This window comes from Grammomys surdaster, unplaced genomic scaffold, assembly GCF_004785775.1.
Source record: "Grammomys surdaster isolate TR1022 unplaced genomic scaffold, NIH_TR_1.0 61, whole genome shotgun sequence".
Lineage (NCBI taxonomy): Eukaryota > Metazoa > Chordata > Mammalia > Rodentia > Muridae > Grammomys > Grammomys surdaster.
This window is the reverse complement of record NW_021604563.1, coordinates 18309427-18381515: the sequence shown is the minus strand read 5'-3', so window position 1 is coordinate 18381515 and position 72089 is coordinate 18309427. Positions and strand designations below refer to the sequence as shown.

The window sequence follows — 72089 nt, the reverse complement described above, 5'->3', positions numbered from 1 at the left end:
CCTTTGACTGCTACAGACACGTAAACATCTGCCTATCTGCCTCCATCTCCTCTCTCTCTCTCTCTCTCTCTCTCTCTCTTTCCCTCTCCTCTCCTCTCCTCTCCTCTCCTCTCCTCTCCTCTCCTAGCTCCTCTTCCTTTTTCTCCTCTCCTCCTAAGTCTTCCTCTTCCTCTTCTAACTCCTTCCACTTTAGCTTCTCCTACAGTTGACTCTTTCTATTGTTCTCTTTGTTGCTATTTGGTTGATTTTGGCCCTGAGTTTACTATTTCCTGCCTTCTACTCCTCCTGAGTGAGTTTGCTTCTTTTTGAAGCAAAAAGAAGAGCTTTTTGAAGAGCTCTCAGGTGGGCTGTTAAGTTGTTAGTGTAAGATCTTTCCAGTGTCTTTGCCAGGGCACTTAGTGCTATGAATTTTCCTCTTAGTACTGCTTTCATTGTGTCTCATTAAGTTTGGGTATGATGTTTCAAGATTTTCATTAAATTCTAAAAATCTTTAATCTCTTTCTTCATTTCTTTCCTGATCAAGTTATCACTGAGTAGAGAGTTGTATGTGGGCTTTCTGTTGTTTTTGCTGCTATTGAAGACCAGCCTTAGTCTGTGATGATCTGATAGGATGCATGGGATTATTTCAATCTTCTTGTATCGACTGAGACTTGTTTTGTGACCAATTATATGGTCTGTTTTGGAGAAGGTACCATGAAGTGCTGAGAAGAAGGTGTATTCTTTTGTTTTAGGGTGAAATGTTCTGTAGATATCTGTTAAATCCATTTGGTTCATAACTTGGATAATAGGATGGCAACTCCAGCTTATTTCCTATTTACTTGGAAGACCTTTTTCCAACCTTCTACTCTGAAATAGTGTCTGTCTTTGTTATTGAAGTGTGTTTCTTGTATACAGCAAAATATTGGATTTTGTTTGCATATCCAATCTGTTAGCTTATGTCTTTTCATAGGTGAGCTGAGTCCATTAATATTAAGAGATATTAAAGAGAGATGACTGTTGGTTCCTGATATTTTTGTTTTTGTAGGTGGCTTTATGTGCTTGTGATTCTCTCCTTTTGGCTTTGTTGTGAGATCATTAATATCTTGTCCTTTCTTAGTTGCAGGTACCTTCCTTTTGTTGGAGTTTTCCTTCCAGGATCCTCTGTAGGGCTGGATTGGTAGATAGATACTGTTTGAATTTGTTTTATTCTTGGAATATTTTGTTTTCTCAATCTATATCAATTGAGAGTTTTGTTGGGTATAGTAGCCTAGGCTGGCATTTGTATTCTCTTAGAGTCTGCATGACCTCTGACCAGTCTCTTCTGGCTTTGATAGTCTCTGTTGAGAAGCCTGGTGTAATTCTGTTTGGTCTGCCTTTGTATGTTGCTTGGCCCTTTTCCCTTGCAGCTTTTAATATTCTTTCTTTGTTCTGTATGCTTTGTGTTTTGATAATTATTTGATGAGAGGATTTTCTTTTCTATCCTATTCATTTGGTGTTCTATAGGATTCTTGTACTTTTATGGCCATCTCTTTCTTTATGTTGGGGAAGTTTTTCTTCTATGATTTTCTTGAAGACATTTTCAGGTCCTTTGAGCTGGAACTCTTCACTCTTCTCTATTCCAATTATTCTTAGATTTTGTCTTCTCATTGGTCTTATATTTCCTGGATGCTTTGGGTTACAAGTTTTTTATGTTTTTAATTTTCTTTGACAGTTGTGTCAGTCTCTTCTACAGTATCTTCTACACCTGAGATTCTCTCTTATATTTCTTGTATTCTGTTGGTAATACTTACTACTGTAATTCCTGGTCTCTTTCCTAGGTTTTCCATTTCCAGATTTGCCTCCATTTGTTTTCTTTATTGTTTCTACTATCCCTTTTAGGTCTTAGATCGCTTTATTCAATTCCTTCACCTATTTACCTGTGTTTTCCTGTATTTCTTTCAGTGAGTTATTGATATTCTCCTTAAAGGATTCTTTTATATTCATGAGATAGGATTTTAGGGCAGATTCCTGATTTTCAGGAGTGTTGGTGTATTCAGGGCTTGCTGTGGTGGGAGAACTGGGTTCTGATAATGCCCAAATTTTATTGCTCATCATCTTGTGCTTGCCTCTCTTCATCGTCATCGGGATATCCCTAGTTTTTGTTAGTCTGGGTGACTTTGTCTGTTGTCTGGCTTTTTTGTTCCTGTGTTGCTCCAGTTTTCCCTGTAGGCCTGTGACCCTGGCTGTAGCAAACCACCTGTGGAGCCTTCCTACTGGGGTCTCCTCAGAGGGGTAGAGAAACTGCTGATCTGTTGCCCTGACTTCAGTACATCTCCTGGGAGGCCTTCAGACTGTTGGGTCTTCAATGGAACAGTCAAGCTGTTGTCCTATGTGGAAGTGTTCTCCAGGGGGACCTACAGACTATGGTTTCTGTTTCCCTATGTGAAGCAGAACTCCAGTGAGGATTTTGGCCTGTCAGATCACTTGCCCTGCGTGTCTTCAAGCTCTGCTGTCAACTTCTTTGAGTGCAACAGATCTTCTAAGATGGCTCAGGATATAATGTCTTAACGAGAGCCAACCATCTAAGAGTCTGCCCCAGCAAAAATGAGTTGGTAGAAGGGACAGAAGGGGAGTGGTATTCGGGAGAGCAGGGGTTTGGTGAATGATGGGTCCCGAGTCCACCAGGTTCCCAGGGGCAGCTCTGGGACTTCGGGTTTGGGGAAGGGGATGTTCTTACCAACTGACTGCTCTAAATGCAGCAGATTTTCTAGGATGGGTCAAGGTATGCTGTCTTTACAAGAGCAGACAAGCTAGGAGTCTGCCCCACAGAAAGGACCAGACAGAAGGGACAGTAAAGGTATTTGAAGCCAGGAACTATATATTAGAAGATTGTATTTCAAGAATGTACAATACAGCCGGGCGGTGGTGGCACATGCCTTTTATCCCAGCACTTGGGAGGCAGAGGCAGGCGGATTTCTGAGTTTGAGGCCAGCTTGGCCTACTGAGTGAGTTCCAGGACAGCCAGGACTATACAGAGAAACCCTGTCTCGAAAAAACAAAAAAAAAAAAAAAGAATGTACAATACAGCACTATATATACATATATATGTATACACACACACACACACATATATATATATACATATATACATATATATATATATACAGAGAGAGAGAGAGAGAGACATAGGGATAGAGATAGAGATAGAAAATAGACATAAAGATAGATATATCCACTAAATGGTCTGCAAATGTAATCATGATGCCTTTGGTTTTAGCAAGTACTCAAAAGTCTCACTGGTTTGGGGAACAAAAATTTCCAATCTTCTTATATTAAGATGACCTCAAAAATGAACTCTTGGCCATGCTTAATAAAGCATTTCTTTCCTACAAAGGAATTTGATAGGTCTTTCTTAGTGTCAAATTCAGAGAATTATGGAGCAAGGGAAATGGAAGTAAATGTAGGAAGTTAACTCAATAAAGCAACCAGTGAAACTTTTCATTGTCTCATAGTATGGTAATGTTTTTCAGTTTTAATAGTAGCATCTATTAAAATGGGTATCTTAAATCATTTCACACAAGAAAATTGTTCAAGAACTAAAAAACCATGGAATACCCTAAACTGTATATAAAATCTTAAAGAAAATATACTGGCAATTTCATTTGTTTGTATTTTTAACCTTTCCATCTAGAATATTAATACTTAAATAGTTAAAAGAAATTACTACTCTTTTCACAACGGAGTTCCATATGAAAATTAATTTTAACAAAGCTTACCATTCAAAAGATCTGATGCCTCTAGTTATATAAAAATTAAAGAATTTCTTCATGTTCTTTTTTTTGGATCAGAAGAATAATGTTTTGACAAAAATGACATATGTAAATACAAATTCTGCGGAGACAAATGAGAACACAAAAGAAAATGATGAGGCAGAATTTATTGATGTCTGGAAACACTAGAAGGGTCACCTACCAAAATCCCTGAAGAAAAGCCTGGTCCATTTTAATTTGGTGTTAAAAAACTTGTGTATCATTTCAATTCTTACTTTGTTCTAAGACAAACATAAACTAAAGACAATTTCATCATCATTTTCTCATGCCAAGTACTTGAGAAATTTTAGTGTAAAATCTCTTTAATGTTCTTAAGGACATTTACATTTATTTCTACCTTTAAAACTACTACTTAATTTTGCAATAACAAATGAATTTTAACTAACTGTGAAATCAGATGACAGTCAAACTATCTTAGCTCTTTTTTGAATCTGATAATAAATTTACAGTTAAATTCTAGAACTAGAACTTAGTTCATACATTGAATTTAATGACACTAGTATGTTGTTACCCACCGTTTTTTAACATCTGTAGTCCTGGGAAGTGTCAAAGACATAAAGTTTATAATTTTACCATCTTTTATTATTATGTTTTTGTGATAATCTAGAAAAGATTAAGTGATTCAAATATATAAAAATATTTTCCTTGATCCCTCATAGTTCTATGTATATATTTACAAAGGACACTATGAGATAACTTAATGTTAATTCTATAGGAAGATATTTTTAGTATTTTATACCTTAGTATAAGACAAGCTTTCTGTTTGAAATATTTATTCTTATATTTCTATATGTAGAGCTAATATTTAGTCCTACATTTTTATGTGTAGATCTAGTTCTTCTACTTAACATCTACCTACAATATTTAGATGGGGCTGAAGAGATTACTCAGCAGTTAAGAGTACTTATTGCTTTTGCAGAGGAGTAGAATTTTGTTCACAGAACCCACACTGAGCAGACAATCTTGTAACTCCATCTTCAACCTATCTGACACTTTCTAGACTGTGTGGAAACCTATATACATGCACATACAAAAAGTCACATCTATATATAAAATAAAGTAAATCTTTTCAGAATAAGTTGGAATATAAAAATATTTAAAGGTTAGTTATAATGTCCTTTGTATAAAATTTCAAAATAATATAGCATCAAAATGAATAAAACAGAAGCAAGCAAAACTTCATAATAAACATAAAAAGATTGCAGGAAATTCATTTAATTGCAAAAATCTATGACTGTAGATTTTTTAAACTATAAAAATGTTATTGATAAATATATGTGTATAAAGAATAGCTATGAAAACAAATCTCTTTAAAACTTTTAACTCAGGTGGGACTTAGTAAAATTAAGAGTTGATATAAGTAGAAAATATGAGACATGTGGTATTAAGAATAAAAAACTATGTGCTGTATATCAGGAAACCTACCCACAACATTTAATATTTTTGTTGCTTTGTTGTGGGCTACAGAGCAAACTATTTCTTGTTTCAAGAGCTTAAGATCTTTTCTGATCAATGAAAAAGCAATCCTGAAAACAATCTAAAGTCTTTTTCAATACTGAGATTCTACTAAATCAATATCAAGTATAAGAAGCTTAGATAAATTAATGGATTTATTTTCAATGTTTTCAATGGATTTCGTAAAGCTTTGTGGCTGTTTGGAAAATACCTTTAATTTTGGAAATACAACATCACAAAAGATATATGATTCTAATTGTCACATAGAAAATCTCTGGTGACAGAGACAAAATGATAGACATAAATGCTAATGTTGTAAGACACAATGAACAGGATTAGGTTCTCTCAATATTTACTTTTAAATATTAAGACCATTTAATTGAGGTGGATAAAACATTGTTTAATTATGTTTTTATTTGGGTAAAAGTAAATGCCAGTTGGTTGTTTGAGAAATTAAGTTATACTCTAAATCTTAAATTTTAGATATAAGCTACTTCTATATATTGAAATCCTTATACCAAAATTTAAAATAACCACATGGTTTAAATATACATGTCTAATCAGGACGGGTATGGCCCTCATGCCTCACTGGACAACGACAGGGGCACTAGAGCCACTACAAGGTCCCCTTCAAATACTGGAGGTCAGGCCTCTATCCCCACCTTCACAAGTTTAGAATTGCCACAGCCCTTCTATACTTAAAGAAGGAAGGAGATGTCAGGGGCAGCCCTGCTTATACACTGAAGGCCTAAAATCAGCCATAGGCCTAAAATCAGCAATAGTCCTGTCATACATGTATACTAATACCAAGTCTTGGGTCTCTGTGGAAAAACATTGAAACAGAGGGCTATAAGCTAATGGAAACAGGCAGCTTTCATGGAAATTTACCAGCCTGAATAGTCATAGACCTTATAAATAGGTAGCCTTGGCAGACAATACCAACTTAGATAAGGACAAATGAGTCATAGGCAGAGTCATAGTGACTTGTCCCCTGAACCTTCATCCAGCTGATACCCGGTTCTGATGATATCTGTATTCCCCCTGATCACCCACACTCCAGTGTCATTCCCTTCCCCACATCCTGCCTTTCTGTATTTATAACCCCTGTGTGAATGAATTACAATTTGAGAAAAAATAAATTTAAAAAAAAGGAAAAGAAAAAAAATCAAATTAAATTAGTATTCTCAAAGAGTATATTCTTCTCTGTTACTAGGAAGACATTTTGTTCTTCACCTGGCCTCTTAATAATATTAAATAAAATAATTCAGAAATAATTATGGCAGTTCATGCTAGTAAAAACCCATGCAATACCAGATGTTTGATGAGCAAATACATATTAAAAAAAGTGCTTTCCCATTTTGTTTTTAAATTAGGTGAATCTATCCTTATATAGCATTTTAATTACAAATAATAATTGTAAACTATTGATGTGGCTTTTGACAACATAAAAGTAGAAAACTTTGAATACATTTTTTAAAATAAGAAAATCTAGAGGGGTTAAAAATTGTCTTACATGTACTTCTGTGTTTGCATTATGGCTTAACAAAATAATAATGTGTATTTGTTTTTCTTTTAAAAGTATGTATTTATGACTCATGTTGGGAATTCTCAAAATGCAACCACTTTTAAACAGGCCACATCAAGTTCTTATTTGGATATATCTCTGCTAGACTAAGGTTATAATCTTTGCTATAAATCTAAAGTTAGTTGTAATTTTGATATGATATTTGACTCTTGAATAAACCTCATAAACAAACACAAAAAAATCCTTTGAAAAGTTTTATGAAGGGCTGGGGAGATGGCTCAGTGGTTAAGAGCACTGACTGCACTTCCAGAGGTCCTGAGTTCAAATCCCAGCAACCACATGGTGGCTCACAACCATCGGTAATGAGATCTGATGCCCTCTTCTGCTGTGTCTGAAGACAGCTACAGTGTATTCATATATAATAAATAAATAAATCTTTAAAAAAAAAAAAAGAAAAGTTTTATGAAGCTTGGTCAAAGTGAAAGGATATAAAAACAGTTAACAGTTCCTGGGATGGAGGTTCAGTAGATCCTATCTCCCTCCAAGGATATACATTGCTCATCTTGTTTTTTATAGATGTGGAGTTAATCATTCTTTCCCTGGGACTCATTCCATGTAATGAGTAGACTACTCCATGGGAAAGTAGACTGAATTCAACATCAGTCATTTAAAAACAAAAATGTAAGTAGACTAAACTGTCAGAGATAGATTCCAGGGCAACTATGGACATAGCAGACAAAACTATAACTTTCTACCTAGTACTGGGGCTAACATGCCCTTGTTAATCGTTTTTCTAGAATCATTCCATATGAAGCCAGAGTGTAGTCATGGATGAAAGCTACAATAAAAAAAACTGACCTACTTAAAGTTGCCTATAAGTGAGTTCCAGGACAGGTTGGGCTATACAGAGAAACCCTGTCTCGAAAAAAGAAAAGAAAAAGTTGTCTATAATAGGAAACCTAATTTTAATTTTCACGTCTGTTTTCAGTCATTCCTGGATATCCTAGCCCTGTTCTAAGGAAAGATATACTTCAAATTTGAAGGAGTCATTTTACATTTTCAGTTAAGTCCTTCCAAAAGAGAAGAGAAGACAGTTTCTGACATGAATAAAACCCATAGTCTAGGCAAATAGACTTTCAGGAATGGAGTCCACTGAAAACTACCTTGCCATAGAAGCTATTATCCAAATAAAAGACATTGTCTAATACAACCAGGGGCTAATCCTCCACTGTAGGCCATTATCAGCATATTCTGGAAGATAGTCCTTAAAGACCCAGAAACTTACTATTTAATATTCATTCTTCTGATAGTAAAGTCCAGTGGGAAATACACACAAGCACAATTTTAAGAAGCATAAATGAGGATGTCAATCCTATACAAATACTTACATGATTGCTGGGGTGGGGGGGAGATATCTTCAGATTGCAAGTAATTTTTGTCCTTAAATTTCAAAGATAACTTTCTCTGAAGACTGCTAGACTTATTATCACAGTATCTGTTTACCTTTGAATGGGCAAATATCTGTAGAAGACCAAAACTTGACTTTTATATTTTTTTGCAGGGATACAGAGAACATCATCATTTTTTAACAAGCTATCTGAGACGTCCTAATTCTAGAGGGAAGACAACTTTTACAGTAGGAAGATGATTTGTTTGGGGTTTTTTCTCCCTCTAGGAAACAATTCCAACAGCATATGACTTAAATTTTTAATTTTCTGGCAAAGGAAGATATAAAGACTCTAGAACTAAAACTAAATCCATAAAGAAAAATTTTTAAAAAGACAATAAATTTTTTTGAAAAATTCACAATACAGAACCTACGAACCTGTTCATTTCCTTTAGGATAAAACTGCTTCAATTCTTTTCCTTTGGACTGTGCTTTGTTTTACTTTGGATTTGCTTCATGAAATAACCTTCTGTCTCTGTTTTTTGACTCAATTATATTATTGAGGAGACAAGAACTGAGGAGAAACTAGCATTCAGTAAAAAACTATCTCCTCTGGTCTCAAGAGAAAGAAAGTAAAAACTAATAGTAAGAACAATAGAAATCATAAATAAAAGAAAATTAAGCAGCATTCTCATGAATGAGACAGAAAAAAGTAAAAATAATAAGATTTCTTAAAAACAATGAAAGTGACATAAAATATACCAAAACAACGGGATACAGCGAAAGTGGTATTGGTTGTGATGGCCATAACAACAAACCCTTACACCAAAGAAGTGAGGATTTTAAATAAACAACCTAATGGTTTGCTTCAAGTGCTTGGAATAGCTAAAAGAATCCCAATCAAAAATGAGCTGAAAGAATAAAGGTCAGGATACAAATCAAGACTTTAAGACTCAGAATAGTAATAAAACTCAATTGGACTTTTTCAAGATTCAAAAAAATTTTGTCTAGGAAAGCAAAGAAAAGTAGAGAAGACTCAAATGCCTCATATTAGAAATGGCAAATGAGAAGTTTCGGCTGATATTAAAAAAACACAACAGAATACAAGAAGCTATTATTAAGCTGTATGCTAAAAAATATTGTATATGCTAGAAGATATGGACAAAGTCCTAGCCACATGCAAAATAAATATGAAGTCTGAATAGACTTACAAGAATGAATAAAAACTCAGTGTTCCAACAAACAAAAGTCTAAGACACAATGGCTTCACTGATGGATTATAAAATGCATCTGAAGAATGAGGGTACACTCTTTCTCAGGTTTTCAAAAAATAAAATTAGGGAACTGTGCTAAATTTATTCTACATGGACAATATTATCTGATACCAAATGCAGAAAAATGCAAAAACTATAGAACATCATGCTTGGTAAGAAAAATATAAATATAAATTGTTGTCAAACAATAGCAAATCAAAATCAAAATCCATCAGAAAATTTAAAAATCTATCAGATAGAAAGGATGAAGCAATCACAGGAAGGATTTTTCTCAAAAGAAAATATATAATTAACTAAAAATTTTTAAAAATATCAGTCGTCACCAGGAAAGTGCATATCAAAACCAAAATAAGATATTCTTTGGTTTATTTTGTTTTGTTTTGTTTTGTTTTGAGACAAAGTCTCACTGTGTAGTCCTTGCTAGCTGATTCACAACTCACTTTGTAGACCAGGCTAGCCTTGAGCTCACAGTCTTTGCCTCTCAAATTCTGGGATTAAATGTGTGCACCAACAGGTTCAACAACAGTGAGATACTTTCTCAGCCCAGACAGGATTCCTATCCCCAGAAAGGTCCAAAATGACAAATGATGCTAAGTATAAGGAAAAAGAATTGCTGCATACTGATGGTGAAACTGTTAATACGAACAGATTCAATAATATAGAAATTCCTCAAAAAGCTGAAAGTTTGGGTTGACATTCCATTGATTGATTCTCTGCATTTTGCCTAATTGTGGATATCTGTATTAGGTCTCTATCTTTTGCACAAATAAGCTTCTCTGATGAGGAGGTATTGGAGGCAGAGAGGTCCTGTACTTATACAGAAGCAAAAAGAACCAGGAATGCTAATCACATGTCTTCTCAGTGGAGGAGATAGAAATCAAACTCCTGCATTCCATCCAGAAAGCTGGGAATGGATGTAGTGGGAGATATTTAAATCTCCAGCCCAAATATGGCTGATCAATGAAAACACAACTCAGTAATTATGAATATATTCTGTAAGCCTAGATTGGGCAGATACCCCTACACTGCTCTGTTCCCCAGGTATGGGACCCTTATAACTTGAGGGTTTTCCAGACCCTGCATCTGTTCTTCTACCTCCTGCTTCTCAGTCATCCTCTCCTTCGTTGTCTTCCTCCTCCATTGTCTTCCTCCAGTCCTCCCCCATGCTCTCTTCCACCAAATTTTATTTCTCCACCTCCCCTTCTTCTGCCCAGTCACTGGCTCCAGCCTTTATTTTACAAATTAAGATGGGCAGAAGGTTTACTAGAATTCACCTGTGTAATGACTCACACCTCCTCTGCAGCCCTTCACAGGAAAGGGGAATTAGTATCAAAATACAAGGCTGGAGCTATCCACAACAAATGGAGGCTATTAACAACCTGGTGACCTTTTTGCTATTGGTGGAGGCATACCTCACCCAAATTCCCAGAATGATTCTCCCAGACTCTTCCCTCCCTAGACCATTGACTATCTTTAGCGAAGATGTTGCAAGTACTTTATGTCCTACTAGATGCTATTAGTCAGAGATTGAACTAGATTCCACGCCTTTTGGCTACAGATCTCACCCTCTCCATCAAATGTACTTTGTAAAACCATTTCAATGTAGTCAGACCTTAAGCATCTCTGTGCACCTGGGTTTGAACTGATTACACTGATTATTGGCTAGAAATCTTTCCCCAAATTATTGTGTGCTTTAAATATGCTGACAATGATCTGCCTGGCATTAGACTCCCTGAAATCTGATCCATGTTGACAATGTCAGTTCCACATGGTTTTCATTCTTATCTCTTTGTGGGGTTCAATTCTGCCTGGACACCTACAATGATCTATTCTTATCTTTTGGTATAAGGATATCCATTTAGAACGCAGTTAAAAATTATATTTGTTTAGGAAAGTGGCAGTAGTTGCTTCTCCTTTTAGATCTATGGCCTCTCTATCCAAGAGTAGTTAGATAGGCTTACATTACCAGGCATGGAGTTCTTCCTATTGAGTGTGCCTTAATTCCAATTAGACAGCTGCTGGCTATGCCCCAAGGAAAAAATGCCAATCTTGAATCATTATGAGTATCTTGCCAGTCTAGTCATTGTGATAGTTTGTAGGCTTTACAGATGAGTAGATAGTTCATTGTTTTCCTCCGACTTTGGACACTAGGAGAGCCAGTACTCAGGGAGGAGACTTTTAGTCAGTTACAGCTCAAATCCTTCATGTCCTTTGTTCAAAGCGAATCCTCTGGGAAGAAGCTTCCCACTCTCTCCCTATTTTTGACTTTTTTACAATTTTGGATTTTTGACAACTTTATAAATGAGCACTGCATCTACATTACTCCTGCTCCCTCTTCAAACTCCTCCTATGATTCCCCCGTCCCACTCAAATTCACAATCTCTTTTATTAGTAGTATTAGTATTAATATTAGTATTACATGTATATACAAGCTACTACATCTAGTTTTGCTTGTATGTACATGTGTCCAGATTTTACAAGTTGGAATTAGACAATCTATTAAATACAAGCTCACCTTCGGAGGAGACTGATTATCTCTCTTTCAACAGCTGCTGATACCAGTAGGTCTTCACATAGGAAGAGGCTAGTGAAATTTCCCTTCTTTGTGATAGTATTTTAACTGTTGCCATTATGCTTTTTTTGTTTAGGCAACCGAATTATTGATATTTCATAGATTTATTTCCCTTCTCATGTCTAGTAGACACTATAAAGTAGCAGGCATCCTGGGTGTTTGGCTCTTAAAACCATTCTATCTCCCATTTCATCATTTTCTCTGAGTCTTACCTGTGTGTGTGTGTGTGTGTGTGTGTGTGTATGTGTGTGTCTGTGTCTGTGTCTGTGTGTGTTTATGTCATGCAGGGTGATGGATTCACCCCAAGAACCAGATTTAAGAAATGTCTGGGTCCCAGGCATGGGAAATCTCCCTCTGAGTTGTTCTTCAGAGGAACATTAAAAGGCTTCCCAAAACAATATTGGTTTAACAAGAAGGAAGCCCCACCCAAGTGAAGGTGCTCAAATCCCACTTAGAAGCAGGAGCAAAATAATCATGGAAGCAGAGGGAGGGAGAGACCTGAGTAGGATGGGGAGAGGAAAGTGGGGGAAACTTCAGGTATGAGGAAGACAGGGGAAAAGCCCAGAGGGAGAAGAGAATGAATGGAAATATGCAGCTGTGGAGGGGGGACAGGGCGGAGGAAACCTCTAGAAAGTCCCAGAGACCTGGGATATGAAAGGCTCCCAGGATTTAGTGGAGATGACCTTAGCTGAAATGCCTAACACTGGTAAGGTAGAACCTGAAAAGACCACCTCCAGTAGATAGACAGGGCCGCCAGTGAAGAGGTGGAGCAACCCACCAACCTTCAAAAATTTTGACCCAGAATTGTTCTTGTCTAAAGGAAATGCAGGGGCAAAAATGGAGCAGAGACTGAAGGAAAGGCCATTCAGGGACTGCCCAGCTTGGGATCCATCCAATGCACAAGCACCAAACCCTGACACTACTACTGATACCATGTGCTTGCAGACAGGAGCTTAGCATGGCTGTCCTCCAAGAGGCTCTACCAGCAGCTGACTGAGACAGATGCAGATACTTACAGCCAATCACTGGACTAAGGAAGGCAACTCCTATGGAAGAGTAAGGGTTGAAGGAGCTGAAGGGGATTGCAACCCCATAGGAACAACAACAGTATCAACTAACCTGGACCCATCAGAACTCCCAGAGGCTAAGCCACCAGCCAAAGAGCATACATGGGTTGGTTCATTGCCCCACCTCCCACTTATGTAGCAGAGGACTGCCTTGTCTGGCCTCAGTGGGAGAGGATGAGACTAATTCTGTATAGATTTGATACCCAGAGAAAGGTGATGATGGGGGGGGAGGTGTGTGTGTGTAGTGAGGTGTGGATGGGTGGATACCTGAGGGGTTGGATAGGGGAGCACTCTTTCAGAGGCAAAAGGGAGGAGAGAAGGGGAGAAGAACTCTAGGAGGGGTGACTGGGAAAAGAGGCAACATTTGAAATGTAAATAAAGTAATTTTATTTAGAGAAAGAAAAAAGAAACAAAAAGTCAGAAATAAATGTACAGCATGGTTCAACAATCATATTATTTCATCATGTCAAAAGAAATAAAATTACTACCAAAGAAATAATTTCACTCACATGCTTATTACAGTATCTAGGATGTAATATCACACAAAGCATTTGTTGTTAGATGAGTATTAGAATGTTTTCCTTACATAAAATGAAATCATGTCACTTGAAGAGTTATTACATTTAGAGTATGTTAAGTGCAATAATATGAGTACAGAAATATGAATGCTGTATGTACTAACTCATTAGTATAAGCAAAAATGATTACTTTCTAGAAGTAAGTGGTAAATCATGGCTGTTAGAGGCTCTTAGAAACAGAATAAGGTTGGAGAATAACTAAAAGATGCAACTAGATAGGAGAAATTAGTTCTGCTGCAATATTTTATGGTAGGAGAAGCATTCTATAAAACTTCCCTATGTATTCTAAAATTGCGAGAGGAGAGGAGCTTCTTTACTACTACCACATAAAAATAATAAATGTTTGAGAAATGGAAATGTGAATTACTCTGGTTTGACCACACAATATACAAAGATAAAAAGTTATCTTAATGTATCTCACAAATATGTTTGAATGGTAGGTCAACCAAATGCTTAAAATTATGCAAAAATGATGAAAATTCTCCATAGCAATAACAATTATATCATTTAAACACATAATTAGATATATCCAAGAAAAGATTTACTTCTGAATAAACAGGAGGCAACAGTCATTGGAACATATATGATATATATTAAAGATGGTTTGTATTACATCAATTATGTTAGAAACCAAGTCTACTTCTACTTAAAATTCTTCATTATAAATAATTTCAGGATTTTTCCAAAATAAAAGGGTTTTTTGAACCATTTCCTCTCTGAAGAAGAGATCAGATCCGAGCATGGTTTTAGGATGCTGACAAGGAAGCTTTTGGGAAACTAAGTGAAATAAATACATACATACATACATACATACATACATACATACGTACATACATGGATGGATGGATGAGGATTTATTGATTTCTAGAAATTGATTAGAAATCTATGAGTTAACTAAATGTGTGTGTTACTATGTTAATTTTTGTTAATACATATTTGAAGTTCATAAAATGTACTGAATTTCATAAGAAGTAAGATGATACTAGATAAAAAGACAGTTTTCCTGTGTATATCATTGAACTATCCTAAGAGTTTTTGTTTCTACAAGGCAAACTTCACATTTATAGCTGCTCTACTAATTAACAGCTGATAATTTTACACAATTTTCTGAAAAGCAACATTTGTTTTCAGAGTGTAGAGTTGTATTATTACTATCAATTTAATCGACATTTTACCTTTTGGAATTAAAAATGTGCAAGAATAAACAAAATTCCATCTTTTTGGAAAACTATTCCTATAAACATAGAAAATATTTTCAAAGACCAGAGACTGAATTTGAAATAAACACTGTTGATTATAGTTGATCTTTTTAAGAGAAATTTTATATTCTATTATTCTATTATATTCTTTGCATCTTATCTTTAAATGACACTCACATATATGGCCACACATGTCCACTAAAAATTAGTGTTGATTAACTTGTCATAAAATAATTAGTTATTTTTCCAACAACAAAGTAGAATCAACTAATGAATGGCTAAGTCTCTCACTTAATAGTTTTTGAAATATGTAAGCACATACATAGTTTTATAGTAAAATTTGGATGTATTAATATAGGGTAGAAAACATAGTGTGTGCTTTCCCTTTAAATTTTTGTAGCTGAGTCTCTTTATGATGTCATGACTCAACATTATCAGTTTGAGCATACAAATGCTGAAGTCCTGGCAGAAGATAGGCAAAGGAAATGTCTCTTTCAAAACTGTAAGCCCTCTTTATAATACTTCTTAGTATTCATAATGATTAACATGTCCTTACACAGTTGTGTGTAAAGTATCATTATTCCCTGGACATTTTTATAGGATAATGTTTGTATTTGTGCTTAAACAAAGAAAAAAATTTCCCATCTTGCCTTGAGTACTTTCCTTTTAATTATAGCCAATTCAGCTTCTTTTGAAAAATTTATAAATGACAATGTCTCTTTGAGTCTAGATTTCTTATAACTATCTCTTGTTTCTTTCAGAATGGAAAGAATGTCTGTGTGAGTTAAGATATAAGCCTAAATATAACATAATACTATTTTATTGTTAACAACCAATAAGCTAAATTGTATGAGTAGGAAAATTTCGTCAATACAAAATTTTTGTGTTTTGTTCCAATTGTCCCAATACAGAGACTTCATATTATGTTTGATAGAATTACTGTATAGTGGTTTTTCTTTTTGAAAGGTCTATTGTGTTAAAAATATGTAAGGTTGACAACAGAGCTTTCAGTCATTTTACTAGCTGTATCTTTCAGTGTTGGTTTAATAGTCAATTTTATCACAAAGACTATCACGAATATAATTTCAAAATTAAGATAATATGGACTGTATTGAACTGGAGCTGCCAACTATTATCTATTTATGTTCATTTGAATAAAGTTAAACCATTTTGATAAGGAAAATGGAAAATATATTATAATAGCCATTAGACTAACACAATTACCTGCCTACCAAACTTTGGAATTAAAGGCGTTTGCCAATACTGCCTGGCTGAAGTTACCTTGTGATGAGCATTTACACAGAACACAAGTATCTTACATCCTTTGCTCATTCAAAGAGATCTATCTACATACTTTTTCCCCAAATGTTTTTCTCACCAGTTTTCTAATTATGTTCTTTCAAATTCCCTGACCATTCAGCCAAACAATTGGCTGTAGCTCGAGTCAGTAAACACCTGGCCTTTTGTCCTTCTAAGTAAAATGGACAACCAAGTATATTGCCCACTGTGAAGAGTTTCCTTCACAGGCTTGTTTCAGGATTGTCCAAGAAAGGGGCTATAAAGCTGCAGCTCTACACTTGTGAGTGGTGCACACATTGCATGAAAAAGAAAAAACTCAGTCTCTAGTCTTCCTTCTTCAGTCAACAGATCATAGTACAAAGCTCAAGAGCCTATAAATAGGCGACTGGGAGCAAAAGGCATTGTAACAGGAGTGGAAACCATAGGCATTTGGGCATTTGGACCTGCTTGACCTGATCATATATATACCACTTCCATTTGATAATAATTGCCAATGTTTATGATCTACTTTATAGCTCGATTGGTCAAATAATACCAAACTCATGATAGGCAGTTCAACTTGCATGATAATTTGATGGCTTATTGTTTTTATTAAGGCCCACTAGCAGGCCAAGAGCCATCTCTCAATAGAGAAATAGGTGTCTGTAGATGATGGTGATGACTTGATCAAAAATCCCAACAATCTCCTCTGAGATTTACCTATAAGTGCCTGCCAATGGTTCTAAACAGCAACCCCTCTCTGCCACTGATACATCAAATACTTGCATCTTCAGGACCATATGGTCCAAATGGTAGAGCAGCTTACACAATAGCCTGAATCTGTTGACAAGCCTTCTCCTGTCCAGGCCACACTAAAAGCTAGCAACTTTGAGTCACTTGGTGTATGGGCCAAAGTAACACACTGAACTGAGGAATGTGCTATCTCAAGAATTCAAATAGGCTTTATAAGCCTTTTCCTTCTTCCTCGGTAGTGTGAGGGGCCAGGTTCAATAAGTAAACCTTAGAATGATTATCTCTGCATGCCCTATACCAATGGACTCTTAGAAATTTCACTGAGGTGAAATTTCACTAAAATTCCCTGGAATTTTAGTTTCATTTATTTCTCATCCTCTAATCTGTATATGTTTTATCAACAAATCCTCCTGCTCACGTGAACAGGTACCAAGAAAAGAGCATTTAGTAGATCAATAGTTGCATACCATGTACCAGAAAATATGTTCATTTGCTCTTAAGACACCACATCCAGTGCAGCAGCTGCTATTGGAGTCACTACTTGATTAAGTTTGCAATAATCAACTGTCATTCTCCATGATCCATCTGTTTTCTGCATGGAGCAGAGAGGAGAGTTAAAAGGAGATGTGGTGGAAACTACCACCTATGCATCTTTCAAGTCCTTGACTGTAGTGCTAATTTCTGCAGTTCCTTCATGGATGAGATACTGATTTTGGTTCACTATTTTCCCTAGCATAGGCAATTCTAATGACATTCTTTTAGCATTTTGAACTGTAATAGTCCTTAGTTCACAAGTTGGGAAATCAATGTGGAATTTCTGCCAACTTCTTAGCACATATATTCCAATTATACATTCTGAAACTGGGGAAATAACCACAGTATGAATTCTGGTATCCACTGGACACACTGTAAGTCAGACTTCAGCCAAAACTCACCTGACCTGCATAAACCCCTACTTTAACTGGAGGGCCATAATATTTCTTAGGGTCTTCCAGAATCTTTGTCAATTCAGAATCAATATCCAACAGACCTCAAAAGATTTCCTTTCCTTTGGTTCAGTTAACCTTGTAAAAGGCCTTAGGTCATGCTGAGGAAGGACTGGAAAAAGGCTAACAGTAACAATCTTAGGCATTTTATCAAGAGGTCCTTTCTCAGGGGAACCTGGCCATCACTTCATTCAAGGGGTTGTAGTTCTGCTAACTGGCTCAAGTCTGGAAATTGGTTTATGGGCCAAGAGCCCCTCTATCCATAATCCAATGTAACATTTCTTTCATTTTTTTGAAAAATTTTCTACTTATGCAGATCAAACAACAACTGCAGTAAGCTTATCTATTTCATGCCTAGAAATACCATGACTGATTGGCCAGAACAAAAGTCCACACAAGTCATGCTACCATAAAAATCATTTGGCTTGTGCTGCCCATTTAGTGTTTCTGGTTTTATACTGAGATCCTTGAGTCACCTGGATTTGAGTTTTGTGTAGGGTGATAAGTACACATCTATTTTCATTCTTCTACATGTAAACATCCAGGAAGTCCTGTGCCATTTCTTGAAGATGCTTTCATTTTGTCATTGTATGGCTTCGGTTTCTCTATCAAAAATCGTGTCTATAAATATATGGGATTATTTCTGCATCTTTGATTTGATTTCATTGACCAACCTGTCTGTTTCTGTACCAATTTTTTAAAATCACTACTGCTTTATAGTACAGTTGAAGCCTGAGATGGTGATTCCTCCTGAAGTTCTTTTATTGTTCAGGATTGTTTTTGCTATCCTGGGGACTTTTGTTTTCCATATGAAGTTGAGAATTACTCTTTCAAGGTCTATAAAAAGTTGTGTTAGAACTTTGATAGGGATTGCACTGAATCTGTATATTGCTTTTGGTAAGATGGCCATTTTCAGTATGTTAATCCTACCTATCCATGAGCAAGGGAGATCATGTCATATTCTGATATCTTCTTCAATTTCTTTCTTTAGGGACTTGAAGTTCTTGGCATACAGATCTTTCACTTGCTTAGTTAGAGTTACACCAAGATATTTCATATTATTTATGGCTATTTTAGAGGGTGTTGTTTCCTTAATTTCTTTCTCAACCCATTTATCATTTGTATAAAGGAGGGCTCATGATTTCTTTGAGTTAATTTTGTATCCAGTCATATTGCTGAAGGTATTTATCTACTGTAGGAATTCTCTGGTAGTATTTTTGAGTTCACTTATGTATACTATCATATCATCTGTAGATAGTGATACCTTGGTTTCTCCCTTTCTAATATGTATCACTTTGATCTTCTTTAGTTGTCTTATTGCTCTGGCTAGAATGTCAAGTACTATGTTTAATAGTTTGGAAGAAATTGAAAAACCTTGTCTTGTCCCTTATTTTAGTGGAATTGCTTTATGTTTCTCTCCATTTAGTTTGATGTATTGGCTTGCTATATATTGCTTTGATTATGTTTAGGTATGTTTCCTGTATCCCTGATTTCTCTAATATTTTTAACATGAAGGAGATTTGAATTTTATCAAAAGTTTTTTCAGTGTCTAATGCAATAATCATGTGACTTGAGTATTTTTCATCAATATTCATAAAAGAATTCTTTCCTTGTTGTGTCACTGTATAGTTTAGGTATCAGGGTGACTGTGGTCTCATAGAATGCATTTGGCAATGTTCCTTCTGTTTCTATTTTGTGGAATAGCTTGAAGAGTTAGCTCTTTTTTGATAATCTGATAGAATTCTGCAATAAACCATCTGGACCTGGCTTTTTTTTTTATTGGGAGACTTTTAATAATTGTTTCTATTTCTTTAGGAGATATGGGTCTGTTTAAATACTTTACCTGATCTGGACTTAACTTGGTAAGTGATATTCATCTAGAAAGTTATCCATTTCATTAAGATTTTCCAATTTTGTGGAGTACAAGTTTTTGAAGTGAAAACTAATGATTCTTTGAATTTCCTCAGAGCCAGTTGTTACATCTCCCTTTTGATTGCTGATTTTATGTATTTGGATACCGTCTGTCTGACTCTTGGTTAATTTGGATAAGGTTTTATTTATCTTCTTGATTTCCTCAAAGAACCAACTCTTGGTTTTGATGATTCTTTGTATTGTTTTCTTTGTTTCTAACTGATTGATTTCATCCCTCATTTTGATTATTTCTTGCCTTAAGCTCCTTTTTTGGTGTGCTTGCTTCTTCTTTTTCTAGAGCTTTCAGGTGTAGTTTTAAATTGGCAATATGAGAACTTTTTCATTTCTTTATGGGGTCACTTAGTTCTCTTAGCACTGCTTTCATTGTGTCCCATAGGTTTAGGTATGTTGCACCTTTATTTTCATTAAATTCTAGAAAGTCTTTAATTTCTTTTTTATTTCTTCCATGACCCAGAGATCATTGAATAGAAAGTAGGTCAATTTCCATGAGTGTGTAGGTATTCCAGTGTTTCTGTTGTTGTTGAAGTCCAGCTTTAATCAAGAGTAGTCTGATAAAATACAAGCTATTATTTCAATTTTCTGGTATCTGTTTTAGGCTTGCTTTGTGACTTACTCTAAAGTCCACTTTGGAGAGGAATCCTTGAGGCACATTTTTTCTTTTTATTTTTATTTTGTATATGAGTCAAATATTTTATAGATGTTCACTAGGTCCATTTGGTTCATAATGTCTATTTGTTTAATTATTTCTCTGTTTAGTTTTTGTCTGGATAAACTTTCAATTGGTGAGAGTGGGGTGATCAAGTCTCCCACTAATTTTTTAATGATTTTATTTGTTTACATTTCAAATTATATCTCACTTCCCAGTTACCCCTCCACAACTGCCCCCATCCCATCTGCCCTCTGCTCCTCCCCTTTGCCTCTATGAGAGTGTTCCTTCACCCACTCACCGACTCCCACCTCACCACTCTAACATCCCCCCTATGCTGGGGCATCAAACCCCCACAGGACTAAGGGCCTCCCCTCCCATTGATGTCAGATAAGGCCATCCTCTGCTATATATGTATCTGGAGCCAGGGATCCTTCCATGTACAGTCTTTGGTTGGTGGTTTAATTCCTCGAGCTCTGGGTGGTCTGATTAGTTGATATTGTTCTTCCTCTAGGGCTGCAATTCCCTTCAGTTCCTTAAGTCCTCCCCTTAGTTCCTCCATTGGGGTCCACAGGCTCAGTCCTGTGTCAGGCTGTCAGTATCTGCATCTGTATTGGTTAGGCTCTGGGAAATCCTCTTAGGAGACAGCTGTATCAGGCTCCTGTCAGCAAGCATTTCTTGGCATCAGCAATAGTGTCTGGGTTTGGTGGTTGTATCTGGGAAAGATCCCTAGGTGGGATAGTCTCGAGGTGGCCTTTCCTTCAGTCTCTGCTCCTCTCTCTGTCCTTGTATTTCCTTTAGACAGGAGCAATTCTGGGTTAAAATTTTTGAGATGGGTGAGTGGCCCCCTACCGGGGTGGTGCCCTTCCTCAACCAGGGACCTTGCCTAACCTCTGGATATGGCCTCTAAAGGTTGTATCTCCCCTTTGTTGCATATTTCGGCTAAAGTCATTCCCGTTAGATCCTCGGAGCCTCTTGATTCCCTAACATCTGGGACTTTCTAGTGGCTACCTCCAGTTTGTCTTCCCCCACTGATACATATTTTTATTCGATTTCCTGACCCTCTGTACTTCTCTCCTGTTTCTTCAGATACCTGCTTCTGCTCCTTTTATTTCCTCCCCCTCCTCTTTCCTTCTCAGGTCCCTCCCTCCCTCTACCTCCTATGATTATTTTGTTCCCCCTTTCAACGTAGGATGGAAGCATCTACATTTTGGTCTTCCTTCTTCTTAAGCTACATATGATTTGAGGACTGTATCATGGGTATTCTGAACTTTAGGGCTAATACCCACTTGTCAGTGAGTACATACCATGTGTGTTATTTTGTGTCTGGGTTACCTCACTCAGAATGACATTTTCTAGTTCCATTCATTTGCCTACAAAATTCATGAAGTCATTGTTTTTAATAGCTGAGTAGTATTCCATTGTGCAAATGTACTACATTTTCTGTATCCATTCTTCTGTTGAGGGACATCTGAGTTGTTTCCATCCCACTATTAATGTGTAGAGTTCATTGTGCAATTTAAGCTTTAGCAATGTTTCTTTTACAAGTGTGATGCCCCTTGTGTTTGGGGCATAGTTGTTCAGAATTGAGATATCATCTTGGTAGATTTTCTCTTTGAGGAGTATGAAGTGTCCTTCCCTGTCTTTTAAAATTAATTTTGGTTGAATGTCTATTTTATTAGATATTAGGATGGCTAGTCAAGCATTTTTCCTGGGTCTGCTCACTTGGAAAACATCTTTCCAGTCCTTTACTCAAAGGTAATGTTTATCTTTATTGCTAAAGTGTGTTTCTTGTATGCAGAGGAATGATGGATCCTGTTTTCACATCCATTCTCTTAGCCTGTGTCTTTTTGGGGTAATTGAGTCCATTGATGTTGAGAGATATTAATAACCATTGACTGTAATGCCTGCTATTTTTATATTGGTGGTGGTACTGGTGGTAGTGGTGGTGGTGGTGGTGTGTGTGTGTGTGTGTGTGTGTGTGTTCATGTGTCTTTCCCTTTTTTGCTGGTATGGAGTCACTCATTTCTTGTGTTTCTTGGATGTAATTGTCTTCCTTGGGTTGGCATTTTCCTTCTAGTATTTTCTGTAGGACTGGATTTGTGAATAGATATTGTTTGAATTTGAGTTTGTCTTAAAATATCTTGTTTTCTCCATCTATGTTAAGTAAAAGTTTTGGTAGGTAAAGTAATCTAGGTTGGCACCTGTTGATTTTTAAAGTTTACAAGATATCATCAGTCTAGGCCCTTCTAGCTTTTAGAGTCTTTATTTGGAAGTTGGGTGTAATTCTGATAGGCCTGCCTTTGTATGTTACTTGGCCTTTTCCTTTTGCCACCTTTAATATTCTTTGTTCTATAGATTTTGTGTTTTGATTCTTATGTGGTGGGAGGATTGTCTTTTCTGGTCCAGTATGACTGTTATTTTGTAAGCTTCTTGTGTGTTTAAAGGTATCTCTTTAGGTTGTGAAACTTTTCTTCTATGATTTCATTGAAAATATTTTCTGGTCCTTGGAACTGATACTCTTAACCTTCTTCTATTCCTATTATTCTTAGGTTAGATCTTTTGATGGTATCCCAGATTTTCTGGAATTTTTGTGTCATAAATTTTTTAAGTTTAACATTCTATTTAACTGATTTATCAATTTCTTCTATTATATTTTCTACACCTGAGATTGTCTGTTCGATCTCCTTATTCTGTAGGTGATGCTTGCATCAGTTGTTCCTGTTCTCTTCCCTAGGTTTTCCATCTCTGGCATTCCCTCAATTTGTGTTTTCTTTATTGGTTCAAAATTCATTTTCAGGTCTTTGTAATTTTTATTTTTTTGTTTTTATTTTTTCTTCACCTATTTAATTGTGTTTTCCTGTATTCTTCAAGGGATTTATTTGTTTCTCTTTTAAAATCTGATTGTGTTTTCCTGTATTTCTTTAAGGGATTTATTCATTTTCTCTTGAAAGGCCTCTATCATGTTTATAAGTTTGTGTTCAAGGTCATTTTGCTGTGGTTTGGTTGTGTTAGGATATCTTGAGCTTCCTGTATTAGGGTAGCTGTGCTCTGAAGATACCATATAGCCCCAACTTTTGTTGATTGTATTTTTTGAGGGCCTTTAGCCATCTGGATGACTTTGGTCCCTGGATGCTCCTCTTGTAGTAGGTATTTGGAGTAGGATGAACCTCAATGGTACTGGTGTGGCAGGCCTCTGATGGGTATCTGTGTCTATATGGTTCCAGCAAGTCTGTATTGCTCAGGAACAGCAGGTTTATATGGTTCATGGTCTGCAGATCTAATAAAGGTAGATGGAGAGGTAGCAGGAGAATGGAGGTCAACTGTGGAATAGCAGACTTCTCAAGGCAACTGGGAGTGCCCCAAAGGTGACAAAATGTTCTATCTGCCTTCTAGAAGTGTGCTTACTCTTAAGTCTGGTTATTGGTCTAGAGATGACTATTGGAGATCCTAAGGGAATATCAGTATTATCTTGTCTGTTGTCTCCTTCTGGGAAGGTTATTGCTAATTTTGCATATGATGAAGTAAAATTCCCTCAGGAGGTTGTGAGTAGGATACATCATCTGCCAAGAGTCCAGAAACTAATGCCACTGGTAAGATAACTCCTTCAGAATATGAGGATTCATAGTCCACAGCTTCTATGCTCAGATGACAGTTTCCTTTACTATGTAGAAGTACTTAGTTTCATGATGTGCTATTTTTTACTGTTGTTCTTCTTCAATGCATGAACAGAATATTATTCATAAAGTTGTTGCCTATATGTATATGTCAAAGTGTACTCCATTCTTTTCCTCTAGAAATGACAGATCTTTAAGTCTTACATTAAAAGTTTTGGTTGATTTAAGTTTGAATTTTTATTGCCAAAATATAAAGATCATATTTTAGTCTTCTATATATGGACATCGAGTTTCCCCAAAACCATTTTTTAAAAAGACTGTGTTTTCTGCAATGAGTATTTTGAGCATCTTTTTCAAATATCAGGTGGTTGTATTTTCTTGGACTTATATGTCTGAATCCCCTATTTTTGTCCTTGATCTATGTGACTGTTATTGTGCCAGTACCATGCTGCTTTTACTGTAATAACTCTATAATATAGCTTGAAATCAGGTATGGTGGTATTATATTCTATTATGTTCTCTTTTATCAAAAATTATTTTGGGCTATAGTTTTAGACCTTTCATATAAATTTGAGATAGTACTTTTCTCTATAAGAAGAATGGCCCTGTAATTTTTCAGTGAGATTACATTAGATTTGAAGATTGATTTTAGTAAGATGGCCATTTTTACACCATTTTCTCTGATCAAATTTGATGGAAACTTTTTTGTTTTGTTTATAACTTTCCTCTTTAATTTCATACATTTTAAAGTTTTCATTGTAAAGATTTTTAATTTCCTTGGTAAGTGTATCATAATATGTTTTGACTTTACTGTGGATGTGATTATTTCTCTTCCTTCTTCTTCCGTGTGCTTATCTGTGGTACATAGGAAGGGTGCTGATGTTGTATGGCTGTTTGTCTATCCTACCATTTTGTGGTGTATGTTGATCTGTTCTAAGAGATTTCTGGCAGAGACTCTAGAGTTTTTATGTATGAGATAACATCATAGTAAGCACAGATAATGTTTTGGTTTCTTCATTTCATATTTGTATCACTTTGCTTCCTTTTTCTTGTCTTCTCTAGCAAAAACTTGAATCATTACTATGAATGTAAATGGAGAGAGATGTCTGTGTCATCTTCATGATCTTCCTGGGAAATCTTGATGTTTTTGTCTATTCAGAATGATAGTGGATCTAAGTTCACTTTATTTTTATTGAAATGAAATTTTATTTAATCACATTTTTAAGCTTACCTAAAAATGGTTCAGGAGTCTTATGGAGGTGAAGGAGAGGTGGCCAGAGAGTGAGAGTCCCCCTGAGATAGCAGGCTGCTCAAGGCAGCTTGGCTTGGCCAGAAGGGCTCAGAGAACAGGGAAGATGGATGAGGGGAGGGAAGTTTACCTATAATGGTTCAGGGGTCTGACGAGGCTGGAGGAAAGGCATTAGAAGAATGGAAGTCCCATTCTATAGCCAAGATGGTCATTTTTATTATGTTGATCTTTTGGATCTATGAGTATGGTAGATATCTTGTTCTTTTGATATCTTCCTCAATGTCCTTCCTCAAAGACTTGAATTTTTGATCACACAGGTCTTTCACTAGCTTGGTTAGAGTTATACCAACATTATTTGTGTCTACTGTGAAGGATGTTATTTTTCTGAGTTCTATCTCAGCCCCTTTGTTATTTGTATACACAAGGGCTATTGACTTCTTTTTTAGTTAGCCTGTATTCAGCCACTTCACTGACAGTATTTATTAGCTATAGGAGTTTCCTGGTAGAATATGTAGGGTCACCTATGTATACTATCATATTGTCTGCAAATAGTGACACTTTGACTTCTTTGTCTCCAATTTAAATCCCCTTCGTCTTCTTTAGTTATCTTATTGCTGTGGTTAGAACTTCAAGTACTATATTGAATAAATATGCAGAGTGGTAGCCTTTTCTTATTCCTAATTTTAGTGGAATTTTGTTGAGTATCTCAGCATTTAATTTGATATTGCCTTGCTGTATATTGCCTTTATTGTAATTAGGTATGCGCTTTGTATCCAAGGTCTCTCCCAAACTTGTATCATGAAAGGGTGTTGGATTTTGACAAAAGCTTTTTCCGCATCTAATGAGATGATCATGTGTTTATCTTTCCCTTTGAGTTTGTATATAGGGTAGATTACATTGACAAACTTTCATAGGTTGAACCACTCTTCCATCTCTGGGATGAAGGCTTCTTAATCATGTTGGATGATGTTTTTGATGAGTTCTTAGATTTAGTTTGCAAGTATTTCATTGATTATTTTAGTATCTATGTTCAAGAAGAAAATTGATCTGAAATTCTCTTTCTTTGTTGAGTCTTTGTGTGCTTTAAGTTTCAGTGATTGTGGACTGATAAAATGAACTGGGCAATGTTGCAATGTCCCTTCTGTTTCTATTTGGAGAATAATTTGAGGAATACTGGCATTAGCTGTTTGAAAATCTGGTAGAATTCTGTGCTATAGTCATCTGGCCCTGGGCTTTTTTGGGAGGGGGAGAATTTTATCTTTTATTGATTGCTTTTATTTCCTTAAGGGTCATAAGCCTATTTAAATTGTTTATCTTGTCTTGATTTAACTTTGGTAATTGATATCTATAGAAAACTAGCTATTTCTTTTAGATTTTTCCAATTTTGTGGAGTGTAACAGCCCGTTCCTTTGTAACAGCCTGTTCTGCTGCTCCAGTCCACAGGTCAGGGTCTAGCAAGAGAGAGAGTGGGGACAGAGGGGCGAGAGATGCAAAAGATGGATACAAGACAGAGTCTGGTCAAGTCTCATCAAGTCTCTTTTATAGAAAGGAAATCCTGGGTATTTATACCCTTTACCACGTGACTTGCCCTTGTAGACAAGCTCAACTGAAGGTACAACATCAAGTGCCTTGTAGCCATGGATACCAGGTGCCCCTTGCAGCTGAGGGCACTAAACAGTGTAACAAGATGTTTATCAGAGTGTGCTCAGCTGTTGCTGGCTGTTGAAAACAAGTCTCTTGTCAGGGTATATGGCTTGAGATGGCTGTAAAGATGATAGCTGCTTTCGGCTAAGAGTCTGCTCCCAACAGTAGAGTTCTAGTTTTTTAAGTGTGATTTAATGATTCTTAGGATTTCCTTGTTGTCTATTATTTTGTCCCCCATTTTTGCTTCTAATTTTGTTAATTTGGATATTCTCTCTCTGCCTTTTAGGTCATTTGGATAAGGGTTTGTATATCTTGATTTTCTCAAATATCCAATCTCTTTGTTTAATTTATTCTTTGTATTAGCTTTGTTTATATTTAATTGCTTTCAGACATCAGTTTCATTATTTCCTGCCATCTACTCCTCTTGTGTCCCTTTGCTTCTTTTTGTTCTAGAGATTTTAGATGTGCTGTTAAGTTGCTAGTGAAAGATATCCCCAGTTTCTTTACAAAGGCACTTAGTGCTCTGACTTTTCTTGTTAGCACTGCTTTCATCATGTCCCATAAGTTTAGGTATGTTGTGCATTCATTTTCATTGAATTCTGGAAAGTTTTTAATTTCCTTCTTTATTTCTGCTTTGACTCAATAGTCACTTGGTATATAATTATTAGTTTCTATGGGTTTGTAGGCTTTCTGTTATTTCCATTGTTGAAATCCAGCTTTACTCTGTGGTGGTCTGATAGGATGCAAGGGGTTATTTCAAATTCCTTGTATTTTTTAAGGCTTGCTTTATTACCTAATATGTGGTCAAATTTGGAGAATGCTTTTTCAGGTGCTGAGAAGAAGGTATATACTTTTCCTTGGGTAAAAATTTTTTGTAGATATCTTTTAGGTCCATATCATCTGTTAAAGCTATTATTTCTCTGTTTAGTTTATGTCTGGTTGACATCTCCATTGGTGAGTGTTTTAGTTAGGGTTTTACCTCTGTGAACAGACACCATAATCATATAACCAATGCAAGTTTTAAAAGGGACAATATTTAGTTAAGGTTGGCTTAGAGGTTCAGAGGTTCAGTCCATTATCATCAAGGCAGGAGCATGGGAGTGTCTAAGCAGGCATGGTGCTGAGAGTTCTACATCTTCATCTGAAGGCTGTTAGCAGAACACTGGGTTCCAGGCAGCTAGGATGAGAGTCTTAAAGTCCATATGCACAGTGACATCCACCTATTCCAACAGAGCCACATTTACTCCAACAAAGCCACACCATATAATAGTGCCACTCCCTGGGCCAAGCATATTCAAACCATGATATTCCACTCCCTGGCCCCCAAGACTTGTTCAAACATATGAGTCTATTAGGGCCATATCTAGCCATAACGTATTTTTTTTAAAGTACATTTAGTTCAATTTCCAAAATCCCCATAGTCTAGAGCAGTATCAACAATGTTAAAATTTCAAAATTCAAAACTTCTTCTGAGATCCATCTGATCACTTAACTGTAATCCCTGAATCAAGACAGGAAACTAGCTGGGCTGACTCCAACTCGGCATCTCCATGTCTGATGTCAAAGGAGTTTTCAGATCTCTAACTCCTTTTTCATCTTTGTTGACTACAACAAACTTCTTTTCATGGGCTAGTTCCACTTCCTATTAGCACCTTTCCTTAGGAGATATCCTATGTCTCTATCATCTGAAAAATCTTGGGGTCTCCAAAGCAGCTTCACTGTCACAGCTTCCTGTTTAAATGTCTGCGATCCACACATCTGGGCTCCTCCAAAGGGCTGGCATCACTTCTTGAGCTCTGCCTCTGTGGCACTCTCAGCTCAGGTTGATCCACTTCACTGGTGCTGCCATTATTGGTGATCATACCATGGTTGGTACTGGCATCTCCAGTATGCTGGGGTTGTCCAGTGCAACTAGCTTCACCAACAGCCTCTCATAGCATCTCTTCATGGTGACAAGCCTCAAATCCTTTGCATGACCCCTTCAGTCCTGGGCTGTCAACTACAACTGAGGCTGCATCTTCACCAACTGGCTTCTATGGCCTCTCACAGTGCCAAGCCTCAAATGCTACCCCTTCATGTTTCAAAACCAGTAGCACTTGGATGACTCTTATACATTACCAAGTCAGGCTGACAACACCAGGCACAACCTTGGCTATCTCTGGAACACAGCTTCTTTGTGCTCTCAGAAAACACTTCCCAGATTTCACCTCAGTGATGGTGGTCTCTTAAGCCCTGCAAATTTCTTAGCTCTAGATAGCCAGCATATATTGTCCCAGTAATCCATTCCATTTGTCACTCTAAAACCAGCCACATAGCCTAAGCTGCTGTGTTCTGCTGCTTCCTAGAGCTGGAACATGCCCCCCCCTTATTTAATTATCAGTTTTCTCTTTTCCAACTCCCTCTCTCCGTCTAAGCTTGGCTTTCCTAAAACTTGCTCTGTAGATTGACCTTGAACTCAGAGATCTGCATGGCTCTGTCTCCTGGGATTAAAGGCTTGTACAACCATGCCTAGACTTAAACTTTTCTTCACCTAGAACCTGTTTTTTCCAAGGCTGGCCTTGAACTCAGAGATCTGTTTGTCTTTATCTCCTGAGATTAAAGGTGTGTTCCACCATGCCTGGATCTAAACTTAGCTGATTAGGATCTTGTCCCAACATCCCTTAACTTGTTATTCCTAGAACATAGGATTCAGCTCCATTTCACTGCCTGGTGCCCCCTTAAACTTGAAACATATACTTTATATTTGTACTTTCTCAGTTTGCTATCCTTGATTAAAATGTTCTTCATGATAATTAACCAGACAACAAAGTCTAAGATGGGTGTTTCTGAGTCTTGCTTTGCCAGTGCAGTTAATCTGGGTATCTTCACCTTAGCCTTAAGCAGACTCTTCAGACAAGCCCAAGTTTTATTAGAACATTAATGGATTATGAACTCATTGGAATATCTGGACTAGCATCAGGTAAACGATGAGCTCTCTTTTCTTTTGAAGAAAAACTGATCATGCTCTAGAAATATACAAGTATGAATCTCAAAGTATATAATACTGAATTTCTTTCTTCATCATTCTTTTGATTTTTAATTTTTCCTTGCCTCTCTGTCTTTCCTCTCCTTTCTTACTTTTCTTTCTGAAAGTCTTTTTTAAATTTATATTTTATTGGATATTTTATTTTCATCTCAGATGTTATCGCCATTCCTCATTCTCCCCACCCCCCACACAGGAACTCCCTATCCCATCGCCCCCGCGGCTGCTACGAGGGGAAGGTGCCCCCCCCAATCCCACATCCCCAACCTCGATTTCCCCCACACTCAGCATCCAGCCTTCATGGGATCAAGGATCTCCTCTCCCACCTATGCCCTACAAGGCCATCCTCCCCTACATATACAGCTGGAGCCATGGATTCCTCCCTAAGTCCTCCCAGGCTGGTGGTGACTGCACAAGGGATGGATACTCAGGTGGAATGGTCTCCAGACAGCCCCTCCTTCCATTTCTGTCCTACACTTTGTCTCCATATTTGCTCCCTTGAGTATTTTGTTACTCCTTCTAAGAAGGACGGAAGCACCCCCACTTGGTCTTCCTTCTTTATGAACTTTATGTGGTCTGTGAGTTGAATCTTGGGTATTTCAAGATTCTGGGCTAAAATCCAATAATCAGTGAGTTAATATCATGTATATTCTTTTGTGATTGGTTTACCTCACTCAGGATGATATTTTTTAGTTCCATCCATTTACCTGAGAATATCTTGAATTCATTGGTTTTTCTGTTTGTTTGTTCATTTGTTTGTTTGTTCTTTTGTTTGTTTGTTTGTTTGTTTGTTTTTATGTTGTCTTTCCTATATTTTTATTTATTTTTTAAATCAAATCATAATTGTTACTTATTCACACAGGTGTTATAAACACAGAAAGGCAGGACGTGGATAAGGGGATGAAACCGGAGTGTGGGTGTTCAGGGGGAGTACAAATATCTTTCAGAACAGGGTATCAGCTGGATGAAGGTTCAGGGGACAGGTCAATATGACTCTGTCTATGATTCACTTGTCCTTATCTAAGTTGGTATTATCCACCAAGACTACCTATTTACAAGGTCTATGACTACTCAGGCTGGTAAATTTCCACAAAAGCTGCCTATTTATAATAGCTTGTAGCCTTGTTTCAATGTTTTTCCACAGAGACCCAAGACTTGGTGTTAGTATACATGTATGACAGGCCTTTTGCTGATTTTAGGCCTATGGCTGATTTTAGGCCTTCAGTTTGTAAGCAGGGCTGCCCCTGACATCTCCTCCCTTCTCTAAGTATAGATAGAAGGGCTGTGGCAATTCTAATCTCGTGAAGGCAGGGATAGAGGCCTGACCTCCAGTAATTGAAAGGGACTTTGCAGTGGCTCTGGTCCCCCTGTTGTCCAGTGAGTCATGAGGGCCATACTCATCCCAATGTCTTTTTCCTGGAGAGGGGATACTTTTGACATCAACCCCTATGCAGTCAGGCTTGTCCCTCAGGGAACCCAGAGAGATATTTTTATCTTTTATTTATATTCCCTTGCAGTGCTTAGCCTCGCAGCCTAAGCAAGAATTTAGATCATCAGTCAGAGGGGGTTCTGGGTGGCCCCTCTCTGCTTGGTCTAGGGGCAGAAGTCCCCTCTTTTAGGTTGGGTGGAGATGGGTTTTGGAAACACCCTGGATAGAGTAACAACATCATCTTGAGTCTTGTGGTCCTCCATAGCTAATTTATGATATTGTATCTGAATAGGTTTTGCTACCAAATTATTTATCTGTTTTTCACAAAGTTAGTCAGTCTATTTAAGGCCCAGTGACAAAAAGAAATAAGTAAAAATAACCCAATTAATGGTCCCAAGATGGGAGGAAGTAGGGTTAACAACCATGGAGAGGTTGAAAGCCAATTCTTGTACCAGCTCTCATCTTTCTCTTTCTCTCTCTGTCTTTTCTCAGGGCCTTCTCTTTGTTTCTCTGTATAGCCCAGGCTGTCCTGGAACTCACTCTGTAGACCAGGCTGGCCTCGAACTCAGAAATTCGCCTGCCTCTGCCTCCCAAGTGCTGGGATTAAAGACGTGAGCCACCACTGCCTGGCATTTGACCTTTTTCATGCTCTCTTTAACCATCTCTGTCTTGTCTATGTAAAGGCAACATTCTTCTTTAAGGGCTGTACACAGTCTTTTCTATTATAATAGAGTAAATCAAGTCCAATAAAGACCTTTGAAATTTTGGAGGTCTCTTCAGACAGTGAAACAAGAGATGTCTTCAGATTAGTGATGTCAATCTCTAGCTGTTTAATATTCTTTTCAATGGCCCATCAAAGGTCTGAGTAGTATAAGGTTGGAGGCCAGCATCTGGATTAGAATTTCTAACAGCAGACGTTATGGGTGATTCATTTTTACCTGGAAAGGAAAAAGAAGGGAGTTCTCAGGGAGATTTCTCTTCCCTGGATGTCAATTGTTATTCATCTTATTTATGGTTGGGCCTGGCTTTGTGGGGGTATCTATTTATTTCATTACTCTTTTTGGAAGCCATTTAGCTGTGCCTTCTGTGGTATCAAACAGGCATATCAATCCTCAGCCCCATAAGAGAACTGGGTCTGGGTCATTCCCTTTAAGGGTAAGAGGGTCCTAGCACATAGCTGTGGCATAGTTTTTATTGATTTCGGTGATGCTAGAGGCAGTCAATAGCAGATTTGCCATGAGCTTTCAGTTTTAGAGAGTTAAAAGTGAACAAGGCATGATGGAGAATATTTCGGGGGACTCATTCTGGGAGTGTACCATCCCCCTCTTTTGTTATAGTGTCTTCATGACTCTCTGAGTGTGGAAGGAGTGGCTGCTAGCGCATCTGCCCTGATTTTACAATAATTCATTGTTTTTAATACCTGAGTAATATTCCATTGTGTAAATGTACCACATTTTTTTTATCCATTCCTCTGTTGAAGGACATCTGGGTTCTTTCTAGCTTCTGGCTATTATAAATAAGGCTGCTATGAACATAGTGGAGCATATGTCCTTGTTATATGTTAGAGCATCTTCTGGGTACATGCCTAGGAGTGGTATAGCTGGATCCTCAGGTAATGCTATGTCCAATTTTCTGAGGAACCGCCAGACTGATTTCCAAAGTGGTTGCACCATCTTGCAGTCCCACCAACAATGGAGGAGTGTTCCTCTTTCTCCACACCCTCACCAGCATCCACTATCACCTGAGTTTTTAATCTTAGCCATTCTGACTGGTGAGAGATGGAATCTCAGGGTTGTTTTGATTTGCATTTCCCTGATGACTAAGGATACTGAACATTTCTTTAGGTGCGTCTCAGCCATTCGAGTTTCCTCAGTTGAAAATTCTTTGTTAAGCTCTATACCACATTTTTTAATAGGGTTACTTGGTTGTCTGGAGTCTAATTTCTTGAGTTCTTTGTATATATTGGATATTAGCCCTCTATCAGATGTAGGATTGGTAAAGATCTTTTCCCAATTTGTTGGTTGTCATTTTGTCCTATTGACAGTGTCCTTTGTCTTACAGAAACTTTGCAATTTTATGAAGTCCCATTTGTCAATTCTTGATCTTAGAACATAAGCCATTGGTGTTCTGTTCAGGAACATTTCCCCTGTGCCTAAGTATTCGAGGGTCTTCCCCACATTCATTTCTATTAGTTTCAGTGTATCTGGTTTTATGTGGAGGTCCTTTATCCACTTGGAATTCAACTTTGTACAAAGAGATAAGAATGGATCAATTTTTTTACCTGCTGCTCTGAGTGCAGTGGCTCCTCTAGGATGGCACATGATATGGTGTCTCCACAGGAGCAGACCAGCTAGGTGTCTGCCCCAGCCAAAAGGACCAGGCGCGGGGCAGAAGGGTATCTTTTAAATTTTATTTTAATCGTGTGTGTATGTGTGTGTGTATGTGTGTGTAAGCCAAAAGAGGATATCAGATCCATTAGAAACAGAATAATAGACAGTTGTGAGATATCCTTTGTAGTTTCTGAGAACTGAATTCAGACTTTCTTGAAAAGCAACAAGTGCTTGTAAAAACTGCATCATTTCTATACTTCTTGTGTTATATCACTTCTTCATATCTCATACTGAATTTAAAACTTTATCATAAAAATGAAAACATAATTTATTGGAAGTATAAATAATATGTTAATTTAGGGAGAATTGCTGCATATCTTTGAAACTCTCAAGATGGTATGCACCTCCATTTAATTATATTTTCTTCAGTTTTCTTAATATTGATTCCTAATTTTTAGTACAGAGGTATTACATACATATTATTTAGCTCAGGTCAACATATTTGATGTATATATAAAAGATAACTAGTATTGAATTATTTTTGAATTGTTCATGTGATGCTCTATTGAAATATAATTGATTTGAAATTTTTCTATTTATTTCTAGTAATCATAATATATCAACAAAATTCTAACAGTATATGTACAGATATTTTCAATTTTATGTACACCATTTTGTTTTGTTTCTTTCAAATAATTATATTTTTATTTCTTTCTTTTCTAAAAAATTTTGTTATTTGCTCATCCTTTCTTTTTACTAGATTAATTTGAGTGTTCCAAGGAGGTTTCTGGTGGATCACCTTATTTGTTGTTGTTCTTGAGTTAGGGGGAATGTTTCTAATTTTTCATCATTTAAAATTGCATTTGTTATATACTTGTGTATATTCTCTTTGTTAAAATTTTAAAATTCCTAAACTATGTTACCTATAAATTTTATCAAAAAGTTTTAAGTTTAAAGAATGATTTTATCATGCACTAATATAATCAGTTTCTTCACTTTTGTTAATGTTCTAATATTGTAAATTTCACATGTTAAACTAACCTAGTATAATCACCAATTATTTTTAATTTACTATCCCTCCTTAAAGTTTAATTTGCCAAAAAAGTGAATAAGGATATCTATAGCAGCAATATAGAGTCCTGGAATTTTACTTTCTATTAGTGATCTTGCCAGGTTTTCATATCAAGGCTATATTATCATCATAAAATTTTATTAGTATTCTCATTTTCTCTATCTCTTTAAGAATTTGTAATTATCATTTCCTTTTACTCAGGGATGGTGAAAAATTGACTATTGAAGATGTTCAAACTTCAAGTTCTTCCTGCCGGTTAGTTTTCTAGTAATGAATATGTAAATGGTAGCTCATATTTTTTATTTTCCTTTATTTCAGGTTTTGTGTATGTATTTAAGAAACTGTCTATTTTATCGAAATTTTTAAAATAATTAGTACAAAATTCTTATTTTTTATTTTTCCTGTTACATGTATTTTTCCCATATGCACTTTGGCTTTAATTTACTATCCAAAATATTGTTAACACCCCCATTTATTATTTTTTCCTTTGAATTTTAAAATTTACAAATCCCAAACATCAAAAAATTTATTAAGAATTGCTGTTCTTGGTATTTGTGACATGGTATAATTTTAAAGTACTTGCCGTATAAACTTTACAACCTGAGTTCACATCTCCAGAACATGTAAATTATGTAATAATAGAGGCCATTAAAGGGGATATAAATAATTTCCTCAAAGAAAGTCAGGAAAACACAGGCAAACAGGTAGAGGTTTTTAAAGAAGAAACAAATAAATTCTTTTTAAAAATGCAGAATATACAATCAAACAGGTGAAGGAAATGAACAAAATTGTTTAAGACCTACAAATGAAAAGAGAAATAATGAAGAAAACAAAGAAGGGGGCAGCATTGGAGATGGAAAGCCTAGGGAGGGGGAAGAGGAACAACAGATACAAGCATCACCAATAGAATATAAGAGATGGCAGAGAGACTCTCAGGTATAGAAGGTACAAAAGAAGAAATTGATACATCAAAAAATGCCAAATATAAAAAAAACCTAACTCAAAACATCCAAGATATTTGGGACACAATGAAAAAACTATATCTAAGACTAATAGGAATAGAAGAAGGTGAATACTCTCAGTTCAACGGGCCAGAAAGTATCTCTGATAAAATTATAGAAAAATACTTCCCTAACCTAAAGAAAGATATGGCTACAAATGTACAAGAAGCATACAGAACACCAAATGGATTGGACCAACAAAGAAAATCCTATAACCACATAATAATTAAAACACTAAATGTACATAACAGAAAAAATATTAAAAGATATAAGGGGAAAGGCCAAGTAATATATAAAGGTCATATATCAGAATTATACCTGACTTCTCAATAGAGACTCTAAAAGCCAGAAGATCTTGGACAGATTTAGGGCAGACTCTAAGAGACCACAGATGCCAGCCCAGGCTAGTATACCCAGCAAAACTCTCAATCACCATAGATGAAGAAACCAAAATTTCCTATGACAAAAACAAATTTAAATAATATATTTCTACTATTCCAGCCCTATAGAGGATACAAGGAGGGTAACTAGACACAAGAAATAAATCATATTACAGCAAACCCAAAAGAAGAAAATCAGACAGACACAGTACCAACTCCAACAACAAAATAAGAACTATCATTTGTCATTACTATTTTTCTACATCAGTGGACTCAATTCTCCAATAAAATGAAACAGGATAACAGCCTGGATATGTAAACGTGATCCATCACTGTGCTGCATACAAGAAACATGCTACAACTACAAAGTTAAACACTACTGCAGAATAAAGGAATGGAAAAAGGTATTCCAAGCAAATATTTCCAAGGTGGAGTAGCCAATGTAATATCTAATAAAATAGACTTTCAACCAAAAGTAATCAAAAGAAATGGGAAAGGACACTTCATATTCATAAAAAGGAAAATCCACCAAGATAAAGTCTTAATTCTGAACATCTATGGTCCAAATGCAAGAACAACCACTTTTGTAAAAGCTTTACTAAAGTTCAAAACACTCATTGAATCCCACACAATAATAATGGGAGAGTTTAACACGCCATTCTCATCAAGGGGCAGAGCATCCAAACAGAAACTAAACAGAGACACAGTGAAACTAATAGATGTCATGAACTGAATGGACTTAACATATCTACAGAAACGTTTGACCCAAAACTAAGGAATTTATGTTCTTCTCAGGACCTCATTTTATTCTGCATTTTATTCTACTACATAATGGGGCACGAAGCAAACCTCAACAGATACAAGAAGATTGAAAAATTCTACCAGAGAACTACAGCTGATAAACAACTTCAGCAAAATAGCTAGATATAAAATTAAGTCAAAAAATTCACAGTACTCCATTATACAATTGATAAACAGGACAAGAAAGGAACTAGGGAAACAACACCCTTCACAAAAGCCACAATAATATAAAATATTCTGGTGTAGCTCTAACCAAGCAAGTGAAAGAACTGTATGACAAGAACTTCATTCAAGTCCCTGAAGAAAACAATCTAAGACAACCTCAAAAGGTGGGAAGACTCCCATGCTCATGGATATGTAGGGTTAACATAATGAAAATGGCCATCTTACCAAAAGCAATCTACAGATTCAATGCAATTCCCCATCAAAATTCCAACATAGTTTTTTACAGACCTTGAAAGAGCAATTTTCAACTTCATATGGAAAAACAAAACAAAAAGAACAAATAAAAAAACAGGATAGACAAAACAATGCTGAATAATAAAAAAAACTTCTGGAGGAATCACCATCACTGACCTCAAGTTATACTACAGAGAAACAGTAATAAGACCTGCATGGTACTGGTACAGAAACAGACGAGCTGCTCAATGGAACAGAATTGCAGACCCAGAAAAACCCACATATCTATGGACACTTTATTTCTGACAACGAAGCCAAAACCATACATTGGGGAAAAAAGGAGAGCTTCATCAATAAATGATTTTTTTCTAACTGGATGTCTGCATTATAAGAATACAAATAGATCTGTATTTGTCACCCTGCACAAAGCTCATATCCAAGTGGATCAAGAACCTCAACATAAAACCGAATACACTAAAACTAATAGATGTGAAAATGGGAAACAGCTTTGAATGCACTGGCACAGGAGAAATTTTCCTGAACAAAACACCAATGGCTCAGCCTCTAAGATCAACAATTGATAAATGGGACCTCATGAAATTGCAAAGCTTCTGTAAGACAAAGGACACTGTCAATAGAGCAAAACGATAGACAACATCCGACAGAGGGCTAATAGCCAAAATATATAAAGAACTCGAAAAGTTAGACTCCAAAAAACAAAACAAAACAAAAAACCAAAAAAACAAACAAAAAACAAACAAACAAAAAAAACAAGTAACCAACCCCCCTCCAAAAAAAAAAAATGCTACTCAGAGCTAAACAGAGAATTCTCAACAGAGGAATCTCAAATGGCTGAGAAGCACTTGCAGAAATATTTAACATCCTTAGTCATCAGGGAAATGCAAATCAAAATAACTCCAAGATTCCATCTTACACTGATGAGAATGACCAAGACCAAAAACTCAAGGGACACAATATGCTGGCAAGGATGTGGAGAAAGGAGAACCATTCTTTATTGGTGGTGGGATTGTAGACTTGTAAAACAACTCTGGAAATCAATCTGACAGTTTCTCAGAAAATTGAAAATAGTTCTACCTGAAGGCCTATTTATACCACTCGTGAACATATACCCAAAATATGCTCTACCATATCATAAAGACACATACTCCACTATGTTCATAGCAGCTTTATTCATAATAGCCAGAAACTGGAAGCAACCCAGATAGATGTCCCTCAAATGAAGAATGTATACAGAAAATGTGGTACATTTACCTACTAAATTACTCTTCATCTATTAAAAAGAAGGACATCATGAATTTCAGTCAAATGGATAGAACTAGAAAATATCATCCTGAGTGAGATAACCCAAACCCCAAAGGACATGCATAGTATGTACTCACTGATAAGCAGATATTAGCCAAAAAGTACAGAATACCAGTGATATACCCCACAGACTCAAAGAAGTTCAACAAGAAAGAAGGTCCAGGTAAGTATACTTGAATCCCACTTAGAAGGAAGAATAAAATAGTCGTGAGAGGCAGAGAGAGGGACAAACTGGGTGGAAGAAGCAGGAAGGGGAATTGGAGAGCAGGATCAGGTATGAGGATGAACAGAAGAGAGGATCAGAGAGCAAGGAGAATAAATGAAAATATGCAGCTGCAACAGGGTGGGGGTATAGGAGATCTCTAGGAAGTCTCAGAAACCTGGCAGGAAGGAGGCTCCCAGGATTCAATGTGGATGACCTTAGCAGAAATTCCCAAAAGTAGGAATACAGAACCTAAAAAGAATACCTCCAGTAGACAGGCAGGACCCCCAGTGGAGGGATGGGTACACTAACCAACCTATAAAACTTTGGCCCAAAATTGGTCCTGTCTAAAAGAAATGTAGAGACAAAGAAAGAGGAGCACCTGAAAGAATGACTTACCAGTGACTGGCCCAACTTGAGACCCATCCCATGGGCTGGCATCAATCCATGACGCCATTAGTGATGCTTTGTTATGCTCACAGATAGGAGACTATCATAGCTACCGTCTGAGAGGCTCTACCCAGTAGTTCATTGAGACAGATGCAGAAACTCACAGCCAAAAATTGAAAGGATGTCAGGGATTTTTATGGAAGAATTAGGCAAAGCACTGAAGGCCCTGAAGGAGATGACAATCCCATAGAAAGACCAAAAGTGTCAACTAACCTGGACCCTTGAGAGCTCCCAAAGACTGGGCCACCAACCAAAGAGCATCACGAGCTGGTCCTAGGCCCCTGGCACATATGTAGCAGAGGGCTACCTGGTCTGGCCTCAATAGGATACTCAACAGGGTTGACCTCTCAGAGGTGAAGGGGATGGGTAGGGGCAGTGGAACTCTGTAAGGGGGGGCTGGGTAGGGAAGCAACATCTGAACTGTAAATAAATAAGAAAGTAAGTAAATATATAAAATTGCAATATAACAAATTCAACAAGCCTCTTGCTGCAGCTTCCTGAGTCCTAATAATGAATTCTTGGTTTTACCCAGAATTATTCATAACTCTATAGATGAGTTGTGATTATTTGGCTGCTTTCTATTTTTCCTTGTCTTTAACATTTGATAATTTGACTGTATTGTCTTTGCAAAGACAATCATTTACATTGTTTGGGTTTTATGAGCCTAGGCATCAATTTGCCTCTATGTCCTCATATGACATGTTTTCTTTCATTATCTCTTTAAATAAGTCCTTGCCCCTTTCTTTCTGTGCTCTTTCTGATGAGTACTCTACTTTGCTTGATAATACTGTGTGATAATCATTGGCTATTTCATTCTCTTTTGTTTGTTGTTGTTGTTGTTTCTTTGATTACTAATTTCAAATGATCTCCCTTCACCAATCAGAGCATTGCTTCTTCCTTCTGCTTAACTATGGATTATGTCTGCTACTAAAATGCACTATGGGCTCATGCAGTTTGTCCTGGAACAGGGGTTCTTGGATGCTAGCTAAAAACCCTAGTCCACCTTGGTAGTTTTTGTACCTGATGCTGGAATTTGCAGGGATAAGTAAGGCCCTGGATCTGCTGAAGTGTGGGTTTGTAGGGTTTGACTTACAGACTAAGGATTCAGGGCCCTCTCTAGCACTGAGTAACACTTGAATTTACATCTAGGGTAGCTTCTCTGGAGGCTAAATCTACAGATTCTAGTCTGGTGTCCGAGGTAACTAAGGCTAGTACAGAATCAATGTCTGTGACTTAGAACCTTAGGGAGTCCTGAAAGCTAGGCTCACAGTCCCTAACCTAGTGCCTACATGAGATTGAAATACAAGACAATGTTAGCTATATGGCAGTATACCAACCTACTGGGCAATCAGCAATTGCCCTTGCTCTGGCAGGCTTAGATTTTATACATGAAGGGGTTTTCTGAAGGCTGTATTTGCAGCTGCTACACTAGTCTGTGAAGCATCTAGATCTGTGTCATGAAAGCTAGTTAGGGGCTACAACAAAATTGAAATGCCCCATGGTATGAAAAAAAGACACCTAGTGGGACTATGATGGCTGAATATGCTATGGAAAGATGGAGTACTCAATAGAAGGAGAGAAAGCAAAGCCAAGGGGTTTGTACCCTGTAAGAAAGGTGGAACTGGAGACTCAACAGCAGTGAGGAACAAGCAGATATGAGACAATAGTGAGGTCCTGGCCAGGGCTGCCACCAAGGGCCATGTCTGGGTCTATGACCCTATTAACGTCTATATTGATGATCCAGGTCTATGTTACCACCAAATACCATGCAGATGTCCCGGATCTGGACTGCTGCCTGAGTCACTGTGCTGAGCTGGCCTAGCCAGGCCAACACTCAGACCAATGACTCATTGCAATGAACATTTCCAAGTAAAAATGTGTGGACAAAAAGGTATACTGTGTGACACCCTGGGACACACTACAGCTTCTACGACAAGATATATCATCATCATCATCATCATCATTAAAGCTTCTTTTATTTTCTTTGGGGATGGATGTTATATGAAGAGTCAGGGAGATGAGTGGGATTGGAGTGCATGATCATGATGTAAAATTCAGTAAGAATCAATGAAAAAATTTTTAAAAGACTGAAAGAGGAGTGCATATGCATTAAACCATTGTAGAGAACTAGATGGTATTTGAAAAATGACTATTGTCTGGCACTAAGATTTTCAAATGCAAACCCAGTGCCTAGATTTGAGAGTCTATCACTGAATCCTGCCTTGAGCCTGAGATTGTGGCAGTTGTCTGATACAGGGTCTAATCGGCCTCCTGATGACACTCTATTGGGGTTAGACTAATGGTGGAGCATGCCTATAGCAGGCTATTGTACCTCAATGTATAAATTCTAATATAAATCATACAGTAGACTCGGAGTTATATATACTTCATAATGAATTGATGTTCTTAAAATGGTTTACTAATAAAATTTTTTGAAAAGAGACCTTAGAAAACAAAGATTTTCGAAGGAATTCAAAATTCAATACACATACACAGTCTCTAAGAGTATAAAAAGCTAATGTGATGGTTTGTATATGCTTGGGCCAGGGAATGGCACTTTTAGGAGATGCAGCCCTGTTGGAGTAGGTGTGTCACTGTGGGTGTGGGCTGTAAGACTCTCATCCTTTCTACTAGGAAGTCAGTATTCTGCTGGCAGCCTTCAGATGAAGATGTAGGACTCGTGATCCTCCTGCCTCTGCCTCCTTCAGCAAATCCTACTGGCATGCGCCAGCACAACCAGCAGCGAGTCATCATGGTTAACTTCTAAAGTATTAAATTTCCAGAAACAGAACTCATCATTCAACATATTCCATTCAATTAATGTGCTCTAATCACAAACTAGGTCATCATTCAATTTTATGTGAAAAAGAAAAATGTGAAAACTTTAACTATTTAAGAAATCTAAAATAATTTTGTTTTCAAAATGTTAACAGGAATGGCTGTGGTGTAGAGCTTAATACTTAAGTTTTTAAACAGAGATTTCATTAACAAAATCTAGGAATTGTGATTCATAAATTAGAATAGGCTTATGTTTTTCAAATATTCCTAATTAATTCTGATATTTACTTCTTGTTGAAAGCCTCTGAATTATGTATATTTTATCATTTATCTTTAATATTTTCATACATGTATACTGTATTATTCCCCCTGTGCTGGCTAGCCTTATGTCAATTTGACACAATTTAGAGAGTCATTTTGGAAGAGAGACCCTCAGTTCAGAAAGTATGGTGATTGTGTGAGTAGTAGTGGATGTAATTAATTAAAATCCACCTCTGGTCAGTCAACTATCTAAGCTGCAGCGGCTCTGCCTAGCTCAGCCATCATGTTCCCAGGCTGAAGGCCACACGTGCAGCAGCTAGAACAGGCCCACTAGAAACACCAACCCTGCCACCTATGAGACACCAGCGTGGGAGATGGCTCTGCCAGTCTTCCACACTGTCTCCACAAGGCTGGGCATTGCCCCAACCATCCTGCCATCCATGGGCCCAGTAAGAAAATGAGACTCTAATGTTTATAGATTAGTCAAAGGCTTTATATGTTTGGTAATGCTCAATAACAATATGCCCATACAAAGATAGTGGGATACCAATTAGCTACCCTAATCATAAGTTGTTCCCCACGACTGCTCTCCATACCTGTGTGGTTCTCCGTCCTCCTACATCTCTGCTCTCTCTAGCTCCTCCTCTTCCTTTTTTCTCTTCCTTTCCTAACTCCTCCCACCTTAGCTCCTCCTACAAGTAGTTATAACTTGGGGGAGGGGAGCACTGACACTCCTGACCTTGAGATATCTGAGAAAGCAGACTGAGCAAACCATTCTGAGTACATATGCAGGCAGTAAGCAGCACTCTTCCATGACCTCAGTTTCTGTCTCCAGGATCCTGCCTTGACTTTCTACTCTGACTTTCCTGGATGATGGACTATAAATTGTAAGATGGAATAATGTTTTTCTCCCCACATTGCTTTTGGTCATGGTATTTTATCACAACAATAGAAACACTACCTCCTCCTTCCAACACCTTCCAACCCTCTACATGCTTCCTATTCCCTCTCAAATTTGTGGCCTCTTTTTCTATAATTATTATTGTTACATATGATATATGAATAAATATATAAATATAATCTGCTAACTATGCAGTATTACTTGTGTATATATGTTTTTAGAGCTGAACACTTAGTACTGGATATATAATTCAGGGGCTTATCCCTGGGGAAAACTAATTCTTGCTTTCTTGGCAATCATTAATTGTTTGATCTAGGGGTAAGACCCTATGAGAGTCCCCTTATCTGTGTTGGCATGACAACTGGTATTGTCATCATTCATATCTCCTTTGGTCAACCATCTTGCGGAGATTTCATGGGTGTACCTTCCTGGTCATTTATAGAAGACACTATATCACAGCAGACTCCTGGGTCCTCTGGTTCTTACAACTTTTCTTCTCTGTCTTCTGCAATAGCCTATGAGTATCTTTAAAGCTTTAAAGATAGTATTATTCAATGATGATTATGGACTTGACCTTTTCTGGATATTTAGAAAATATAAATAGTTTGGATTAGAAATTAATTATATCTTATTATTTTGGTTTATTTTTATTTTAAATTAAAGAATTTAACAATAAGAGAATGCATTAAACATATCAAAGTGTTGGTACTGAAAGAATACTGCATAATGATTACCTATAGTATAAATTCAGCTTAAATGTTTTCTTTATCTTTTACAGACAAGAAATAAATACCACAACATGTGATGATAACATTTTGAGTAAGGATTTATTCTTTGAAATTTGTTTTTATTTACAATTCTAAACACTGCATCAACAAATGACTAGTACTCCCTAAATGTAGTAAGATAAAAACTGTCCTCAATTTGTTGCAGTTTCGATACCTGCTTGTGTTCATGCATAAACACACACACATGCATGCATACATGTAGATGTACATATATTGATGCATGTGCAAAAACATTTCTGACTTGGAAGAGTGTATTAGTTCAAATACAAAATTCATTTAGTTTGTTCTTCCTTCTTATATAGAAATCATGCTTACTCTCATAAGCTCCCCTTGTGTGCAAAGTTCACAGTTAAAAAACTTAAAGTGAAAAGGGCAAGAAAAATTAAAGCAATGAGAGTAATTAGCAAATAATCTGTTTGTTGAGAAACTGCAAGTTTGCAGAGGTCAACATGTTAAACTGTCTACAGTAGCATATATTATTTCTATTAGTCCCAACTCTACCCTCAGAAAACTTATAAGGAAGGTTATATATAACACTTCAGTTAAGGGATTGTCTCTGAAGCTAAACTGTATATATTAATCTTAACTCACATGTTTACCAGCTTTGTGATTTAGGAAAAAAATAACACATGATAGTGTGTAATTTTTACACATTTGTAGGATATTCAACGATATTATCTAATTCAAAAAGAAGTTTCAAGGATTGAGTTGAAATTTTTGAAGGTATAGAACATAATCCAACATATAAAAGCATTAACTATTAATAGTATCAGCTATGCTATTATTGCTATAACTGCCTTCACATACAGCAGCTCTTCAAATATATGTAAAAGGCAATCACATTTCTCATTAGCCTCTTTCTGTCTAGGAAAAACTATCTGAAATGTTGTTCCTAATTCCTCTTTTGTCAAAGTTTCCAGATAGTTTGATTTTCCTGATTTTTCTGAATAACCTCAAGTATGTATATATCCTTATAGAATTTACAGAATGGAAGACAGTATTCATATATATGGCTCTAATGTCTGTGGCTGACAATGCCAATAAATTCAGAGGGGTAAACATTCTGGGACATCTTGAAAATTAGCACTTTCACCAGTTACTTTATGCTCGGTGTCATGATATTTATTAAGGAAATCATAAAAGTATTAATCATATCATCTGCCACCTAACTAAAACGACATTAAAAATCAAGACAAGGGAAACAATGTAAGCATTTGAAAAGAAACAGTGGAAATATGTCTACATTTTATTTCAATTGTTTTATTAAAGTAGTTTAATATCATTATTTAAGCAAATATTTGTAAAAATTGTTTTTATAGGAAAACAAAAATTAAATGTTAAACGTAAGCCAATACTAACTTGGAAAAATGGCTTTTATGTTCCCTAATTGCTATTCATATAAACTGCAATGAAAAGAGCTATATTTTATTATACAAGTTACTTTTACTTAGTATAGTTCTTGCTTTGTTATATTTTTCTATGTAAGAGTCTGGCTATTAACTCTAAATTTTTGTTATTTTCTTATCTCAGTCAGTCAAACTAGGGGAAAATGGAATCAACAACATTTTGCTTTGACATTTCCCAAAACACCTATGCCAGATATAAAGAAGAGATCAGGACTTTCAGAATTAGAAGTTGCAGTTCCTGTAAGTATAGAAGAATTATTTTTATAGTAAATGTGTGCTAATGACAGCATATGGAAACATAACAAGATGTATAGAATTTGGGTTTTACTATGTAGAAGTAGAACTTAAAATTTATGACTCTATAGGACAAATTGTTCCCACATGTTTCAAAATAAACTTTTTTCTTTTACTTTTGAGATTACAATTATACCATATCACTATTAGAAAGACAAGAATCATTAGAGGTACTCATCTTTCATAAAGGTTCCTATGTTTTGATATTATCTTTTGAAACAGTATTCTTACTGTGCTTCCTTTATATATTATTTGCCTTTTAATCTTGTGTTATAACTGTTAACTTCCATAAAATTATTTTGATGATGTTTGATTTGTTATTATCAGTGTCTGTGTGTATGCATAATGGGTGTTTGAGTGAGTGCAGGCATGAGGGTACAATTGTTCAGTATACATCTTTCATAAGATGCTTCTCTTCTTCCACTATGGAATCTAATTAAGGTTGCCAGGATTATATAGTAAGCATTAGTATATGCTGGGCTTTCTCACCAGTCCTATCAACTTGTTTTTAACTAAAGCATTTAACTGTAAAAAAAAAAATTTACATCATCTCCCCTTTCTCCATTTCTTCTCTCCAAAGCTTCCCATATACCCCTCCTTGCTCTCTTTCAAATTCATTGTCCCTTTCTTCATTAATTATTGCTATCCACTTGTGCGCGCGCGCACACACACACACACACACACTGAACATTATGAATGTTAAATACACACATAATTTTGAAATAAAAAATGTTTATTTTTAGTAGTTGACTGGTTTTTATTTTTATACTACAAATGAAAATGTATCAACCATTTACATACTCTTATCATCATTCTCCCCAATCTTTTCAGAGACAAGAGAAAAGGAAAATTGAGGAAGGTCAGAAACGAATTCATGTATGGATAAGCCAGTTTTTAAGAGAAGTTTTCTTAAAGTCATCCTTTCCTCTAGCTTTTATTACACAGGCTCCATTCAAATATCTTTATAATCCTCAAAACCATTATATAATGGCAGAAACTCGAAAGCCAAAAGATGATAAAAGCAGAAATACTTTGAAGAAAAATTTTAGGGAAAAGCTAAGCTCATGTGGAATAAATCTGGAATCCATGAGAAAAAGAACCAATGGGAAACCTGAAATACTAGGCAATTCAGAAAAAAATACATCAAAATCATCACATAAAATTAAACTGCCTAAGAAATCAATTTCTTTGTCAGAAACAAATCTAGAATCCATCAATTCTAAGAAAACCTTGGAAATGAGTTTGAGAAATGATGACAAAAATTCAATCAATATCATTAGGAAGGAGATCAATAATGTAGCCACCTGTTGCAAGGACAAACCCAATACAGACTCTAAGAAGAGCACTGAGGAACATTCTGATGAGATATCAGAGTGTAAACAAATCTCACATATGAATTTATTGATGTATCTAAATGAGTTCAGAGCTGAATTCACAGATTTTGATGAATGGTCAACAAATTGCTCACAGAACAATGCAAAGAAGCCTTCAAAGAAGAGTGGAAAGAAGGACTCAGATATTGATTCTGGAGACTCAAAAGATGCAAAAAAAGAGGGAAAGAAAAAAGATAAGAAAGAACTCAAGAAAAAGAAGGATACATCTACTGATGCCAAATCTGTTGACTCCAAGGATGGAAAGAAAAAAACAAAAAAAGACCAAAAAAAGGAAAGCAAGAAAAAGAAGGATACAGACTCTACTGGTGGTGAATCTGGGGGGTCCAAGGCTTCAAAGAAAGATAAGAAAGAAAAGAAAAGTACAGTCAAAAAGGGTACAGAATCTTCTGGTAGTGGATCTGTAGATTCAAAGGGTGCAAAGACAGTAAAGAAACAAGCAAAGAAAAATGTCACAAAGAATGCATTCTCTACTGATTCTGAATCAGATGCAGGCTTAAAGAAGGACAAGAAAAATGAAAAGAAGGATAATAAAGGGAGAAGGAGGAAGCCAGTTAAGGACACAGAGTCTACAGATGCTGATTCTGAATCTGAAGGTGATTCAACAGGTAAAAGGGGTGAAAAAAAGGATAAGAAAATTACAAAGAAAGGAGAAAAGAAGGACACAAAGAAGAATGCAGGGTCTTCTGGAAGTGAGTCTGATTTTGGAGTAAAGAAGAAAAAGAATGATAAAATAAAAGACATTGGGAGTTACACTGATTCAGCATCTGATACATCTTCCAAGACAGGCAGAAGAAAAATTTCAAGGCCCTCAGATACTGAGTCTGAAGAGTCATCAGAGTTAAGAGTTATAAAGACCACTGATGATTCAGATGCCTCATCCACAGACTCAAAGTGGGGAATGTCAGGAAGGAGGAGAGGATTCAGAACAATATCCAAAAAGACTACTTTCAATGAAAGGGGGAAAAGAAGTGTGACTGGTAGAATCCCTTCATCAAGAGAAAGACTACCCTTACCTCCTTGTGAGCCTTTTGGAGCACCACCTAAGCCCAGACGTGTGTGTCGTTGCAAGACACCTCCATCACCTCCAAAAGCAAGATATGCTCCTTTGGTATGTTTACTAATATTTAATACTTAGGACAAATAGGGTTGACAACCTTGGAGAGGCTGAAAACCAATTCTTGTACCAGCCTTCATCTATCTCTTTCTCTCTCTGATTTTTCTTAGGGCCTTCACTACCTGTTTCATGCTCTCTTTAACCCTCCTTGTCTTGTCTATGTAAAGGCAACCTTGTTCTTTAAGGGCTGTACACAGTCAAGAGCTGTACACAGCCTTTTCTATTGTAATAGAGTAAATCAAGTCCAATAAGGATCTTTGCTATTTTAGGAGGTCTTTTCAGACAGCAAAATGAGGGATTTCTTCAGATTAGTGATGTCAATCTCTAGCTGTTTGATGTTCTTGTCAGTGGCCCTTCAAAGGTCTGAGTAGTATAAGTTCAGAGGCCAGCATCTGGATTAGAACTTCTAACAGCAGACATCACGGGTGATTCATTTTTACCTGGGATGCTGCCTGAGTTAAAGCTCCTGGGAGTCCCTCTTTCTCTCGGTTTTCTGGGGTTGGCTGCTGAGCTGCCACCTGTGACCTGCTCTATGCTCGGGCCCAGACTGGAAGTCCTATTACTGTTTTCTAAATAGCCTGGGGTATTTGAGGGACATAAATATACAAATAACTTTGGAAGGCACTGCTGATATATATTTTATCATCTCTATGTTTCTCTAATCTTTTTGGTGAAGTGTTATCCAGTTACTTGTTTGGGACAAACATCACAAACCTGTTCCCTCTGCTTTTACCTTGGTCATTGTCTATTCTTACTATGGTAGAGCTGAGGCTCTCTGTCATGCTAAGTACAAGACAATCCAAATTACAGATAAGTATCAAACTTATCCTTTTCATTATCATTCATTATTTATGTGTCTCATATTCCCTGTCATCCTCTTAACTTTTATCTAGGCCCAAGTTTGGATATGTTGGAAGAGTCATAGTAAAATACTACTATTTAAGAAATTTGCTTAAAAAAATTCATAGAAAAAATCAAAGTATGCATAATTTTGAAGATTATAATATAGAAAAATTCTGAAATTAAAGTTATAAAATTATTGCTTCTCAAAGCCTGGATTATGTAAACACACATACATACCTATACATGTACACATATGTATATATATATATATATGTATATATATATATATATAAGCATACATATATTCATATGATGCCTATAAAGTTAAGAGAAAGAAATAGGAAAGAATACTATGACATTGAAACTAAGAGAAAAACCCATGTACTTGTAGAAAGACTAAATAGCAATTTACCATGTAAAAATATTCATATTAGCCTTATAATATTAGTGTTGTATTTTCAAATTTGAAGGTTTCAATCATAAAAACAGTGGTGATAACACAGACACAGTGACTTTTAGCAGGTTTTAGTTACTCCAAAAAGAATGATAACTATACTAGCATTTGGTAATTTACTCCCTTAGTGCCATTAGGTGCACCTTAAGCGTTGATATGTACACCACTGGACTCTATCTTCAAAAGCTTCAAAACTACAGATCTATGGTAGAGTTCAAGGAGGGACAACATTTAGAAACAATCCAAGTTCTCCTCAATCTGCAGTATTGTGTATTTGGTTATAATCTTTAACATATCAGGCATTCTCTCTAATTAATGATCCTTTCTTTTATTTCCGTCTTTCAACTTTATCCTTCAGCCCGGAGTGGAGTGGATTCATAAGCTTCTCTGAAGAATAGCTGAGTCCTAGATTTCACAGAATGGCCTTATGGAAGCAAACTACTTTCAAACCAGCCTCCCTGCTTCTGTGGAACTATAATAAAGACCAGCATCCCAAATATCAAAAGCTGTGAGTTAGTGGTATGTGTATATGTATGAGTCCCCTGTTCCGGAGGGCGTCCCACGACGATCTTTGGCCGGCCTGGTGCGGGGTTCCAGGCCAAGGGGACAGAGTGCAAACAGAGAGGGGAGATCGCCTGCCTCCGCTGCTGCCTCTGCTCGTGTCTCTGTTGTTGCTGCCCAGTCACTCCCAGGATCTGCACCTGTCTCACAGCTTGGTGTCCCAGAAGGTTCCAGGAAAGCAGATCTCTTCCCAAGTGTTACAACTCTTATGACAGAAACTCTTGGACACCAGGATGATTCGTGCACACCTTTTACTTCTCCTGAATAGAACCCTTATATACAGTTTCAGGGTGAGTTAGGGTCTGGCAGCAGGTAACTCCTGTTGACTTGGTCTGAGAGCTTGGAGATACCTCATCTACATGTGGGAGAGCCTGAGGCACTGTTCCTTGTGACTCATGGTCATAGACCTCTCTGTTGGAGGGGCTCTGGAGGGCTGAAGCTGAGTGAAAAGAACCAGGGCCCAGGAGCAGAGCCGAACACCTGCCATCCAATAAAGGTCCCGGGTTCGAGGCCTATGCTCGACCAGGCACCCAGGTGCTTCTCACAGCCCACCGCCCCACATATGTGTGTATGTGTGAATGTGTGGGTTAGTGTGTGTTTGTGTATGTATATATGTGTGTGTATGTTTGTGTGTATCATGATTTTTTCACCATTAATTAATTTATTTATTCATCTTATATCCTTATCACTGATCTAACCTGTCCTCCTTCCTCCCATCCCTCCACTCTGGAACATCATGTCTCTATGAGGTTAGGGACATCCTCTCTCACTGAAGCCAGACAAGGCAACCCAATTGGGGAACAAATTCTACAGATAGGTAACAGCTTTAGAGACAGTCCCTACTCTGCTTGTTGGGGGAGCCACATGAACAATTATCTGCAAATCTGCTACCTATGTGTCTGAGGCCTCAATCCAGCCCTTGTATGCTTTTGGGTTGATGGTTCAGTCTCTGAGATCCCCAAGGATCCAGGTTAGTTCATTCTGCTGGTCTTCCTGTGAAGTTACTATCACTTCTCACTTCGGGACCCTCAATCCTCTCTGTAACTCTTCCACATGAGTCCCCAAGCTCCATCTACTATTTGGCTATGGGTCTCTGTATCCCTCCAAGACAGATGCTGGGTAGAGCCTCTCAGGGGACAGCCTTTCTAAACTCCTGTCTGAAACCATAACAGAATATCATTAATAGAATCAGGGATTGATGCTTGCCCACTGTATGAGTCACTAGTTGGGCCATTATTGCTTGGTCATTCCCTCCGTCTCTGCTCCATCCCCAATCCCTGTATTTCTTATAGACAGGATACATTTTGAGTTGAATGTTTTGTGGGTGGATTTTTGTCCTTAGTGCTTCACTGAGGTTACTGCCTGTCTACAGAAGGTGGCCTCTTCAGGGTCCATATCCCCAATGCTATGAATAACACCTAAAGTCACACTCATTGATTCTTGGATAATTCCCCTATGATAGATCTCTGACACATTCTTGAGATACCCCCCAGCTCCCCACCCCTGTCAGTTGCATATTTCATTCATCTGGCCATCTCTCATGTCCCTCACCACACCTGGTGCTGAAACCCCCCATTCCCTTCCCTAATAACCTCTCCCTTCCCTTTGTTCCATCTGCCTCCTATGACTATTTCTTTCCCCCTTCTAAGTGAGATTCAGCCATCCTTGCTTGGACCTTCCTTCTTGTTTAGCTTATTTGGGTCTATGGAATGTAGCATGGAGATCCTGTATTTTATCTCTAATATCCACTTATAAATGAGTACCATACATGTCATTTGGGGTCTGAGTTACCTCACTCAAGTTGATATTTTCAAGTTTCATCCATTTGCCTGCAAAATTCATATCTTTGTTTTTAGTAGCTGAATAATATTCCATTATATACATGTACCATATTTTCTTAATCCATTCTTCAGTTGAGAGAAATCTACATTGTTTCCAGTTTCTTTCTATTACAAATAAAGTTGCTATGAACATAGTTGAGCAAGTGTCCCTGTAGTATAGTGGAGTACCTTTTGTATATATGTCCAAAAGTGATATAGATGTGTATTGAGGTAGAACAATTCCCAGTTTTCTGAGAAACAACCAAACTGACATCCATTAGTACAAGTTTGCACTCCTACTAGCAATGGAGGTGTGTTCCCCTTGCTTCACATCCTCACCAGCACGTGCTATTATTTGAGTTTTTGATCTTAGTCATTCTGACACGTATAAGATGGAACTTCAGAGTTCTTTTGATTTTCATTTCCCCCATGACTTTGAACATGTATTTAAGTGCTTCTGGGCCTTGTAAGATTCCTTTGTAGAGAATTCTATGTTTAAATCTGTACACCATTTTTTAATTGGGTTATTTCAGTTGTTGGTGTCTGTGTTCTTGAGTTCTTTATAAATTTTGGATATTAGCCCTCTGTCAGATGTAGCATTGGTGAAGATCTTTTCCCAATTTGTAGGCTGACATTTTGACCTGTTGACAGTGTCTTTTGCCCTATAGAAGCCTTCCAGTTTCATGAGGTCTAATCTATCAATTGTTGATCTTAGAGCCTAAGCCACTGGTATTCTGTTTAGGAAGTTATCTCCTGTACCAATGAGTTCAAGGCAATTTCCAACTTTCTCTTCTAATAAATTTAGTGTATCTGGTTTTAGGTTAAGGTCTTTGATCTACTTGGACTTGAGTTTTGTGCAGGATGATAAATACAGATCCATTTGCATTCATCTACATATAAACATCTAGTTAAAACAGCACCGTTTGTTGAAGATGCTTTCTTTTTTTCCATTGTACAGTTTTAGTTTCTTGTCAAAAATCCAATGCTCATAATTGTGTGGGTTTATTTCTGGGTTGGCAATTCATTTCCACTGATCAACCTGTCTGTTTCTATACCAATATCATATAGTTTTTTATTGCTATTGCTTTGTAGTATAGCTTGAGATCACAGAAGCTGATTCCTTCAGAACTTCTTTCATTGTTCAAGATTGTTTTGCTTATCCTGGGGGTTTTCTTTTTCCTTAGGAAGTTGAGACCTGCTCTCTTAAGGACTGTAAAAAAAGGGGAGGGGGTTTGACTATTAATGGGAATTGCAATGAATCTGCAGATTGCTTTTGATAAAATGGCCATGTTCACTATGTTAATCCTACTAGTCCATGAGCTTGGGAGATCTTTCAATCTTCTGATATCTTCTTCAAATTCTTTCTTTGGGAACTTGAAAGTCTTCACATACAGGTCTTTCATTTGCTTGGCTAGAGAAACACTGAGATATTTTATCTTATTTTTAGCTATTGTGAAGGATGTAATTTACTTAATTTCTTTCTCAGCCTGTTTATCACTTGTATAATGGAGAGCTACTGATTTCTTTGTGTTAATTTTTTAATCCAGCCACTTTGCTGAAGTTATTTATCATCTATAGGAGTTCTCTGGTAGAATTTTTGGGGTGACTTATATATATTATCATATCATCTATGAATAGTGATACTTTGACTTCTTCCTTTCCAATTTATATATTTCCTTGATCTCTTTTGTTGTCTTATTGCTCTAGCTAGAACTTCAAGTATTATATAGACTAGGTAGGGAGAGAGTGGGAAACCTTATCCTCTCTCTGATCTTAATGGAATAGATTTAAGTGTCTGTCCATTTAATTTGATGTTGGGTATTGTCTTGTTGTATATGGCTATTATTATGTTTAGATATGTATCTTGTATCCCTGATCTTTTCAAGATTGTTAATATAAATGGTTGTTGGGGGTTGTAAGAGGCTTTTTCAGTACCTAATGGGATGATCATCTGATTTTTTTTCTTTCAGCTTGTTTAAATGGTGGAGTATTTTGATAGATTTTCATATGTTGAATCAGTCTGGCATCCCTGAGGTTGAAGCCTAGTTGATCATGTTGAATGATGTTTTTGATGTTCTCTTGGATTTGGTTTGCAAGAATTTTATTTTTTTATTTTATTTTATTTTTGCATCTATGTTCTTAAGGGAAATTGGTCTGAAATTGTCTTTCTCGAGTCTTTGTGGGGTTTAGTTATCAGGGTGATTGTGGCCCATAGAATGAATTCAGGAGTGTTTCTTGTTTGTTTGTTTGTTTGTTTGTTTGTTTGTTTGTTTTTACACTCCAGACCCCTATTCCCGTCCTTGTCTACCCTCCAATCATTCCACTTCCCATTCCTCCTATCCACCCCATCTCCACCAGGATGTCCCCATCCCTCACCACTCTCCCAACAAGACCTCTAAACTCCCTGGCACCTTCAGTCTCTTGAGGATTAGGTGCATCTTCTCTGACTGAACTGAGACCCAGCAGTCCTCTGCTGTGTATGTGTTGGGGGTCTCATATCAGCTGGTATATGCTACCTAGTTAGTGGTCCAGTGTTTAAGAAATCTCAGGGGTCCAGGTTAATTGATACTGCTGGTCCTCCTACAAGGTCGCCCTTTTCCTCAGCCTCCTACAACCTTTCCCAAATTCAACCACAGGGGTCAACAGCTTCAGTCTCAAGGTTTGGTGCAAATATCTGCATCTGACTCAGATGCTTGTTGAGTCTTTTGGAGGGAAGTCATGGTAGTCTCTTTTTGTGAGCACTCTATAGTCTCAGTAATAGTATCTGGTCTTGGGGCCTCCTGTTGACCTGGATCCCACTTTGGGCACCTCTCCATTTCCATCCCTGTAGTTCTTTCAGACAGGAAAAATTATGGGTCAGAATTTTGAATGTGGGATGACAGTTACCTCCCTCATTTGATCCCCTGTTAGGACCAGACAGAAAAGGGACCCCCACCTGGGTACCACCCCACTCTGGAACATCTAGTCCCAGTAGGACTAGGCACTTCCTCTACCACTGAGGCCAGATAAGGCAGTCCAGTTAGGAAAGAGAGATCCATTGGTAAAGAACAGAGACCAAGACAGCCCCTGCTTCATTTTTGTTAAGGGACTCACATAAAGACCAAGCTGCACATTTGCTGAAAATGTGTAGAATGCCTAGGTCCAGCTCAAGTAGGCTCCTTGATTGGTGGCCCAGTTTCTGTGAGCCTCCATGAGTCCAAGTTAGTTGATTCTGTAGGTCTTCTTGTGGTGTCCTTGACACTCTGGCTTGCTCAATTCTTTCTTTTTTTAAAAATTGGATATTTTATTTATCTACATTTCAAATGTTATCCCTTTTCCCAATTTCCCCTCTGGAAACCCCCTATCTCATCGCCCCTCTCCCTGTTTATAAGAGGGTGCTCCCCCCCACCCATTTCCTCCTCTCTGCCTTGACATTCCCTTATACTGGGGCATCAAGCCTTCACAGGACCAAAGGTCTCCCCTTCCACTGATATCTGACAAGGCCATCCTCGATACATATGCAGCTGAAGCCATGTGTCTCTCCATGTGTACTCTTTGGTTGGTGGTTTAGTCCCTTGGAGCTCTCAGGGTTCTGGTTAGTTGACATTGTTGTTCTTCCTATGAGTTGCAAACCCCTTTGGCTCCTTCAGTCCTTCTTCTAACTCCTTGTGTTCAGTCCAATGATTGGCTGTGAACATCTGCCTCTGAATTTGTCAGGCACTTCTTGGCATCTTCAACAGTGTCAGGGTATGGTGTCTGCATATGGGATGGATCTCCAGGTGGGGCAGTCTCTGGATGGTCTTTCCTTCCAGCCTCTGCTCCACGCTTTCTCTCCATATCTCCTCCTTTGAGTATTTTGTTCCCCCTTCTAAAAAGGACTGAGGCATCCATACTTTGGTCTTCCTTCTTCTAGAGCTTCATGTGGTGTGTGAATTGCATGCTCTTAAATACAGTTCTTTATTGGTCCTCTGCCTTAGTGGAATCTCAGGCTCATTATACAGGATGATTGGAGATGGCTAGACTTGTAAATAATCTATGGATTTTAAAAGCCATGTGCTAACTGGGTGTACCTCTAACTTCAGTCAAAGATCAACTATCATTTTTTATTGGATATTTTATTTACATTTCAGATGTGATCCCCTTTCCCAATTTTCCTCACCCACCCAGGAACCTCCTATCCCATCCCCCCTCCTCCTGCTTCTATGAGGATGTGCCCACCCTCTCACTCCCACCACCCCACCCACAAATTCCCCCACACTGGGGCATCCAGCCTTCACTGAACCAAGGACTTCCTCTCCCACCTATGCTTTACAAGGCCATCCTCCCCTACATATACAGCTGGAGCCATGGGCCCCTCCCTAAGTGGTCCCAGGCTGGTGGTTTAGACCCTGGGACCTCTGGTTGGTTGGTATTGTTGCTCTCCCCGTGGGGCCACAAACCCCTTCAGCTTCTTCAGTCTTCTCTCTCACTCCTCCATTGGGAACCCCATGATCAGTTCAATGGTTAGCTGTGAGCATCCCACCTCTGTATATTTCAGGCTCTGGTAGCCCTCTAAGGAGACAGCTATATCAGGCTCTTGTCAGCATGCACTTCCTGGCATCCACATCAATGTCTACCTTTGGTGACTGTACAACGGTTACATACCCAGTTGGAGTAGTCTCCCGATGGCTCCTCCTTCAATTTCTGCCCCACACTTTGTCTCCATATTTGCTCCCATGAGTATTTTGTTACTCCTTCTAAGAAGGACCAAAGCAACCACACTTTGGTCTTCCTTGTTCATGAGCTTCATGTGGTCTATGAGTTGAATCTTGGATATTGCCAGCTTCTGGGCTAATATTCAATTGATAATTATCAGTGAGTACATACCATGTGTGTTCTTTGTGATTGGGATACCTAACTCAGAATGATATTTTCTAGTTCCATCCATTTGCCTAAGAATTTTTCAAATCCATTGTTTTTAATACCTGAATAATATTCCATTGTGTAAATGCACCAGGTTTTCTGTATCCATTCTTGTGTTGAAAGACATCTGGATTCTTTCCATCTTCTGGCTATTATAAATAAGGCTGCGATGAACATAGTGGAGCATGTGTCCTTGTTATATATTGGACCATCTTCTGGGTATATGTCCAGGAGTGGTATAGCTGGGTCCTGAGGTAATGCTATCCCCAATTTTCTGAGGAACTGCCAGACTGATTTCCAGAGTGATTGTACCAGCGTGCAATCCCAGCAAAAACGGAAGAGTGTTCCTCATTCTCCACACCCTCACCACCATCTGCTATCACCTGAGTTTTTAATCTTAGCCATTCTGACTGGTGTGGGGTGGAATCTCAAGGTTGTTTTAATTTTACATTTCCCTGATGACTAAGGATGTTGAACATTTCTTTAGGTGCTTCTCAGCCATTCGCCTTTCCTCAGTTGAGAATTCTTTGTTTGGCTCTGCACCCCATTTTTAATAGGGTTATTTGGTTCTCTGGAGTCTAATTTCTTGAGTTCTTTGTATATATTGGATATTAGCCCTCTATCAGATGTGAGATTGATAGACATCATTTCCCAATTTGTTGGTTGTCATTTTGTCCTATTGACAGTGTCCTTTGCCTTACAAGGGCTTTGCAATTTTATGTGGTCCATTTGTCAATTCTTGATCTCAGAGCAAAGCCATTGGTGTTCTGTTCAGGAACTTTTCCCCTGTGCCCAAGTATTCGAGGGTCTTCCCCACCTTCTCTTCTATTAGTTTCAGTGTATCTGGTTTTATGTGGAGGTCCTTTATCCACTTAGACTTGAGCTTTGCACAAGGAGATAAGAATGGATCAATTTTCATTCTTCTACATGTTTTCCTCCAGTTGAACCAGCACCATTTGTTGAAAATGCTGTCCTTTTTCCACTGGATGGTTTTAGCTCCTTTGTCAAAGATCAAGTGACCATAGGTGTGTGGGTTCATTTCTGGGTCTTTATTTCTATTCTACTGATCTTCCTGCCTGTCACTGTACCAATATCACGCAGTTGTTTTTTTTTTTTATCAGTATTGCTCTGTAGTACAGCTTGAGGTCAGAGATGCTGATTTCTCCAGAAGTTCTTTTATTGTTGAGAATAGTTTTCGCTATCCTGGATTTTTTGTTATTCCAAATGAATTTGCAAATTGCTCTTTCTATCTCTATGAAGAATTGATTTGGCATTTTGGTGGGAATTGCATTGAATCTGTAGATTGCTTTTGGTAAGATGGCCATTTTTACTATATTAATCCTACCAATCCATGAGCATGGAAGAACTTTCCATCTTCTGAGATCTTCTTCCATTTCTTTCTTCAGAGACTTCAAGTTCTTGTCATACAGATCTTTCACTTGCTTGGTTAGATTCACACCAAAGTACTTTATATTATTTGTAGCTATTGTGAAGGGTGTCATTTCTCTAATTTCTTTCTCAGCCTGTTTATCTTTCGAGTAGAGGAAGGCTACTGATTTATTTGAGTTGATTATTTATTCAGTCTTTTGCTGAAGTTGTTTATTCTCACAAACCCAATCCAAGAACACATCAAAACAATCATTCATTATGATCAAGTAGGCTTTATCCCAGAAAAGCAGGGATGGCTCAATATTTGGAAATCCATCAACATAATGCACTGCATAAACAAACTCAAAGAAAAAAATCATATGATCATCTCACAAGATGCTGAGAAAGCAATTGACAAAATTAAACATCACTTCATGGTAAAAGTCTTGGAAAGATCAGGAATTCAAGGCCCATAGCTGACACATCAAAAGCAATATACAGAAAGTAGCCAATATCAAACTAAATGGAGAGAAACTTGAAGCAATCCCACTAAGATCAGGGACTAGTCAAGGCTGCCCAATCTCTTCCTACTTATTCAATAAAGTACTGGAAGTCCTAGCTAGAGCAATTAGACAACAGAAAGAACTCAAAGGAATACAAATAGGAAAGAAGTCAAAATATCAGTATTTGCAGATGATATGAGAGTATACTTAAGTGACCCCAAAACTTCCACCAAAGAACTCCTAAACCTAATAAACAACTTCAGCAAATGGATGGATATACAATCAACTCAAATAAATCAGTAGCCTTCATCTACTCGAAAGATAAACAGGCTGAAAAAGAAATTAGGGAAATGACACCCTTCACAATAGTCACAAATAATATAAAATACCTTGGTGTGAATCTAACCAAGTAAGTGAAAGATCTGTATGACAAGAACTTGAAGTCTCTGAAGAAAGAAATGGAAGAAGATCTCAGAAGATGGAAAGATCTCCCATGCTCATGGATTGGCAGGATTAATATAGTAAAAATGGCCATCTTACCAAAAGCAATCTACAGATTCAATGTAATCCCCATCAAAATTCCAAATCAATTCTTCATAATGATAGAAAGAACAATTTGCTAATTCATTTGGAATAACAAAAAACCCAGGATAGCGAAAACTATTCTCAACAATAAAAGAACTTCTGGAGAAATCAGCATCTCTGACCTCAATAGTGATAAAATATTGATAAAAAATACTGATATCAATACTGATAAAAAAAACTGCATGATATTGGTACAGTGACAGACAGGAAAATCAGTAGAATAGAAGTAAAGACCCAGAAATGAACCCACATACCTATGGTCACTTGATCTTTGACAAAGGAGCTAAAACCATCCAGTGGAAAAAGGACAGCATTTTCAACAAATGGTGCTGGTTCAACTGGAGGACAACATGTAGAAGAATGAAAATTGATCCATTCTTATCCCCTTGTACAAAGCTCAAGTCTAAGTGGATAAAGGACCTCCACATAAAACCAGATACACTGAAACTAATAGAAGAGAAGGTGGGGAAGACCCTCGAATACTTGGGCACAGGGGAAAAGTTCCTGAACAGAACACCAATGGCTTTGCTCTGAGATCAAGAATTGACAAATGAACCACATAAAATTGCAAAGTTTCTGCAAGGCAAAGGACACTGTCAATAGGACAAAAATCTCAACCAACAGATTGGGAAATGATGTCTATCAATCTCACATCTGATAGAGGGCTAATATCCAATATATACAAAGAACTCAAGAAATTAGACTCCAGAGAACCAAATAACCCTATTAAAAAATGGAGTATAGAGCTTAACAAAGAATTTTCAACTGAGGAAACTCCAGTGGCTCAGAAGCACCTAAAGAAATGTTCAACATCCTTAGTCATCAGGGAAATGCAAATCAAAACAACCCTGAGATTCCATCTCTCACCAGTCAGAATGGCTAAGATTAAAAACTCAGGTGATGGCAGATGCTGGTGAGGGTGTGGAGAAAGAGGAACACTCCTCCATTGTTGGTGGGATTGTAAGCTGGAACAACCACTCTGTAAATCAATCTGGAGGTTCCTCAGAAAATTGGAGATAGCATTACCTGAGGACCCAGCTATACCACTTCTGGGCATATACCCAGAAGATGCTCTAACATATAACAAGGACATATGCTCCACTATGTTCATAGCAGCCTTATTTATAATAGCCAGAAGCTGGAAAGAACCCAGATGTCCTTCATCAGAAGAATGGATGCAGAAAATGTGGTACATTTACACAATGGAGTATTACTCAGCTATTAAAAACAGTGAATTCGAGAACTTCTTAGGTAAATGGATGGAACTAGAAAATATCATCCTGAGTGAGGTAAGCCAATCACAAAAGAACACACAATAATCACTCACTGATTATTGGATTTTAGCCCAGAAGCTTGAAATACCCAAGATTCATCTCAAAGGCCACATAAAGCTCATGAAGAAGGAAGACCAAGTGGGGGTACGTCGGTCCTTCTTAGAAGGAGTAACAAAATACTCAAGGGAGCAAATATGGAGACAAAGTGTAGGAGAGAAACTGAAGGAGGGGGTGTCTGGAGACCATTCAACCTGGGTACCCATCCCATGTGCAGTCACCAGGGGTGGATGCTGATGTGGAGGTCAGGAAGTACATGCTGACAGAAGCCTGATATGGATGTCTCCTTGGAGCTCTGCAAGAGTCTGACATGTTCAGAGGCAGATGCTCACAGCTAACCATTGGACTGATCATGGGGTTCCCAATGGAGGAGTTAGAGTGAAGACTGTGTAGGAGCTGAAAGGGTTTGCGGCCCCATGAGGAAATCAATAATACCAACCAACCAGAGGTCCCAGGGTCTAAACCACCAGCCTGGGAGCACTTAGGGAGGGACCCATGGCTCCAGCTGTATATGTAGGGGAGGATGGCCTTGTAAAGCATAGGTGGGAGAAGAGATCCTTGGTCTCATGAAGGCTGGAAGCCCCAGTGGGTGGAAATTGAGGGTGGGGAGATGGGAGTAGGGGGGGTAGGTAGGGGCACATCCACAGAGAAGCAGGAGGAGGGGTGATGGGATAGGGGTTCCTGGGCGGGGGGGGATGGGGTAAGGGAGTAACATCTGAAATGTAAATAAAACATCCAATAAAAAATAAAATAAAAAATAAATAAAACAATGAATTTGAGAAATTCTTAGGCAAATGGATGGAACTAGAAAATATCATTCTGAGTGAGGTAACCCAATCACAAAAGAACACACATGGTATGCACTCACTGATAATTGGATATTAATCCAAAGCTTGCAGTATCCAAGATTCAACTCACAGATCACATTAAGCTCATGAACAAGGAAGACCAACTGTGGGTGCTTTGGTCCTTCTTAGAAGGAGTAACAAAATACTCATGGAAGCAGATATGGAGACAAAGTGAGGGACATAAACTGAAGGAGGGGCTGTCTGGAAACCATTCCACCTGGGTACCCATCCCTTGTGCAGTCACCAAAGTTAGACCCCGATGTGGATGTCAGGAAGTGCATGCTGACAAGAGCCTGATATAGCTGTCTCCTTAGAGGTCTGCCAGAGTCTGACATAATCAGAGGTGGATGCTCACAGCTAACCATCGAACTGATCAAGGGGTTCTCATTGGAGGAGTGAGAGAGAAGACTCAAGGAGCTGAAAGGGTTTATGACCCCATGGAGAGAACAACAATACCAACCAACCAGAGGTCCCAGGGTCTAATCCACCAGCCTGGGACCACTTAGGGAGGGACCCATGGCTCCAGTTCTATATGTTAGGGAGGATGGCCTTGTAGGGCATAGGTGGGAGATGAGATCCTTGGTCCCATGAAGGCTGGACCCATGATTGTGGGGGAATTTGAGGGTGGGGATGTGGGGTGGGGATGTGGGATTGGGGGGGCACATCCTCATAGAAACAGGAGGAGGGAGAATGTGATAAGAGGTCCCTGGGAGGGAGGTGGGGGGGAAATGAGGAAAGGGGATAACATCTGAAATGAAAATAAAATATCGAATAAAAAATAAATTTAAAAAGGAGTTTCAGAAATAAAAGTAAGAAGGGAGAAAAAAGACAGAGAAGCAAAGAAAAATTAAAAGTCAAAAGAATGATCAAGAAAGAAATTCAATATTATATACTTTGAGATTCATACATGCATATTTCTAAAGCATAAACAGTTTTTCTTCAAAAGAAAAGAGAGCTCATTATTTACCTGATGCTAGTCTAGATATTCCAATGAGTTCATAATCCATTAATGTTCTAATAAAACTTAATCATATCTTTAGTTGAGTCATTTTGTTATTATATCTAAGGATGATTTAGGACCATGGTTTGAATGAGATAGATGAAAAAGAACTATATATTTTAGAAAATAAATCACCTATGGCATTTATTGGTTATTCTTTTATGCTTAAAAGACATTTATAAGTCATGAAAGTACCTTTAAAATTCAATTATTTTCTCTCCCTAAGGCTTACAATGTGTTTCTGTTAGAAAATTAAGCTTAGTGGTAAAAATTAGAATGTTGGAAAGTTTTCATTTGGCTAGTAGCAGCAAATATATTTGTTTGTATTCATTAATTGGAAACAAATTTAATCATGCCTGACATGAGGAAAATTTCAACTATAAATCTAATGGTTCTAAATTATCTTTAGATAATTTAGTATTTTAGTGGACCCCATTTCCATGTGTTCACAATCCATTATCTGGTTTTTAAAATTAGGGTAGGTTTTTTTTTTGACAAAAATAAAACTTGCTGTGTCATTGAGATATGATATTTTAAGATTTGCCCTGGAATCTTGTATATTCATTCTAGTTTTAAATGGAGTAGAAAGATGCCACCAAAGACTGTGAAATGGAATAAAGTAGTTAATTAGCTAGCTGGACAGGGCAACAGGAATAGAAATGGAAAGGAAGTGAAGTTTAACCCACATACACAGATCTCTCAAATAGAAAGAAAAGACAAAGAGAATACTCCAAGAATAATAAGGAATAAAAAGCTATAGAAATGTTATATAGCCTAAGACCAAACCACTATTGTGACTACAGCCAAAAGCCTCTAATGATGTCCCTTTTACAGGCAAGACACAGAAGTGATATGCCCATGCAACTAAAACAGTAAACTACTTGCTCCACGTATCAAAATACAGTTGAAACTGTATTTTCAAGTTCTATACCTGCATATTCAACTATGAAATGGAAATATTTTAACTAGTTTCTTAAAAGGAATGCACTTTGAAGAGTCCTGCACCTCACCTGGGCAGCACAGTAGTGCTAGCCCGGGTCTAGGGGACACAGGTGAGCCAGCCCCAAGGGCAAGAGCAAGTTAAAGTTGATCCTGCCACTCCTCTACCTGGATTCAGGGGTAATGTTTCCCCCTCAACCCTCACTCCCTGCAGCACTCAGGAGAGCAGTTCCTGTACCTTGCCTAGGCAACACAGTGGAGCTGGCCCTGATGGTGAAGCAGCAAGTGAGCCCACCCCTTGGTTAGGTAGGGGGTGAGAGCTGCAGAGTTGCCCCAGCCACCCGCAGACTGCAGCACTAGAGAGACGGGGCCCTGTGCCTTGACTGGGCAGCACAGTGGAGCTGGCTCTAGAGGCATGTGTGCAGGTGAGCTGTGCCAAGGGCATGAGAGCAGGAAAATTGACTCTGCCTCCTGCTGATGGCAGCATTGGGTGGTCCAGCTGGAGGAATGCTGTAAAACTCTCCCTGGTATTGCAGATAAGGGAGAGCCAATGAGCTGATCAGCTCAGTTATCACCCAGGCCCAGATCCAGAACTCTGAGTTGGCTTACCCCAAAATCCATATCATTTGCAAATGGCTGGGACAGGTGAAAGAGCCAGTCTTGCTGATTCAAACCTAAAGGATCTCGATGACACAGGGCAAAACAGAATAATTGGGAGAAGTCCTGATGAAATACTGATAGCATCACAGAAGCTAGAGACCTCGAAGCAGATCAACATTTCAATGAAGCTTTGCAAGTGAAGATGTGTGGACAGAGAGACATACTGTAGGACAAGACACATTGTGACATACTACAGCTTCCATGATATGTTTTTCTATGGGGTGTGTGTGTGTGTGTTATTGTGGGAAGGTTGTAAGAGCAAAGGGCAGATATGAGAGAATGGGGAGATGAGGTCTGAAGTGCATGATATGAAACTCAAAAAGAATCAATACTTTTTTAATTTAAAAAAAAAGTTTGCCCAGCAACCCAGCGCTCCAAAACAAAGAGTAATCAACAAAATAGGTATATAGACACTTTTTAGAAAAGGAAGTGTAAGGGGAAAATGGTGGTTAGCAGCATAAAAATGTAAACTTTATAAGATCCAGAGATGTTAGACAGTATCATAATATGAAGAAGAACATCACTTCACTTTTCATCCCAAATCAACAGCTGAAGAGGGAAGAGTCTTCTCAGATAAGGGTACAAGAAAAAACCCAGCAAACTCTATAAGCAGAAGCTCTTGGGGCAAATCACTATCCTCTCAGGATTGTATCCTAACTAGATAAGTAACTTGAAATTTCCATGACCTTTTTGCTTAGGATTCCACATTACCCTTTAGCAAAACAATGGGATATGTAGTCAGGAGCCATGATAAAATATACCAATTAACTTCATTCAGACTTCTCTGTGGATTATAACCCTATACATAGTCTCATACCTGGGACTCAATAGATAAGCTGCTGCACTTGCTCAACCATTTCCTTCCTCAGGACCAAATGTAGTTACTCTGACATAAACTTGTAAGTATTCTGCTCTATCAGAGGCAAGTATTTCAACATGGGGAGAAATGAAGAATGCTATGCTTAAGAACATAGAGACCAGGGTTCTAAAATCAAAGAGGAAGCACATAACAGTGATATGTGAAATCACATCAGGTCTAGGATTTTAGGCAATCATTCACATGGTCCCCATCATATGCCTATGAATACATGACATAACAAGATAGACAAGAATCCCACTATTCCACTGCTACCCCAACTACAGAGCCTGCAGGAATGTTGAGTAATGTTTCTTGAGTGATGTTTCACTCAGTGTTATTCTGGCCTCCAATGCACATGACTTAAAGATATTTGATAGGACCATCATCAAAAGAGCACTACCTCTTTTGTGTGATCCCAAAACATCCACCAGAGAACTCCTAAACCTGATAAAAAAAAAAAGCTTCAGCAAAGTGGTTGGATATAAAATCAACTCAAACAAATCAGTAGCCTTCCTCTACTCAAAATACAAACAGGCTGAGAAAGAATTAGGGAAATGCCACCCTTCACAATAGTCACAAATAATATAAAATACCATGGTGAACCTCAATTGAGGAAAGTCCTCCATAAGATCCAGGTGTACGGTATTTTCTTAATTAATGATAGACAGGGGCAGGCTCAGTCCTTTGTAGGTGGTGCCATCTTTGGGCCAGTGGTCCTGAGTTCTATTAGAAAGCAGGCTAAGCAAGCCATGAAAAGCAAGCCAGTAAGCAGCACCCCTCCATGGCCTCTGCATCATCAGCTCCTGCTTCAAGGTTCCTGCCCTGTTTGAGCAATACAAATCCCAACTAAAACATATTCTTATGTGACTTCAGTATATCTAAAATTATTTACAAAATGGTATAAAATTATGTATGTATGCCACAAATATATCATGTACTTTATCTAATATTTACACATATATTGCAGCATTCTATCAGTAATGTACCAGTGAGAACAGATATCTGTACTTTTTGAAATTGCACATTATATTCAAAGGTGATTATAAATAAATGTTCTTTGGTGGAACACCCCTATTATTATACAAATGCAGCTAGATACCTGTATATTCCCTAATATCATATAAAATTATAAGATGTGGATCAAATAAATTAAGTGAATGCCATTTACCAGGATGTTCCTTAAACAAGAAATATTTGAGCCACCATCATGGTGCATTTTCCTTGTAGAACTGCAATTGCAACTATGCCTGAAATTATGTATAGGATATCAAATTCTAACAATTGTGTTCCCATTTTCTACCATTTTGTCATGCTTAACTTCTAGAAAATTTTCGAGCCTTCACTTCTTCCTCAGTACTATTGAAACCTTAATAATGAGCTCTTGGGGAAGGTCCACTATAAGCAGCAAGCTGTCTTTTAAATCTGTCTTATTATATAATAACTAAGCGTATGTGAAGGACATCCCTCCAGGATTCAGAACAACAGTCTTTGCTCTTCGAAGTGCCTGAGTAAGTAGAATTACAAATCTAAAAACTAGTTACAAGTCCCAACCCTAAGGTATAAAGCAATAACCCAGTCTAATTCTTTCACCAGTCGAGCCTTTGGGTCAACCAATCTTTCTACCAATGCAATGGTACTTCCTTTACATTGTGTCTATATTCATAACATTGCTTCACATTGAATAGCCAAATCTATACACTGTGTCATGAAACAATTAGGTAGTCTCTCTGGTGTTGCTTCCTGATTCTTTGAAAAAGTGTTTCTACTCTGTTGTCCTTCATACACACATGCTGTGGGAGGAATTTTAAAAATAAAGGGCAATTATGCTGTTAAGTTTTCACTTTAGAAGATTTCAAATAAAATAAGAAATTGCTAATTTGCCACATCTGATTATTTCTCATGATTAGATTTAGATCGTCATTTTAATTTTTGCCAAGAGTATCATAACAATTTTCTCTATCAGATCATTGTATCACAGTCCTATTATAGCTATCTATTCTATTTCTACAGATCATTTAGTTACGATTCTGTCTTCTGATTTCAAGTGTAATCGTTATTTTTCTTTGAAAATAACACCGTACAGGAGTTTATTTTGTGCTTACTTAAATCACAGCTTCATAAAGTTTTACTTCCCCCATTTAACTCAAGAAATGTTGTGCAACCTTAGGTACATATTCATATAACATATGTATACAAATCAAATATTTACTAATAATAAATTATAAAAATTATTTTTAAATTCTTAGGTATACATATATTACCATTTATTAAAAATGAGGGCAAATTTACATGTTAATCATATACATAAAATTATTTATGTTTACATAAAGAATTAAATCTTGGATCTTGCACCTGGGCCCAATCTGATAAATGTAGCAGCTCTCAACCCTCATCAAAAAAGCTTCTCTTTGCTGCAGAGGAACATGATTCCAGAAAACCATAATTAGTCAAAATGCAGATAGCATATGATCATAGGGTGCCAAGCCCCAGTTGGTACATTTACAACACTTCTTCCACACCTCAGTCTCTAGGAACATCATGGAAGAGAACTCAGGGAGATTGTTAAAGCCAGAAAACCTGGACGTCTGCTAAAGATTGTCTCCTAGAAATGACAGAGAAGCCTCATCCTTACTACTCTAACAATATGGCTGCCTAAATAAGACCTGAACAATGACAACACTAATAGATATGCTAAAGTAGAAGGTAAAAAAATGATGGTAGGGAGACCATACCTAGACAAAAAAACTAAACCAGCACTAAAGTGACTCAATATGCTTTGTAGATATATTTGTGCATCATGTATATGTATATATCAATAATAATTCAGTAAAAAGTCCATAGATTTTGAAAGGGTGTGAGGAAAGGACATGGAAGTATTTGAAAGGAAGAAAGGGAGAGCAAATTATGTTTCTATATTTTTTGTCTATTCTTCTCTCATATAGTATATCCCAACCACAGTCTCCTCTCCACCCTCTCTTCCCAGTCCCTCCCTCTTTCTTTTCCACATCCACTTCTCCTTTGTTTTGCTTCAGAAAAAGTCAGACTGCCCACGAAGCCACAAACCCATAGAACCTAAGTATCAAGGAGGGTTCAATATGACGAATTCATGAATCTCCATGAGAAGAAACAGAATATTTAAATATTTTAATTGCAAAAATTGAAATAAAACTATATAGATCTTACAACACAAAGATGTTTAGTGTTTTCAGATATTGTTGCTATTTTAATCTCATTATTAATAATGCTATGTAAATTGCTTCATATAAATACGTAGAACAAAGTAGCAGAAGTATGTTTAGAGCCACTTGAGAAACTTTAGGAAGTTTTGTCCTAATGTCAAACCAAAATATATTTAATGATGTATGTTTGAAATTCATGCCAGCAACTCAAACAGCGATTTTTAAAAACCAAACATTCTAATACATTCTAACAGTTTCAAGTATCTAGTAATTTGATGCTTATGTGCTGAAGAATGGTGGTAGAAAAATATTAAAAGTCTTTAATTTGCATAATTTAAACATTATATTTCTATAAATGGAGGGAACTTAGTATGTGCTATGAAAAGCACTACAAGGAACAATATAGAATTAGTCTCAAATCTGAGCCAGGGTATTTTGGTCAGTGTATGTTGGTGTTGTGGGATATGACCAAACACTCAATTCAAAATGCACATGTAACATGTTCAGAACAATGGCTGGAGTGAAGCCTGAACATGAAGAGTAGCAGAAACACCTCAGATTCATCTCATATTTGATTTTGAAATGACTTTGAGTTGCTGCACATCGTGAAAGGGTTCTCTGGCTATTGTGAATTACCCTCATATTCAGTCATACAACCCCCATATAGAAGTCATAACCCACAGTTTAATAAGTTATGTTATATACAACATGTTTTTATCAAGTCAGTATAATATTGGTTAATGACAAATGATGATTTTCTACTTAGACTATTATCTTTGCATTGCTAATTAGAATTCTAATGAATAAAGCACTTGTTTTTCCTGCTCCAACTATTTGTGTAAAATTATTAACATTATTTTGAATGTATAAACTCATAATTTCCTTTTGATTATAACTATAAGTGTAATTACTTATTTGCATGCTGTTATTGATTATCTTTATTCCCTAGGGTCTCCTTTAGTACTGTGAATTTAAGGTTGAATTTTGACTATGTGCTCAGTGGTAGTAACACCCACAGTAGGCTTGGCCCACCCACATCAAATATTCATATTTCAAATGTTCCCATATTCTTGTCCATAACCCAGTTTAATGGAGACATTTCTCTCAATTGATATTCTTCTTCAAAGATGACCATAGCTTATGTTGACAAAATTAACTAGTACAGTTGACCCTTTCTGATCTTGGTACACAAATACTTAATTACTAAAACACAACCTATCCTTTTTTGCTTATCCACAAGATTTCATGTTACTATTACGATATAAAACTTAATATGGCTTTAAAATCCCACATCCAACTTCTCTGCCAAGGCAGAATCTGCACATTATTTGCCAAGGTCTAACCTGGTGAGTCCTCTTGATTTTCTACTCTATGCATCTCAGCAACCTTCCAGATCTATCTCATTGCCATGGAAAACTCTGGCCACATCAACCTGCACTGTCCCCAACTTCTAAACGTTTATCACATCCCTCCCTACTATAGTTACCATGACCTACAGGTCTAGTCCTTATGACATTACACCCAGCAAGATGCCCCAAATCCCTTGTCAGTGTCTGTCCAGGAGAATCCACATGATTCTTCCCTCAATATACCATCAATCCTTGGATCTTTCCCAAAACTCCATGCTAAGACCAGGATGTACAACCTGAATGAAAGCTTAACACCCTCTGTTCACCTCCCTTCATTCCACCTAGTTTATAACCAACCACATCCTGTGTTCTCCCCTAATCCTTTCTAAGGATAATCAGAATAGAGGCGAACAAAGATTCCCAGCTCAAATGACCTAAAATGTCTTCAACAATATCATAGAAGAAAACTTCCCCAACCTAAAGAAAGTGATGGACATAAAAGTACAAGAAGCCTATAGAACACCAAGGAAACGGGACTAGAAAAGAAAATCCACTCATCAAATCATAATCAAAACACTAAGCACACAGAACAAAGAAAGAATATTAAAAGCTGCAAGGGAAAGAGCCAAGTAACATACAAAGGTAGACCTAACAGAATTACACCAGACTTCTCAACAGAGACTATGAAAGTCAGAAGAATCTGGTCAGAAGTCATGCAGACTCTAAGAGAATAAAAATGCCACCCTAGGCTACATTATACCCAGCAAAACTCTCAGTTGATATAGATGGAGAAAACAAAATATTCCAGGACAAAAAAAAAATTAAAGAGTATATATCTACCAATCCAGCCATACAGAGGATCCTAGAAGAAAAACTCCAACAAAAGGAAGATACCTACACCAAAGAAAAGACAAAATATTAAGCATCTCACAACAAAGCCAAAAGGAGAGAACCACAAGCACATAAAGCCACCTACAAAAACAAACATATCAGGAACCAACAGTTATCTGTGTTTAATATCTCTTAATATTAATAGACTCAACTCACCTATAAAAAGACATAAGCTAACAGACTGGATATGCAAACAAGATCCAGCATTTTGCAGCATACAAGAAACACACCTCAATAACAAAGACAGACAATATCTCAGAGTAGAAGGTTGAAAAAAGGTCTTCCAACCAAATAGAATCAACAAGCTCAAGTTGCCATCCTAATATACAATAAAATACACTTTCAATCAAAAGTTATCAATCATGATGAAGAAGGACACTTCATAGTCATCAAAAGGAAAATCTACCATAAGAAAGTCTCAATTCTGAACATCTATACCCCAAATCTATACCCACATTCATAAAAGAAACTTTACTAAAGCTCAAAACACACATTGAATCCCACACAATAATAATGAGAGACTTCAACACCCCACTCTCACCAATGGACAGGTCATTGAAACAGAAACTAAACAGAGATACAGTGAAACTAATAGGGGTTATGAACCAAGTGGATTTAACAGGTATCTACAGAACATTTCACCATAAAACAAACGAATACACCTTCTTCTCAGCACCTCATGGTACCTTCTCCAAAATCGACCACATAATTGGTCACAAAAGAGGCTTCAACAGATACAAGAATATTGAAATAATCCCTTACTTCCTATCAGATCACTACGGCCTAAGGCTGGTCTTCAATAACAGCAAAAACAACAGAAAGCCCACATTCAGGTGGAAACTGAACAATTCTCTACTCAATAATAACTTGATCAGGGAAGAAATGAAGAAAGAAACTAAAGATTTTTAGAATTTAATGAAAATCTTGAAACATCATACCCAAACTTATGGGACACAATGAAAGCAGTGCTAAGAGAAAAATTCCTACCACTAAGTGCTCTGGTAAAGAAACTGGAGAGATTTTACACTGACAATTTAACAGCACACCTGAGAGCTCTAGAACAAAAAGAAGCAAACACAATCAAGAGGAGTAGAAGGCAGGAAATAGTCAAACTCAGGTCCAAAATCAACCAAATATAAACAAAGAGAACAATACAAATAATCAACAAAACCAAAAGCTGGTTCTTTGAGAGAATCACCAAGATAGATAAACTCCTAGTCAAACTAATTAAAGGGCCCAGAGGCAGTATTCAAATTAACAAAATCAGAATCTAAAATGGAGACATAACAACAGAAATGAAGGGAATTTTAAAAATCACCAGATCTTACCATAACAGCCTACACTCAACTATACTGGAAAATCTAGATGAAGCAGATGGTTTTCTCAACAGATACCACACACCAAAGTTAAATCAACAGCAGGTAAACTATCTAAACAAGCCCATATTACATAGGGAAATATAGGAAGTCATTAAAAACCTCCCAATCAAAAAAAGCCCATGACCAGAAGGATTTAGTGTAGAATTCTACCAGACCTTCAAAGAATACCTGATATCAATATTCCTCAAACTATTTCATAAAATAGAAGCAGAAGGAACTCAAACTAATTCATTCGATGAAGCCACAATTCCTAAACTACACAAAGACCCAACCGAAAAGAGAACTTCAGACCAATCTCGTTTATGAATATCAAGGAAAAAATAAGCAATAAAATTCTTGCAAAC

The 72089-nt window shown here is 37.3% G+C and overlaps 1 protein-coding gene across 1 annotated transcript; it reads left to right on the top strand.

Moving 5' to 3' along the window:
• The first annotated feature begins 15290 nt into the window (after window positions 1–15290).
• Cylc1 (cylicin 1) lies at window positions 15291–49983 on the top strand. Its single transcript, XM_028777031.1, has 6 exons — window positions 15291–15347; window positions 35005–35058; window positions 44078–44118; window positions 45618–45733; window positions 46619–48289; window positions 49951–49983. The coding sequence occupies exons 1-6, from the start codon at window positions 15331–15333 to the stop codon at window positions 49981–49983; spliced, it is 1932 nt and encodes a 643-aa protein (XP_028632864.1). The 5' UTR covers window positions 15291–15330.
• Window positions 49984–72089: the final 22106 nt, after the last annotated feature.

What these genes read in the sequence shown, in the direction of transcription:
- Cylc1 (XM_028777031.1), top strand. An exon ending in ACTTCAAGTTCTTCCTGCCG is followed by an intron (nt 35,059 to 44,077) that starts GTTAGTTTTCTA and finishes TATCTTTTACAG; the next exon opens with ACAAGAAATAAATACCACAA. An exon ending in AAGCAAGATATGCTCCTTTG is followed by an intron (nt 48,290 to 49,950) that starts GTATGTTTACTA and finishes TTTATCCTTCAG; the next exon opens with CCCGGAGTGGAGTGGATTCA.